This window comes from Rana temporaria, chromosome 2 (assembly GCF_905171775.1).
Source record: "Rana temporaria chromosome 2, aRanTem1.1, whole genome shotgun sequence".
NCBI classification, from domain to species: domain Eukaryota; kingdom Metazoa; phylum Chordata; class Amphibia; order Anura; family Ranidae; genus Rana; species Rana temporaria.
Genome location: NC_053490.1, coordinates 533051029 through 533123117, shown reverse-complemented (window position 1 = coordinate 533123117; position 72089 = coordinate 533051029). Strand labels below are relative to the sequence as shown.

The 72089-nt window shown below is 47.8% G+C and overlaps 2 protein-coding genes and 1 pseudogene across 3 annotated transcripts in view; 1 reads left to right on the top strand and 2 right to left on the bottom strand.

Moving 5' to 3' along the window:
• Positions 1 to 2581, top strand: part of SIDT1 (SID1 transmembrane family member 1) — a 128644-nt gene extending 126063 nt beyond the window's left edge. For both annotated transcript variants that reach the window (XM_040339155.1, XM_040339154.1), the window contains one exon: positions 162 to 2581. In XM_040339155.1, coding sequence (XP_040195089.1) covers positions 162 to 224 — 63 coding nt within the window. In that variant the 3' untranslated portion in view covers positions 225 to 2581. The remainder of the gene's footprint in view (positions 1 to 161) is intronic.
• Positions 2582 to 19493: 16912 nt separating this feature from the next.
• Positions 19494 to 56844, bottom strand: USF3 (upstream transcription factor family member 3). Its single transcript, XM_040339153.1, has 7 exons — positions 56702 to 56844; positions 50319 to 50435; positions 47935 to 48004; positions 40919 to 40947; positions 37737 to 37819; positions 35740 to 35836; positions 19494 to 27403 (listed from the first exon to the last, which is right to left on the bottom strand). The coding sequence occupies exons 3-7, from the start codon at positions 47979 to 47981 to the stop codon at positions 21159 to 21161; spliced, it is 6501 nt and encodes a 2166-aa protein (XP_040195087.1). The 5' UTR covers positions 47982 to 48004; positions 50319 to 50435; positions 56702 to 56844; the 3' UTR covers positions 19494 to 21158.
• A 9144-nt stretch (positions 56845 to 65988) lies between these two features.
• On the bottom strand, positions 65989 to 66072 carry LOC120929980 (annotated as a pseudogene).
• Positions 66073 to 72089: the final 6017 nt, after the last annotated feature.

Sequence of the window (72089 nt, the reverse complement as noted above, 5' to 3'; positions counted from 1 at the left end):
CTTGCAGATTTTGAAGTTTGTTGGCAAAAAGTCCGACCGTGTGTACGGGCCTATAGAGTGATCGTCAAGTTAACCAACCCATGCTATCTTTGGCTTGGGTATCTAAGCCTCCTCTGGTCATGACCAGTTTAAACAGCTGTGTTATGTGGTTCTATCTCCAGGTTCTGCTCACATTGGATGATGATCTGGATGAGGTTCGGAGAGACAAAATTCCAGTCTTTTAGGGAGAAGTGGCATTGTCTCCTTTCTTCCTTCGGTTGCCACCGGCATGCAGTGAAGAAGCCTGCGTCCAAGACCGCAGAAAATTATCACCCCTCCAGAAGAAGAGGAAAGTGAACGAGCGGAAACAGGAGAGGTGGACTTGTCCTCTCAGCCCACCAGTTCAGAAGAACAAACCAATCAAATGCTGCCTGATAATGCCACACTGTTCCCGTGTTGGTATAGCGCCATCTTTAAGTCAGACTGGGCCACCACAGTCTTCGTGCCCAACTGATGTACTGAACACCACTGCCTCCCACCAAGTCAAAAAATGTAAACATGAGCCCAGTGGAGCATTCAACATCCAACCGGAAACGGGCGAACTTCCCGAAGAGCTGATCACATTTGGTAATTTGTTTACAAAAAAAATTCACAGTGATCACATGACTCTTCGCTTACGTTGATTCTCAACACCCTCCAGCTGCTGAAGATGGCCAGTCAATTGGAGTCTCAAGAAGCTGCCAGGACTGCAGCTCATGAAAGTAGTATATTTATTTTCCCACCAAGCCAGAAAAGGTTGGATATTTCAATACCAGGAACTCTGGAAAGGACCATTGGCCCTTTGTGCCAGGAATATAATTTTTATTGTAATTGTGTATTTTGTCTTACAAGATCTGTGATCTCCAATGCACGTCGGTCAGTCTTGCATTAACTCTCCAGTGCCATGCTGCTGCTGCCGCCAACTATGGCTGAATTTGTTGTTGTCTAAGTAATTTATTCAAATGTAATTTGTACATTTTTTTTTCAACAAGACCTCAAAATGTGTTGTATCTTGCCAAGGAACTGAAATCTGAAAACCTGATGTTTTTTTGTTTTTTTTTAACTTCTTAGGTTGCAAAATTGTGCCATTATAGTGACAGCTAAGCCAGTTCAAGTTAATGGCATTGTAAGAAATGTAGAAAGGAGCACCACATAACTAATCGTTTTCTGTAAATAGAAAAAAAAATCCAACACGTTTTGTGGACTCAACACTCCTTCTGCAGGGCTTGAAATGCAACACTCCTTCTGCAGGGCTTGAAATGCCAGCAGTGAAAGGAGCAGAAACCGCTTCTTTCTCTTTTTAAATCCAGCTCTCAAACACATCAAGTGCTGTCTACTAGGGGCCCCAAGAACCCAAAAGCCAAGATCTCTACTAGGGTTGTCCCGATACTAGTATCGGTTTGGGACCAATACCGAACGTTTGCGCAAGTGCTTGTACTCGCACAAATGCTTCCGATGCCTTAGCCGATACCTGGAATGGGCCAGCGGAGCGGTGAGCGAGTCCTGAAGGAAGTAAGCTGGCAGGGAGCCGGTGTTTCGTCACATTCGGCTACCCATCTCATCTTGCTATGGAAGTGGCGTTCCGCCGAGAAATTTCGCAATGCGTTCCAAACGATTGGCGACATTACAGAGCAGTAAAAACGTCAGATAATGTCACGGAAGTGACGGTACAGACAATACAAACACTGGGCTATGCGTTCCAAGGCTAATGCTTTCCTTGTTACCTAGTGTCTCCAAAACTGCCAGCTGTCCCTGTACAACCCAAAGCAACCTGTGGTGTTAGGTTCTGCATTGCTGGTACTTGTAGTGCCTATCCAGAGCAACCTGTGGTGATAGATCCTGCTATGCTGGGACTTGTAGTGCCTCTAAAGATGCCAGCTGTCCTTTGACTTCCCTGTACAAGGCAGGGCAACCAGTGGTGATTATCATGCCATGCTGGGACATGTAGTGTCTCCAGAACTGTCAGCTGTCCTGTTCAACCCAATGCTGGGATTTGTAGTGTCTCCAGAAGTGCCTATCCAAAGCAACCTGTGGTGATAGATCCTGCTATGCTGAGATTTATAGTTCCGCTAAAGATGCCAGCTGTCCTTGGACTGTCCTATACAAGGCAGGGCAACCAGTGGTGATTATCATGCCATGCTGGGACTTGTAGTGTCTCCAGAACTGCCAGCTGTCCTGTACAACCCAATGCTGGGACTTGTAGTGTCTACAGAACTGCCGGTTGTCCTGGCTTGTAGTGGGGCAGCTTAGAGCTCTAGGCGTAATACAAGTCCCAGCATAGCAGGACCTAACACCACAGGTTGCCCTGCCTTGTATTGGGGCAGCTGACAGCTCTGGAGGCACTACGAGTCCCAGCATGGCAGGATAATCAGCACTGGTTGCCCTGATATTATCTGACGGTTTCACTGCTCCATATTGTCGCAAACTGTTTGGAATGCATCGCGCATGCGCAGTGCAAAATTTCTCGCCATAACGTCACTTCCGTAGCAAGATGAGATTGGTAGCCGAATGTGAGGAAACAGCGTCACATTTGGTCGCAAATTAAATAATAAAAAAAAAAAAAGTATCGGTATCGGCGAGTAATTCAAAAAAAGTATCGGTACTTTGTACTCGGTCTTTAAAAAGTGGTATTGGGACAACCCTAATCTCTATGCTACTTGCAAAGAATGTCAAGTTTTATCCTCGGTCACTGCCAGCATTTCAGGCCCTGATGAAGGGGGGGGGGGGGGGGGGTTTAGGACCACAAAACACCTTGGGCCAGATTCTCAAAAGAATTACGCCGGTATATCTACAGATACACCGGCGTAATTCGAAAATCCCGCCGGCGTATCATTGTATTCTCAAAACAAGATACGCCGGAATTAGGCTAGGATCCGACTGGTATAAGTCACTTACACCGTCGGATCCTAAATGCAATACTACGCTGGCCGCTAGGTGGCGTTTACGTCCATTTCAGCGTCGGATATGCAAATGAGCCGATACAACGATTCCCCAACGTTTTTGCACCACTTCGCCGTAGTTTACATCGTTTCCGTAAGCGTAAGGTTACCCCTGCTATATGAGGGGTAACCTTACGTCGGTCCGCCGTATGCCATGTTAAGTATGGTCGTCGGGACAGCGTCGGGTTTTTCCGTTGTTTACGTAACTCGTCGCGAATAGGGCTGTGCATTAATCACGTTCACGTCGCAACCAATGTATTTGCGGCGTACTACGGAGCATGCGCAGTGGCCTACGTTTAAGGCTGGCGCATGCGTAATTTGTTCGGCACGGGGGCGCGCTTAATTTAAATACAAGCCGCCCCCTTTGAATTACACGGGGATACGCCGGGCCATTTACACCACACCGCCGCAAATTACGGAGCAAGTGCTTGGAGAATACGGCACTTGCTCCAGTAAGTTGCGGCGGCGTAGTGTAAATAGCTTACGCCGCAATGTACGAGAATCTGGCCCCTTGGCTTTTTCTAGTCTACTTGACTCCTACCAATTCTGTGGCACTCTTATCTCTTCTACATTTCTCAGACTGGTTTGGGGAACTCCTGAGGACACCCCAGTTACCTTCCAAGATTGAATCTCAAGATTCTAGGCCAGTGCTCTACGAACACATTTACTGGTGAACTTTTTGAGCCGATGGCATTTGTGGAACAAGAAGAAGCACAGTCTATGGACCCCCAGGGTGTTCTAGCGCAGGCTGTGGAGCTGGGTTCTTATGGAGCTGTGTGCTCCAGAATGCGACCATTTCAGGTAGTTCCACAGCTGCTAGAGAGCCGCAGGTTGCCAAAGCTTGTTGTACCCGATAGTGTCAATATAAAAGCACTTTTATCAATTCTGAATGCGTTGTAATTATTATCAATGATGTTACATAAAGACAGAAAAATACCAGCTTTGTATCTTTGTCATTACTGTCATTACATATCAGGGACTCCAAATATCAGTGTCTTGCTCTGGAAGTGGTCTCCAAACTGCGGCCGGGGGCCAGATGTCGCCCTTTGCTTGCCTTTATCAGGCCCTTGAGACCCCAATCCCCCACTGATACAGGGCACTATTAATTGGGCACTATTTCTTCTACACCAACAATAGGGCACTGTTCATCCCACTGACACCAACTGCAGGGCCCTATTCTTCCTATTGACACCAATGATGAGGCACAATTCCTTGCCCTGATACCAACAATGGGGTACTATTCCTCTCACTAACACCAATGAGGGGGCCCAATTCCTCCCAAAGACGCCAATGATGGGGCCCTATTTCTTTCTCTAATACCAACACTCCCACTAATATCAAAGATAGGGCATTCTTTACCCACATTGACACAGGGGGGCATTTTCTACTTCCACTGGTCACAGTCTGGCCCTCTCAAAGTGTAAAGGACAGAAAACTGTCCCTTTGCTCAGAAAGTTTGGAGAACCCTGCTCTGGAATACCAAGTATTATTGTGTCACTGTAGAGGGATACAAACTGACAAGGGTCAACGTTGGGGAATTCAAATATCACAACGTCACTGATTGGGAATAAAAACAGATTGTTATACTTTATAAGGCCAAAAGTATGTGGACCTTCTCCTGTTTGCTGATGATTTTGAAGAGTGGACGGAGGTAGATGTAGAAGAGTATGGGCAAAAGGGGTGATCCTTGAGGGACTCCGCATGTAATGGTCTGTGTTTCTGAAGTGAAGGCTCCTAGTTTCACTGTCTGGGCTCGATTTTCTAGAAAAGATGTGAACCAGGATAGAGCAGAGTCTGTGACTCCGGCTACTTCTTTGAGTCGAGTGAGCAGAGTGTTGTGGTCTACTGTGTCGAAAGCAGCACCAGGAGACGCGATTCTCCATCATCTGCTGCTTTGAGGGCATCATCCCATATTTTGAGAAGAGCCGTTTCTGTCCCGTGGCCTGGGCGGAAGCCTGATTGTAGCGGGTCCAGGAGTTTGTGGGCGTCCTACTGCTTTCTCAATGATCTTGGAGATGGTGTTAAGGCTTGTTACTGGTCTGCGATAGTTTGGGTCTTTGGGGTCGAGGTTGGGTTTCTTTAGGAGGGGTTTGATTATGCCTTGCTTGAGGGAATTCGGGACAATTCGGGAAGTAACCATGCCTCCCTATTCCAGAAAGAGCAGAACCCCCAAACCCCCTTCCCCCCCTAGGGATTTCAACATTCAGTTTTGAAAACCATGGGCAAAGGGATAAGAAACTTTACCCATCCTTATTTTGAACAGTGTGCTCATAGTCTCATCTCCTGGCTGAATTCTGTCATTGGAGTAAAAAATTACACTCTTAGGGCCCCGTACACACGAGGGGATCTCCACTGGAAACGGTCCGCCGGACCGTTTCCAGCGGAGATTCCTCCTCCGGATTTTGATCCGATGGCTTGTACACACCATTGGATCAAAATCCGCGCAGAATACATCCGCGGTGACGTTGTCGCGCCGTCGCCGCGACGATGACGCAGCGACATGCGCGACGCTGGAAGGTAAGTACTTCCACGCATGCGTCGAATCATTACGACGCATGCGAGGGAGGGGAGCGGACGGATTGATCCGGTGAGTCTGTACAGACGACCGGATCGATCCGCTGGACAGGATTCAAGGGGATAGATTTCTTAGCATGCTAAGAAATTTCTATCCGCTTGAAATCGATCGGCTGGACGAATCTCCGCGGATAAATATCCGCTAGGCCGTACAGACGACCGGATTTGTCCGCTGGAACTGATCCGCGGATCAATCCCAGCGGATAGATCCGGTCGTGTGTACAAGGCCTAAGTTATGTCCAATAATCTAGGTCCCATCTTCCTCCAGTGTGTTCTTAGAATCCACCCATCTAAACCATACCTACCTAAAATTTCTTCCCCCCCAGCCTCATATAGCCTAGATCATTCTATACAAAAGAACATCTGCATTTACAACCTTTATCCACATCCCAACTGTCAGCTGCTCCCCATAAATCCATCGCCTGGCTATAAGTTTTCTTACTCCAAAATATAGGATCCCAAGGAACAATTTACATTCATCTCTTCCTAGTCAAAGACCCCCAGGAGGCAACGTGAGGGAGAGCATATATTAGGCAGGCCAAAGCAATCAGAAATAAATTCAGTTACCCGAGACCACAATGGTCTTATTTTTGGGCATTCCCACACCATATGGAGGAAAGTTCCTTCCGCCCCCATACATTTATGACAGATTGCAGATTCCCTCCTACGCATTCAGTGTAGTCTAGTTGGCATGTAGTACAGCTGGTGAAGGTAAAGAAATTGAATCATTTTATCCGTGGAAGGGATGAAAGACACAAGATAGGTATCAAGAGCCTCCTGCCACAGCTCCTCCGACAACTCCGGGACAACAGCCACCCACCGAAACCTGGCCTTTATTATTATGAGCCCATTTTCCCAGGACCTACTGCCCTATAGTATCTAGTGATTTGTTTAGATGGATCCGGATCAATCAGAACCTTCTCCAGTTCTGTATTCTGTACACAAAGCTCACCACTCCCAAACTGAGCGATTGCTGCATGACGCAGCTGAGCATAGCGGAAATGCCACGTCCTGGGTATATCAAATTCTTTCCTCAATTGTAAAAAAGTGGACAACCCATTATCCTGGCAACCATTGCACAAGGTCAATACTACAACATACAAAGATGTCTTAGACAGTTGCACACTTCCTACCTTGTGGTACCAGTTTGGGGGGGAAAGACCCTTTTTTTTTAAATTGTGCATCACAGGGCGCAGGAGAGTTCATTCTTAAGACTACTGGGTTAAGGACCACCTCCAAGTGATAGGACACTGGCAAATAGCAAAGCTTGATACCACCCAACATAACCCCTCCCATTTCTGAGCTTTGCCTTCGTTTTTTGCTAGTGTCCACCATGAGTTATCTGATGGGGAGTTTTACAGGTCCAAGGCCGTCGTCTGCTGCGGCAAGGCCCAGTTCCTAAAGATCCTGAAGGGTATGCTTACTCTAAGACCACATACACACTATACAACTTTTGTTGTCCGATTTCCTTTAGATTTACCAAAATCATGTAGTGCAAGGGCCGGCCTGATTACATACAAATTGAAACTCTTAAGGTTTGACCTCGTATTATATGGTTTTGGTAAATCTGAAGGAAAAAATCTACAGGAAATTGTAGTGTGTATCCAGCTTTAAGGTAAACATTGAGTCAGTTTTCATCTCTGCTGCGTGTCTCTAAGAGTCGGTTCACACAGCAGCGGCACGACTTCGGGGGCGACTCTGCAAGTTGTCCTGAGGACGACTTCAGAGGCGATTTGCAAAACGACTTCTGTATAGAAGTCAATGCAGGTCGCCCCGAGCCACCCCCGAAGTCGTACAGGAACTTGCGTCGCTCCTATTAGAACGGTTCCATTGCATTAAATGGGATGCGACACGTCAGGCGGCTGAGCCGCCTGTTGTGTCGCCCCAGTGTGAACCGGGTCTTAGTGTTCCTATTTTGTGTGGGGGTCCCAGCCACCCCTAAAGGAGATGTGGGTCCAGGCTGGTTCATCACCACTAGATTGTGCAATTGGCTACTTGATGGGACACTCTGTCAGATGCACCATGGCAGGGGTGGCCAACCAGTGGCCCGCATAGCCCTCTGATGTGGCCCCTCGACCTCCTGCTCTGGAATGGTGCGTTGGCAAGCCTAGATCGCAGGTTGCCGAGCCGCCATACCACAGCATCAGTGTTGTGAATGAAGCTGGTGGTAGAGGAAGAAAGCGGCTGCGGAGCAGAGTCCCATAAGCCGATGCTTCCTCTACAGCGCCGGTACCCTTTCGTCCGGGTGGATCAGAGGGCCATAGCGTAGCCGTGACCTGTCATCCGCCCGCTCTGCTCATTGTGGCCCTCAACTGGTTACCATGTTGCTTAAGTGGCCCTCGCTCTTCAAAAGGTTGGGCACCCCTGCACTAAGGACTTTGATATTTTAGGGCTTAACGTTTCTGTACCCCTTCTTTGCTTGGGATACCAGCTGAGCAGGACATGTATTGCAGAGCTCCTACAGCACAGGCCACAGTGCGACAAGGGACACCAAAACCCCCAGGTAATGGGACACTGGGAAACTCTCTTATATCAGAAGAAAGTTTTCCATCCACAATTTCTCTTGAAGGGCAGCATACCAGCTCTGTGGCTCAGACAACATCCAGTTTCTCACCAACTCCTTCAGGGGCTCTGACCTTGGGGACCTTTGCGTCAAAGAAGGAATTCTCAGCTGATTCTTCCACAGTATTGGAACACCTAGCAGATATCCGTAAGAGAGAGATGACCAGGAGATGTTTAGGTCTTGGTCTTTACCTGAGCTAAATTGGCCCAGAGGAGCATTATCCTTGGACATAATTACTCCTAGTAGACTGTGGGCCCAACCAGACTTTTCCTCTCAAGGTCCCGTGTTACACTCTGCTTCACGGTCGCTGACTTTCAAGGCCCCGTACACACAACCGAGTTTCTCGGTAGAATTCAGCCAGAAACTCGGAGCCGTATTCTGCCGAGGAAATCGGTCGTGTGTACACTTTTGGCTGAGGAAACCGACGAGGAACTCATCGAGCCAAATAGAGAACATGTTCTCTATTTCCTCGTTAGTCAATGGGGAAACTTGGCTCGCCGAGATCCTCGGCAGCTTCACAAGGAACTCGACGAGCAAAAAGATGTGTTTTGCTCGTCGAGTTTCTCAGACGTGTGTACGGGGCCTCACAGCTTTGCATTTGAAGCCCAAGTCCTGACGGACAGGAGTCTTGCAGATTCTTCTGATTGGAGTTTACCACTGCATGTTGAAAACGCAATTGATGCAACAAGGGAAAACTTTATCCCAGGAAATACTTTGTGCCGTGGAGGTTCTCCTTTCTTCGGTCAGGACTAGACAAGCCCCTAGCCCTGAGTGCTATAAACAGAAGTTTCTGCTTTGGCAGAGTTATTTCAGAGACTGTTGGCTTTGGATCCCTTAATCAGAGCATTCAGGTGGCTCACATTGTTTCACGAGTACGCTCCCCGATATCGCTATGGGACCTCAGTCTGGTTTTGTCAGTTGTCACAGGCCACCATTTGAATAATGTACGATTAGGTACAGTTGCAAGAAAAAGTATGTGAACCCCTTTGGAATGATATGGATTTCTGCACAAATTGGTCATAAAATGTGATCTGATCTTCATCCAAGGGTTCACATACTTTTTTTCACCTGCACTGTGAATGTTTACATGGTGTGTTCAATAAAAACATATTAACATTTAATTCTTTGTTTTATTCGTTTAACCACTTGCCGACCGCAGCATGTATATGTACATCCACAGAATGGCACGTACAGGCACATTGGCGTACAGGTACGTCCTTGCCTTTCCGCGGGTCGGGGGTCCGATCGGGACCCCCCCCCCGCTACATGGATTCCCGCGGGGAGCGATCCGGGATGACGGTGCGGCTATTCGTTTCTAGCCGCTCCATCGCGATCGCTCCCCGGAGCTGAAGAACGGGGAGAGCCGTATGTAAACACGGCTTCCCCGTGCTTCACTGTGGCGGCGCATCGATCGAGTGATCCCTTTTATAGGGAAGACTCGATCGATGACATCAGTCCTACAGCCACACCTCCCTACAGTTGTAAACACACACTAGGTGAACCCAAACTCCTACAGCGCCCCCTTGTGGTTAACTCCCAAACTGCAACTGTCATTTTCACAATAAACAATGCAATTTAAATGCATTTTTTGCTGTGAAAATGACAATGGTCCCAAAAATCTGTCAAAATTGTCCGAAGTGTCCGCCATAATGTCGCAGTCACGAAAAAAATCGCTGATCGCCGCCATTAGTAGTAAAAAAAAAAAAAAAAAATAAAACTATCCCCTATTTTGTAAACGCTATAAATTTTGCGCAAACCAATCGATAAACGCTTTTTGCGATTTTTTTTACCAAAAATAGGTAGAAGAATACGTATCGGCCTAAACTGAGGGAAAAAAAATGTTATATATGTTTTTGGGGATATTTATTATAGCAAAAAGTAAAAAATATTGCATTTTTTTCAAAATTGTCGCTCTATTTTTGTTTATAGCGCAAAAAAAAAAAAAACGCAGGTGTGATCAAATACCACCAAAAGAAAGCTCTATTTGTGGGGAAAAAAGGACGTCAATTTTGTTTGGGAGCCACGTCGCACGACCGCGCAATTGTCTGTTAAAGCGACGCAGTGCCGAATTGTAAAAACGCCTTTGGGCATTTAGCAGCATATTGGTCCGGGGCTTAAGTGGTTAAAGTAGATGTAAACCCCCAAATTTTTGTTTTTTGATGTCACAATGTAGAAAATAAGGCCCAGATTCTCAAAGACTTACGACGGCGTATCTCCAGATACGCCGTTGTAAGTCCGAATGGCCGCCGTCGTATCAATGCACCTGATTCATAGAATCAGTTACGCATAGATTTGGCCAAGATACGAGCGTAAGTCTCCTACGCCGTCGTATCTTGGGGTGCATATTTACGCTAGCCGCTAGGTGGCGCTTCCGTTGATTTCCGCGTCAAATATGTAAATGAGCAAAATACGCCGTTTCACGAACGTACGTACGTCGCAATTAGTTACTCCGTTTACGTAAGACATACGCCGGCATAAAGATAAAGCAGGTCTCTAGGTGGCGCAGCCCATGCAAGGTATGGACGTCGGAACAACCGTATCTTTTTACGTAAGTCGTATGTGAATGGGGCTGTGCGTAGGTTACGTTTACGTCACAGGCATTGAGCCGGCATATCTTTGGGCGTAAATACAACGTGATACTGAGCATGCGTGCGCATGTGCCGTTCGTTCGGCCATGCATCTACATGGGGTCACGCTTAATTTAAATACAACACGCCCACGACCTGCCTACTTTGAATTACGCGCGCTTACGCCGGCCGATTTACGTTACACCGCCGTAACTTAGGACGCAAGTGCTTTGTGAATACTGCACTTGCCTCTCTAAGTAGCGGCAGCGTAGCCTAAATAAGATACGCTACTCCCGCGCAACGTAAAGCCGCCCTACGTGAATCTAGGCCTAAGATTTCCTATCATCTGTGCCCAGTCTTGCCACACAGAGTTAATCCAGCGCTGAGCAATCCTCTTTTTATTGTTCAGTGAAATAAAACAGACTTCCAGATAAAGACCAAAGTCCTTGCTTGAGTGACAGGTTATTTACATATCTCGTGCACTAGCTTGCAGACATGCACAGCTTCTTGTCTATGTATATTCTGATGGCTGTTTACACTGAACTGTGGATCTCCCCATATTGTGAAAACATTTAATCAAAACACAGGAAAGACAGCCAATCCTGGAAGAGCTGGACGGGAGAGGAGAGGAGAGGAGGAGAGAGGGATGTGAATTGTGCACTTTACAATAGCTGTGCATGTCTGCAAGCTAGTGCACGAGATATGTAAATAACCTGTCACTCAAGCAAGGACTCTGGTCTTTATCTGGAAGTCTGTTTTATTTCACTGAACAATAAAAAGAGGATTGCTCAGCGCTGGATTAACTCTGTGTGGCAAGACTGGGCACAGATGATAGGAAATCGTATTTTTGTGGTTTACATCCACTTTAAGCAGACTGTGATTGTCTATTGTTGTGACATAAAGGCCTGCGAGTATTTCCCATAGCTCCCTCGGATCACCGAGTGCAAATGCCAAGCGGGGGCTTGCCCTCTCCTCAAATATCAACAAACCTTGGAAAAAAAATAAAAAACAGCTGGCAACACACCTACCAGGTGCATCTCCAAAAATTTGAATATCATCAAAAAGGTCATTTATTTCAGTAATTTAATTCAAAAAGTGAAACTCAAACATTATTTAACCACTTAAGGACCAAGCCTATGACGGACATTTGTTGATCAGTATTTTTTGCTAGAAAATTATTTAGAACCCCCAAATATTATATATATATATTTTTTTAAATTGGGATATTTATTATAGCAAAAAGTAAAAAATATTGTGTTTTTTTCCCAAAATTGTCGCTCTATTTTTGTTTATAGCGCAAAAAATAAAAAACCACAGAGGTGATCAAATACCACCAAAAGAAAGCTCTATTTGTGGGGGAAAAAAGGACGCCAATTTTGTTTGGGAGCCACGTCACACGACCGCGCAATTTTCATTTAAAGCGCGACAGTGCCGAAAGCTGAAATTTCGCCTGGGCCTGGGTATATGTGCCCAGTAAGCAAGTGGTTAATTAATGCAGATTTTCAGACGAATGCATTTTTTTAAAAAAAAACAAAATAAAAAATAATTTCAGGAGTAACAAAATAAAATTTTTTTGGACAAAAACGAAATTCCAAAGCAAAGTATTTCAGTGTCTACTCTGCATTCTTTGAAAGCTCGGATGTCGTTTGAAGACAATGTGCTGTCTGACGAGGCGCCATCTTTGTGGAAATCTTTCTCATTCCCAAATCTTCTGTTTCCCCGTTCAATTCTTCTGCCATCATTCGCACACTGAGGGCCAGATTCACAAAGAGATACGACGGTGTATTATCTACAGATACACCATCGTATCTCTGACTTACACTGGTCCTATCTATGCGCCTGATTCATAGAATCAGTTACGCATAGATATGGCTAAGATCCGACAGTGTTACACTGTCGGATCTTTTTTTCAATTTAAAAATGGCGCCGGGGGCGTTCCCGCTGATTTACGATAAATAATATGTAAATCAGCGAGATACGCAACTTCACGAACGTACGCGGACCCGTCGCAGTGTTCTTACGTCGTTTCCGTAGCGGTTTTCCCGTCGTATACTTACCCCTTCTTTTATCAGGCGCAGCCAATGTTAAGTATAGACGGCGTTCCCGCGTCGAATTTGAATTTTCCTACGTTGTTTGCGTACGCCGATTCACGAACATGCGCGTCGCAAGTCCCGCTCACGTCGCAACCACTGACGTCCTAGTGAAGTCAGTGGGAGCAATGCACGCCGGGAAATTCCCCGGACGGCGCATGCGCATTTAAATCGGCGCGGGAACGCGCCTGATTTAAATAGGACACTCCCCTAGCCGCGGAATTTGAATTCCGCCGGGGGATTTAGGATCCGCCGTCGCAAGTTTGGAGGTAAGTGGTTTGTGAATTAGCCACTTGCCTCCTAAACTTGCGGGAGCGGATCTTAATTCACGTAGATCGAGCGGATCTATAGATCCGCTGAGCTACGTGAATCTGGCCCTGAGTCTTTGGATCTGGGCATACGAGAGTTCGCACTCTGTCCACATTTGCATCCGTCCTTTGCGTTTTTGGCTGCCCACTTCTTCTGTCATCATGGACATCTTCCCACCGCTTCCCTAAACAGTCCATGCCATTAAAAAACATTTTTTTCATGGAATGTTCACCATAAGCCTCATTTCACTCACACTTTTCCAAATCTTCACGCAAAATTTCATGGTAATCCGCTGCTCCAGATTCCTGTCACTCATTTTCCGACAGTGCAACACACACACACACACACATCATGTGTTATTTCTTGTAGGGTTGCACACATATACATATATATATATATATATTTTTTTTTTTTATTAAAGGGCCCAGAGGTGCCCCCCCTTCCTTCCGTATAAAAAAATGTTTTTTACATTTTTTTTATTTCTTTTTTTATATTTTTAAATGTTATTAAAAGGGCCCAGAGGCCCCCCAGGATGGCTACCCCCCCTTTTCTTTCTTATAAAAAATGTTTTTATTTTTTATATTATTATTGCTGTAGGGGTTAAGTGTGACCTCATATGTATTTCTAACCGGGGGGGGGGGGGGGGGGCGGGGCTGGACGTGTGACGTCATTGATTGTGTTTCCCTATATCACGCAGAGGGCGGTGGTTAAAAAAAAAAAAACAGCTCTTTTACCTTCATGGGGTTAACATCTCATTCATTACAAAACCAAAAAGGAAGAAAATAAAAAGCAGACGACACAAAAGGAGGTGAAAACTTATTTTACTAATAAAATATGTTCAGCTCTTTACAAAGAATTATTACAACCAGAGTTACATTAAATAAAAAAATCATCTGAAATCAAATCTTAGCATGAGATTCTCAAGACCCGAAGAACCAATTATAAAAATCAGACGAGAATCAGAATCCCTCCCAGCAGGTGGCGGCCCGTATCACACCGCCCCCAGCAGGTGGCGGCCCGTATCACACCGCCCCCAGCAGGTGGCGGCCCGTATCACACTGCGCCCCAGCAGGTGGCGGCCCGTATCACACCGCCCCCCAGCAGGTGGCGGCCCGTATCACACCGCCCCCAGCAGGTGGCGGCCCGTATCACACCGCCCCCCAGCAGGTGGCGGCCCGTATCACACCGCCCCCCAGCAGGTGGCGGCCCGTATCACACCGCCCCCCAGCAGGTGGCGGCCCGTATCACACCGCCCCCAGCAGGTGGCGGCCCGTATCACACCGCCCCCAGCAGGTGGCGGCCCGTATCACACCGCCCCCAGCAGGTGGCGGCCCGTATCACACCGCCCCCAGCAGGTGGCGGCCCACTTAAACTCCAGGAGGGGGGTGTTCTATTCTGATAAAAAAAAAAGAAAGTATAAAGAACTATACAAGGTATGTACATAGGAGACTGTATGAAAGCCTCCCCCGTCATCTGCACATATGTACATTATCTACAAGCTCCGTGAACACGAACATGTAAAAAATAGTACAGATCATTCCGCTATGCTCTGCGGTAGCACATGTAGACCGTCAACACCAAATTGTAGAGTGAAAAATCGCTAAACACAGAAGAAAGTTAAAGAATTATGGATTTAGTCATATCACACACACACACACACACACACACACACACACACACACTGGCATTGCCATGCTTTAAAGGATGTACAATTATAGCGCACCAAGAATTTTATCTATGGTAGTCCTGAATATTCAAATCGATAAAAGTGGGAGAAGAAATTTATATGAATCTTGGCATCCCCAGTAATCCTGCCACAGATCGTTTACATGCAATATGCAGAGCATCACCTTAGTGGATGATAGGAAGAAGCATAGTTCAATCACTGTGGGTGGGGTGCAGGGGACACCACCATCTAGTGGCCAATGGGGAGAAGCAAAGTCCAATCTCTGTGGGTGGGATGCAGAGGAGACCAGCACCATCTACTGACCAATAGGGAGGAGCACAGTCCAATCTCTGTGGGTGGGATGCAGAGGAGACCACCATCTAGTGGCCAATGGGGAGAAGCAAAGTCCAATCTCTGTGGGTGGGATGCACGAGTTACCAGCACCATCTACTGACCAATAGGGAGGAGCATAGTCCAATCTATGTGGGTGGAATGCAAGGGATACTAGCACCATCGAGTGACCTATAGAGAGAGGAGCATAGTCCAATCTATGTGGGTGGAATGCAAGGGATACTAGCACCATCGAGTGACCTATAGAGAGAGGAGCATAGTCCAATCTCTGTGCTAGTATCCCCTGCATTCCGCCCACAATCTAATGACCAACAGGGAGGAGAATAACCCAATCTCTGTGGGTGGGAATGCATGGCCTACCAGCACCACCTAGTAACCAACAGTGAGGAGCATAGTCCAATCTCTGTGGGTGGGAATGCATGGCCTACCAACCAGCACCACCTAGTTACCAACAGGGAGGAGCATAGTCCAATCTCTGTGGGTGGGAATGCATGGCCTACCAGCACCACCTAGTAACCAACAGGGAGGAGCATATCCCAATCTCTGTGGGTGGGAATGCATGGCCTACCAGCACCACCTAGTTACCAACAGGGAGGAGCATAGTCCAATCTCTGTGGGTGGGATGCAGGGGATACCAGCACTATCTAGTAACTAATAGAGGAGTATAATCCAATCTCTGTGAGTGGGAGGCAAAGGATAGCACCATTGTGTGGTCAATAGAAAGGAGCATAGTCCAATCTCTGGGTGGGATGCAGGGGATACTAGCACCATCTAATGACCAATAGGGAGAAGCATAGTCCAACTTTCTGTGGGTGGGATGCACGAGATAACAGCACTATCTAGTAACCAATAGGGAGGAGCAACATCCATGTCTTTATGGATCTTGCTTTGTGCACTGGTCCAAATCATTTGGTGGGGGTGGGGGATCGTTTTTCAGGAGTTGGGCTTGGCCCCTTAGTTCCAGTGAAGGGAACTCTTAAGACGTCAACATGCCAAGACAATTTGGACAAATTTCATGCTCCCAACTTTGTGGGAACAGTTTGGGGACGGCCCCTTCCTGTTCCAACATGACTGCACACCAGTGCACAAAGCAAGGTCCATAAAAGACATGAATGCGCAAGTTTGGGGTGGAGGAACTTGACTGGTGTGCACCTCAAACCGATGGAACAACTTTCGGATAACTGCAAGCCAGGCCTTCTCGGCTGACCTCACAAATGCTCTTCTGGAAGAATGGTCAAACATTCCCATAGACACACTCCTGAACCTTGTGGACAGCCTTACCAGAAGATTTGAAGCTGTTATAGCTGCAAAAGGTGGGTCAACTCAATATTGAACCCTACAGACTAAGACTGGGATGCCATTAAAGTTCATGTGCACGTATAGGCAGGCATCCCAATACTTTTGGTAATTTTGTGTATGTTGTATTGGATTTGCAATCCCTTATACAGCAATTACTCAGCATGGTACCATTAACACAAGGGGGGCATAGATGCCCACAAAAAAACCTGTGTAATTAAATATTCCTGCATGATTAAACCTCAATTCCACCACAGCCAGACACCACTGTGGTTAAAAAAACAAATGTAAAAATCACCTGTTTTTTCGACATACATAATTGCTACACAAACCATTTTGTGATGTTTTTTAAAAACATATGCAATCTGTGAATAAATTCCATGATTTTCTGTAAATGCCCAAAAAACAAGACAAAAAGTTTTGTCCAAGCAAGCCAACATTACCAGCTTTTTGGGCTTTTAGGGGAGGAAATTAAAGAGTAGGGTGGCCTTGCTTATTGATGGGAAAACGTTCTACCTGCAACATCAAATCCTGGGACTCCTTCCTCTATATACGGCCGTGGTCAAAAGTTTTGAGAAGGACACAATTATAAAATTTTCACAAAGTCTGCTGCCTCAGTTTTTATGATGGAAATTTGCATACACTCCAGAACGTTATGAAGAGCGATCAGATGAGTTGCAATTAATTGCCAAGTCCCTCTTTGCCATGAAAATGAACTTCATTCCATGAAAAACATTTCGGGGTAGATTCACGTAGAATGGCTTATTTTTAATGCGGGCGTAGCGTATCTCAGATACGCTACGCTGCCGTAACTTAGTGAGGCAGGTTCTGTATTCACCAAGAACCTGCGCCCTAAGTTACGGCGGCGTATCGTAAATCTGCCTAATTCAAATTGTGAAGAGGTGGGCGTGTTTTATGCAAATAAAACATGACCCCGCGTAAATAACGTTTTTGACTTACGGCGCATGCGCCGTCCGTGAAAGTAACCCAGTGCGCATGCTCCAAATTAACCCGCAAAAAGCCAATGCTTTCGACGTGAACGTAAATTACGCACAGCCCCATTCACGGACGACTTACGCAAACTACGTAAACATTTCAAAATTTGACGCGGGAACGACGTCCATACTTAACATAGGATACGCCTCATATAGCAGGGGTAACTTTACGCCGGAAAAATCCTAACGTAAACGACGTAAAAAAATGCGCCGGGGCAGACGTACGTTTCTGAATCGGCGTATCTACCTAATTTGCATATTCCTTGCGTAAATCGACGGAAGCGCCACCTAGCAGGCAGCGTAAATATGCAGCCTAAGATACAACGGTGTAAGAGACTTACGCCGGTCGGATCTTAGTCAAATCTATGCGTAACTATTTCTAAGAATCAGGCGCATAGACACGACGCCGCACACTCAGAGATAGGACGGCGTATCTGGAGATACGCCGTCGTATCTCCTACCTGAATCTGGCCCTTCCACTGCATTTGTGAAGAAGGCTTAAGGACACCCAAGAAAAGTCCAGCAAGCGCCAGGACCGTCTTCCTACAGTTGATTCAGCCACGGGATCTGGGCACCACCAGTGCAAAGCTTGCTCAGGAATGGCAGCGGGCAGGTGTGAGGACATCGGCACACACAGTGAGGAGAAGACTTTTGGAGGATGGTCTGGTGTCAACAAGGGCGGCAAAGAAGTCACTTCTCTACATGAAAAGCCACCAGGGACAGACAGATATTCTGCAAAAAGGTACAGGGATTTGGACTGCCGAGGACTGGGGTAAAGTCATTTCCTCTGATGAATCCCCTTACCGATTGTTTGAGGCATCTGGAAAAAACCTTGCCCGGAGAAGAAAAGGTGAGCGCTACCATCAGTCCTGCGTCATGTCAACAGTAAAGTATCCTGAGACCATTCATGTGTGGGGTTGCTTCTCAGCCAAGGGAGTTGGGGGCTCACTCACCATTTTGCCTAAGAACACAGCCATGAATAAAGAAGGGTACAAAAACATCCTCCAAGAGAAACTTCTCCCAACCATCCAAGAACAGTTTGATGAGGAACAATGCCTTTTCTAGCATGGTGGAGCACCTTGCCATAAGGCAAAAGTCATGAGTGGCTTTTGGGTCCATGGCCAGGAAACTCCCCAGACCTTAATCCTATTAAGAACTTGTGGTCAATCTTCAAGAGGTGGGTGAACAAACTCCCCCCCCCCCCACGAATTCAGACAAACTTCAAAACATTGATTATGGAAGAATGGACTGCCATTAGTCAGGATTTGGCCCAGACAGCATGCCAGGGCGAATGGCAGAGGCCTTAAAAAAAGAAGGATCAACACTGCAAATGTTGCCTCTTTGCATAAACTTAATGTAATTGTCAATAAATAATAATCCTTTGACGCTTATGAAATGCTTGTAATTATACTTCAATATTCCATAGTAACATCTGACAAAAAAAATAAAATTAAAAAGCACTGAGGCAGCAGACTTTGTGAAAATGAAAGCGGAGGTTCACCCAAAAGTGAACCTCCGCTTTTCGGAACCCTCTCTCCCTCCGGTGTCACATTTGACACCTTTCATAAAACATGTATTTGCACCATTTCCTGGTATAGACTCCCGCGGTAGTCCCGCCCCTCCCCCGTTGTGTTCTGGGAAAAACACAGCTCCCAGAACACAGCGGGGACCAGTGAGAACGGCGCGGCGTGACTCACGCATGCGCAGTAGGGAACCGGGCAGTGAAGCCGCAGCGCTTCACTTCCCGATTCCCTCACCGAGGATGTCGGCGGGGGAAGCCGAGAGCCGAGCGGTAGCTTGGCTTCGGCTGCCGACAGGCAAGTGTCCATTTTTTAAAAGTCAGCAGCTGCTGTATTTGTAGCGGCTGGCTTTAAAAAAAATAAAAATTCAGGTGAACCTCTGCTTTAAGATTTGTGTCATTCTCAAAACTTTTGGCCATGGCTGTAGAGGATATCCTATTACTCTGCAGAGATAACCAACTGCACACCCAGAACTCAAATCACAAAGACCGGCCACACACTGATGATGTCAGCACGGGTACAGCCCAAGATTAGTGCCATTTTTTCTAATAATAATAATCAATGTGAATTAAGAATCATTAACAATAATAATGTTTAAAAAAATATATAATTAATATTAAATTATTTATTTATTGTTTATATAGCTGCATACATTATTGGACATACAGATAGCCATGTGTAAAGGAATGATTTGCACGTCTCTTACTTTTTGGATATGTGGTGGAAGAAGCCTTTACAGTGCTATGCTTTGTGTCTGATTGGAGGGCTTTTTGGTTAACTTTGTCCATCCTCCACACAACATCTTGGGTTATACACAGATCTTTGTTTTGTTCTGTTTTTACAAGAATTGTTTCAATGTTCTAATATAGTATTTTGGCTTCCCTACTGTCAAAATGAAACTCCTGGTGCAGCCAATCTAAGACTATCAAAGGAAGTCTGTGATCCAATCTCAAGGCAATTTTTCATTAATATAAAAAATTTAAATGGTTGGTGTAGCAATATGGAAAACTTGTTCACCCCAACATATTTCTATTTTTTTTTTAGTTTGACCAGAGAGAACCAACCAAGGTCTTGGTTGTCCATCCATTGCCACGGGAGTACAGTTTCCCCACCACCCTCTTCTGAGCCTTGGAAACCAGGGCCCCTGCTGCAAGCTAAACCTTTCTAGCCTTCATATATTCCAATATCAATTTCACTTGCGTGATCAAGCCGGGCTCTCGTGAAAGGACCAGAAGTGGTGAAGGGAAGTCTTCCCACTGGGTTCACAGGCTCCAATAGTAGGCTCCTGTGGAGGAGGGAGCATATGGAGAGCTGCCTCCATTCACCAACAAGAAAAATATCTTGGCATGAGCTCCACTTAAGCAAAGCCAATGAGAACCACAGTTACAATATTAAAAAAATGCAAACATCTGAAAATGTTTTTCGAGATGTTCTGTTCAGCCCAACTTTAAGAACGGAGGTTGAGTCAAAAACGTTTCTTTATGGAGCTTGTGCACCACATAGTACTTTGGTTTGAGACCTGCTTAGAGTGTCACAAAGGAACCTTTAGATCACGTATCAAACCGAAGGCCCACCAGGCCATTTCATATGCCCTCCTCTCTACCGCACCTTGTCTAAGCAGTCAGCAGCAGAGAAGACAGATTTTCTCCACCAGATCCTACACTCCTCCATGCAGCCACAGAGAGGCTTAGCCCAACAGTTTGCAGCAGAAAACAGAACTCCTCCTACAGGTCCTGTATCATTCTGTAAAGCTGCAGCACCCCCTTGCCTCTGCCTCACCTGGTCTCAGCATTCAGCTGACTCCATCCCTCCTCTGGTCCTCCTCCAGACACTGCACTTTCTGCTTCCCATCTCTACTCTCAGCTGCTTCCCAGCTCTGCACCCACTGTGACAGAAGGGAAGGTGGAGGAATTTTTAGTTCTGATGGTGGGGAGCTCTTGACATCTGATTTTGGGATGAGGGGGTCTTCTGCACATCTAGTCTTACAAATACAAGCGACCTACTGAGGGCAACCATAATGCTGATGTGGCTCGCAACGAAATAGAGTTCGACACCCCTGCTTTAGATATACCTTAAAAAAAAAATGTATTTACTGATCGTAATATGTAAATATTTGACTGTCCATAGCCCAACCACAGTTTTACTTTAAACCTCATGTGAGAAACATTTAGAAAACTCTTGACAAAGACATCAGCTTCCAAAAGACAACACAAGTACAAATAAAAATTGATCCATTCTGCACTAGATCTGCAAACATGATCTGCTCAACATTAAACAGCTGAACTTGAGTCATGACCCAGTATATGGCTTATGTTGTGTGCAGGCCGATTTGATGTCTGCTTAGAGGAGTCCGAAGCTGAGGGGTGCGATATGGACAGTAAAGGAGACATGGCAGATCCATCAGGGGGAAGAGCAGTGGCGATCTCTGGGAAAAGGGATGTCAAATTGAAGTTGGACAGGTGTGAGGGGTTGGCCATGTGCATTGGAGGCATGTCCGAGAGGAGGGGAAACGTGGTTTGGGAGAAGCCAACAGGTCGAGGTGGAGACAATATGGAACCAAACCGGTTGTTCAGGCCTGTACTGTTGGTCTTCTCTGTGTTGGGATTGGCGAACATCTGGTTAGAGAAATATGGCAATGTGAGGTCATTAGACAGGCTTGGGTGAGCTGGTGAATATGGTGGATAGAATGATGGCAAAGTGTTCTGTGGGTCAACAGGAATGAGAGCAGCAGTCCGGGTGGCAGTGGCCTGGGTGACTGGAGGAATAAAAGAGGCATTTGCATTTATCTGTGGGTTCATTGTACCATCTGGTATGAAGGCAAAAGGAAAGTTTTGGGTTAAAGTGTGTTGATCATGGCTTGAATTGTCAGTGGGCACTTGAGGGGTGTCTGGCATGAAGCGAACAATACCAGGCCTTTTTTCTGTAACAGGTTGCTGGCGCCCAAGAATCATGCTGCTGTGACCACCCAGAGGAAGGTGAGGCAAGGCCGGGTCAAACATATTGCCATGTCTTTGGCTCCCGGACCTGCTCCTTTCAGACTGTCTGGCCTTGGAATCTGGTTCCTCCTGTAAAGGATGCCTTGAGCGCTGTGAAACTGAAGGGTTGACTTGCCTCACTGTTTGCCGTTGATCGACATTTCCATGTGAAACAGACTGGTGGGGAATGGGTGGGTGAACCATCCCATGCATGTTAATAGACACTTGGATATTAAGCTGGTTCTTGGCACCTTGACTGTCGACTTGCCTAATCGAATTGGACCTCTGGTTTGTACTGTGAGGGCTGGTGTTCCTTCCCTGTATATCTCCAGAAGAGCTGGAGAAAGGAATATTTAAAGAATTATTTCTCGAAGTGACCTGTCCCATTAACAAGTCACAGCTTTCCCTATTCTGGACTTCACTATCTCTCCTTAAATGGAGAGCATCACGAGTTGGTGGGCAACCAAAATCAAGGTTGGAGGAAGAGTTGTACTGTGTACGTGGAGGACCCGATATTGCCCGCTGACCAGAACCAACTTGCTCTCCAATATGTGGGGCTAAAAGACTCTGCATAAAGCTTTGATGGCAAGCATTTTCATTATCTCGAATCTGAAGCGAATTAGAAACAGGGACCTCTTGTATAGTCTGGTATGGCATATGCTTTTGCCGATCCATTGCCGAATTGGGATTCTGATTAAGTCTGTAGGCCTGGGATTGCAGACTTCTCATATTGGCTGTGGTGCCACCATCATTGTTTCTTGACGTCTGGACCTCAAAGGAAGCTGGCTGTTGCTGCTGCTGCTGGTTCAAACCACTTGGCTTAAAGGTTTGACAATCGGCAAGTCTCTGGGAATCTGTATTTACAGAATGCTCTATGGTCATCCGGCTCTGAATATTGTGAGTTGACATAACTTTATTCCTAGAAGCATCTAAATACTTTCTCATTTCCATTTGTTCTGATACCCTAGAAGCTTGGACCGAAATTCCCGTTCTCTGCTCTGAGTTGGAAGTACTTTTACCAATAAGTGCCTCTGCCGAGTAGCTTGAAACTCGATTTCGTTCTTGCCGATGGGATGTACTCATGTTCAGGTTTGTAGTCTGGGACACAACACTGGGCTGCGACACCAACTGTTGCTCTAAACTTCTGGAGGTTAAAAGTCTCTGGACTTGGCCAAGACCTGGCAGATGTTCTGAAGATACCACAGACCCCTGTGCCCTGTTGTTGATATCCTGTTGATGCTGATGACGAATGTCCTGACTCATATGGCTTTGTTGATGAGAACTGTGAAGACCTCGGGCTGATGTATTATTTTCACAAGATTTTTCTGCCTGCGTGGACCCAAAATGAGCTGGCATCTGCTGCTGGATCTGTTGGTGGTGCGAGTGAGCTTGAGCTGTGTTTTGCCTGTTTTGCTCAGGCATCTGTTTCTGGTGTAGAGACAATCTTCCCACCTGGGCACCTTGAATTGGGGTTCGTTTCTTTTGCATCTGAACATCCTGCTGTATCATTCTTTGCTGCTGTACATTGTGGGACTGATTGCGAACAGAGCTGTCTGCAAGTGAAACGTGGTGCTGTTGCTGTTGCTGCTGCTGTTGGTACAAATTATGCTGTTCCCGCATGTGTCCAGTTTGTTGCTGCTTTAGGTAAAGATTGCTATTATGAAGAAGTGTTGCCTGCTGGTGTTGTTGCAAAGGCTGAAGGTGAATATTCCCCATCTGACTCTGCTCAGAGACTGGCGGCTGAGAATTGCAACGCATGTCACTTTGCCTTAGATGTGGGGTAACAAAGTTATTATTTGCTGGGAATAGACTAGAAATTCCCTCTCCACGATTCTGAATACGTCCAGACAAAGATGAGTCTGAAGGTAATGGACCACCCAACATATCATTACGTTCTCCTACACCGTCAGATGGTTGAATCCTTTCAATTCTCATGGGGCCTTGAAAGTGTTTTTGCCTCTTGGCAGCCGACAGTAACTCATCCCCATGTGCAGTGCGTTTCGTAGATTCTTTCCGAACGTCTAAGTTTTGCTTCAAAAGGGAATCTGTGGTTGAGGGGACCTGCATGGCTCTAGTCTTCATAGAATTTAGTTCTTCTTGGTGGTACTCAGATAAGACCATCGTCCCTGCAGAATGCCCTTGGTAACTGCTGGAGGGAGCTGACGAATTAATGGACGTAGTCAAATGCAAATGCTCCGATGCCTGAGAAACATTTGCAGAGTTTGCAACAGAGTGCGTTATCCCACGCTGGTGTATCAAATTATTGATGCTCAAACTGGTCATACTTTGAGACTGAGACGTTGAAATTTGCAGGGAGAGATTAGTGCTATTCATCCCTAGGTTACAATGAGTTTTATCCACCAACCGATTTGAGGTTGATGGGGTATTGGTTTCTGACGTACTGAAGGAGTGCGATATGGATGGGAGCCCAGAGGTTCCTTCTTTGGTTGAATGCGGCTTGAACGGAAGGCGACAATCCCCCGGCAATACTACTTCTATGTTTTTAGAAACAGCTTCTCCAACTTCTACCTGTGTTCTGGTCTTTTCCTTGGTAATATTTTCTTGATTAAATATAGTTCTTGCAGCAGATGCAACCATTTCATTTTGCTCAGAAAAACCGCATCCATTAAAAGTTGGAACGGAGGAAATGGGGTTAGCGGTGTCCTGCCTACTGGTATCCGGCAACATTGAGGCAACAGTAAAATTTCGACCGCTTACAGAACTATTGGACATAGGAGAATCAGTCTGTCGATTATTAGCACACGAACTAACAACTTCATGTTCGGATGTACTAGACTGGTTCTGAGCAATGTGGACAACTGAAGTGGCCAAGATTATGGAATCAGTCGTCAAGGCATCATTTGACTTGGTTTCACTGTACATTGATCTAGAGCTGTCTGAGACATCTGCGGTGGCTTTTTCAGGAGATCCGACATTCGGCTCATCTGATAAAATCTGCACATCCAACAAGTCAGCAGCAGTTAAGTCTGCAGTATTCCCTTGAATTAGGCAATCTTTGGAAGCCGAATTTGAATGTTCATCAATAGTCACTACAGACTGGTCAACCGGCAGACAGTCCTGAACAGATTGCTCTTTTAAGGGGAGCATGGCTGCCAGAACCTCTGTCTTAGGCGAGGCTGGTGCAACAGAGAACAGTCTCTTCTCATTCTGATTAGCACAAACCTCTTCAGCAACAAAATCTCTAGAGGCTGAAAATTCTGCTGGAACGTGCTCATGCGATTTGGATTCACTGAGAATGTCCCCTTCCATTCCCACATTCAGTGTCAAAGAAGCACAGGCCTCGGCACCTGTCAACGCTTGAGTTTGGTCAATATTTTGGGACATGCCATCTGTGGCACTTGCTTTCTCTTGAGCTGTGTTAGGAGCAGACAATTTTTCCACCTGGTTCTGTTCGTCACTGTGGGCCTGAGATTTTGAAGCTTCTGATGAATCATCAGGTATAACTGTTGGGGTGGCTTCTTTTCTCAAGGGACCTCCCTTCTTAACAGCTGGCTTCTTGATGGTCTTCTTTGGCTTTGATGTGGGTGGAGTGCCACTAGCTGGTTTGACAGATAAAGGCTTTGCCAGTACAGAAGCAACTGGTACAACAGACGTTTCAGCGGGTACGGTTGTCACACTGGACACAGGCACAGAAGCACAGTTTACTGGTAGGTTATTGGCTGCCAAGGACGATGCAACTGAGGGGTTCAGCGTAAACTGTACACAGTTCTGTCCAGCCATCTGAGATATGCTCTGGCTAAGGGTGGCCAATGCACCAAAGGTGTTCAGGGCTACATTTGTGTTGGGATCTTCGCTGGTTGTGGGCTGGATAATTTGCATTGGAGCTTGGCTTGAGGAGCCAGCTGAAGGAGTCACTGGCTGCAGTGCAAACAACTGACCGTTTAAGGAAATTGTGGGGGGCTGTTGGTTTGAGGCGGTAGTGGACGCCGACACGTGCTGGGTGGAACCTGAAGGCTGTACAGGTGCAGGTCTGGGCAATATGTGCACAAGATGCTTAGCCCCAAATGTCTGTGGAGCCACTATACTTTGCACTGGGTTTGCCGGGCAAACTACGGGATTGGGTGCATTTATAGGCATCACCACTGAGGGTGAGGGCTGTGCAGACACCAGGGGTATGGGATTCTGGTTAGGCGCTGCCTGGATTATAACAATTTGTTGGCCCACTGTTGGCTTAGGAAGAGGTGGACAAGGAACCGGTGCTGGGGGCTGAAGCAATATAATGTTTTGATTAGGTGGAACTGGATTTAGAGCTGCACCAAATGGCTGGGCCACCTGAATTACTTGCATCGGCTGATTAAGTGGAAGAAGATTGGCTGTGCTTTGTGGCTGTGGTGGTGATTTAAAGGGCTGGACTGTGACAGGTTGATAAGAAGGCATTTGCACCATTACTGGCTCACCAGTCCTATTTTCTGAGGCTATGTTACTTATGTTTACACAAGCTGACATTTGCGGATTAACCTGGTCTTTAGGTGCCACCATCTGCTCAACCAATAGAGTTGACGCTGCGCAGGAGGAAGATTGAATTAATGGCTGCACGGTGTTCCCTGCAAGCTGCAATGTGGTCCAGGTAGTTTGTGTATTTCCATCTGAGGGGATTCGTGTTAAGCTGCCAATGTTTTTTAGCTCTGGCAAGGTGTTAGAAAGAGACCAGCTGCTCTCCAGACAAGAGGGACCAGCAGAAGCCATGTGAACTTCAACCGAGGGGGGGTTTACATCTCTTGAAGTGACCACCACCTCTGGGCTTGATTCAATATGAACACTGGGGAAAATCTCCCTAACCAAGTTATTAACAGTTTCAGCAGCTCCTGATATTTTTCCGTGGGTCGAGTTTGGAGACTCCTGAAGGCTCATGACAGCTTGAGAAACCAAGAGAGATGGCTGGGATGGAAGATTACTGAAGGTGGTTACAGTCAGGGTTGGTGCGGAGTCCATGGGTTTCACCCTTAAGCCTTCTAGCTGTGCCGGCTGGCTGGAAGAATAAAGCTGCGAGCTTGACGAGCATGATGGCAGAGGAAAATTAGCTAAAGAGTTTGTGTGAAATAAGACAGTTTGAGTGCCTTTTGATGCAGCAAGGTCCGTTGCGGTAGGAGCCGACGTGACGACAGGAAGACACAAAGAAACTTGCTGGCTCGTCGTTGTTGCAGAGGTTGCATTTTGCTGCCAAGCTTTGTCCAGTGGAAACACACCAGAAATGGACACAGGCGTTACCAAATTGCAAGTTCTTTGCACCGGCACAACATTGGCTGTCTGCTTCTGGAGGCTCTGCCCCACGTTGAAAGTAATTCCCTGCACGGCACTAGCTTGGTTAGCAGAAGCCAGCTGATTACTGTTCAGGCAGAGCGGGAGTTTCTGGTCGGCCGGAGCGATCAGAGAGGCCTTTGCACGCTTGGCGTTCCCTTTCCAGTGTAGCGTTGGGTCATCATACAGACAGATGTCATTGCTCTTCAAAAGTTCTATGTAGCGCGCATTCTCCTTCTGAATGTCCGCCAGGTCTCTTCTGAGCTTTCGGATTTCACGGGCTGTGGAGAACAGGATGAAGAATGTTAAAAAAGTCAACACACAGAAAGAAAAAAAAAGAACACTGACAGATAAAACACAAAAACAGATGATAAAGTATTATTATACAGAATTCATATACAGTGCCTTAAAAAGTATTCATACCCCCTGAAATTTTTCCACATTTTGTCATGTTATAATCAAAAAGGTAAATGTATTTTATTGGGATTTTATGTGATGGACCAACACAAAAGTGGCACATAATTGTGAAGTGGAAAGAAAATTATAAAATAGGATTTTTTGGTACTCATCGTAAAATCCTTTTCTCTGTCGTCCATGGACGGACACAGCCTCTTCAAGTCTTGACAAGTGGGTTATGTTCCCTGTTAACAGGAGAGGACTAGGCAGAAACATGTTTGTTAAAATAACATGTATCTGAATATCTAACATGTTTCTGCCTAGTCCTCTCCTGTTAACAGGGAACATAACCCACTTGTCAAGACTTGAAGAGGCTGTGTCCGTCCATGGGCGATACAAAAAAAATCCTATTTTTTCTTATCATCGTAAAATCCTTTTCTCTGTCGTCCATGGACGGACACAGCCTCCACCCCTCCTTTTAGGTTTGTACTGCTTGTTAGGAACTGAGACTGCATGCTGCAGGGAGGTGAGTTATGTCCGGAGGGACCGCCCCCTGGGCGGGGCTGTTTAACTCTGTTAAAATAACATGTATCTGAATATCTGAGTTAAACAGCCCCGCCCAGGGGGCGGTCCCTCCGGACGTAACTCACCTCCCTACAGCATGCAGCCTCAGTTCCTAACAAGCAGTATAAACCTAAAAGGAGGGGTGGGGGCTGTGTCTGTCCATGGACGACAGAGAAAAGGATTTTACGATGATACAAAAAAAAAATCCTATTTTCTCTTATCGCCCATGGACGGACACAGCCTCTTCAAGTCTTGACAAGTGGGACGTCCCCAAGCAGTGTCAAAAACAAGGGGTGGGAACAGTATCAGTAAAAAACACACAACTTCACCACAAACAAGCAGAGCTCCTCAACAGCCGCCTGCAAAACCTTGCGGCCGAAGGAAGCATCTGAAGATGCACTCACATCAACCTTGTAAAATTTGGAAAAAGTGTGAACAGACGACCAAGTCGCCACTTTACACACCTGTGAGACAGACGCTTGATGTCGGAAAGCCCAGGAAGCACCAATTGCCCTGGTCGAATGTGCTGTGACCAGAAAGGGGGGGGGCGGTCGCCCGCCCCCTAAGAGCATAAGCCTGTACGACGGTCTGTCTGAGCCACCGAGAAATGGTGGCCGACGAGACCGCCAGGCCTTTTGTGGACCGGATACCGTCACAAAAAGTAAGTCAGACCTCGAAAACAGAGCCGTAGCTGGCAGGTACACCCGAAGAGCACGTACCACATCTAAGGAATGAAGCGCAACCTCCTTAGAATGTGTCGGCCGAGGACACAAGGATGGAAGTAAAATGTCCTCGTTGAGGTGAAATGACGAAACCACCTTCGAAAGAAAGGAAGGTTGCGAGCGCAACACTGCCTTATCCTTATGGAGGACCAAGTATGGCGACTTGCAGGACAAGGCCGCCAACTCAGAAATCCTTCTGACAGAAGTAATGGCCACCAAAAAGGCCACCTTCTGAGAAAGCGTAGAGAGTAATCTCTCCGATGTCCTCAAAGGGAGGTTTCTGAAGAACCGAGAGCACCAGATTCAAATCCCAAGGGGGAAGAGGTGGTCTAAGAGGGGGAAGCATATGACGAACCCCCTGCACAAAAGGTACCCACCAGAGAACGGGCCGCCGAAGGCCGCTGAAAGAACACAGCCAAGGCTGAAATCTGTCCCTTAATGGTTAAGGCAAGCTTCTGATTCACACCACGCTGTAAAAACAGCAGGATCCTGGACACCGAATACATCCGTGGACGCCAACTCATCTTCGCACAGAGATGTAGGCCTTCTAGGTTCGATGGTAGATCTTCCTAGAAGACTTCCGTGCCCTCAACATGGTTGGAATGACCGAGTCGGAAAGACCTCGGTCCCTTAGAACCTGGCTTTCAATAGCCATGCCGTTAAAGCCAGCGACTGTAAAGCAGGATGGACTATGGGACCTTGAGACAGAAGGTCCTCTCGCATTGGCAGCTGCCAAGGCGCATCCGCCACTAGGCTCACGAGATCAGCGTACCAAGGAGGCCGGGCCAATCCAGAGCGATTAGAATCATCGGGATTCCCTAGGCCTCCACACTGCGAAGCAGCCGAGGAATCAACTTTAATGGGGGAATGGCATAAATTAGCCGGTACTGACCCACAAGGCTACCAACGCGTTCGACGCGTCCGCCCAAGGATCTCTGGACTTGGCCACGAACCTCGACACCTTGCGTTTGAGACGAGAGGCCAGGAGAGCTACATCCGGTGTGCCCCACCTCCTGCAAAGGAGTTGAAAAACCTCCGGATGCAATGACCATTCTCCCTGGTCCAGCATCTGGCGACTCAGGTAGTCTGCCTGCCAGTTTTCCACACCTGGAATGTAGACGGCCGGCACGCTTCTTTCCGCCCACCTTAGGATATGAGCGACCTCGGACGCTGCAGCCGAGCTCCAAGTTCCCCCCTGATGGCTGACATAAGCCACCGCTGAGGTGTTGTCCGACTGGATCCTGATTGGGCGACCTTGCAACCTCCTCGACCACGAGGAGAGGCATAGTCTGATCGCTCGAAGTTCCAAGACATTGATCAATAGAACGTATTCTTCTAGAGTCCAACGACCCTGGGCCGACTGGACCCCCCAGCCCATGAGGCTTTCGTCCGTCGTAATCACCGTCCACTGAAAGGGAAGAAACGACTTCCCTGACCGAAGAGCCGGGAATCTCAGCCACCAAATCAGAGAGGCGCTGACCTGAATCTGGCGATCCAGCGACAATGGAGATCTGTTCCATTTGGACAGGATCTCCCTCTGTAGTACTCGAGTGTGGAACTGGGCATACGGTACTGCCTCAAATGAGGCCACCATGAGGCCCAGAACTTGCATGCAAAATTGGAGAGACAACAACTTTCGGGATGCCAACACTCACTGCAGACTGAAGGGTCTGCAATTTTTCCGAGGAGTCCAGGATCAACCCCAGATATTCCAAAAGCTGAGTCGGAACCAGGACCGACTTCTGAACATTCAACACCCACCCAAATTCTTGGAGGGTCTGGCTGGTTATAGACACGCCCTCCCTTAATACTGAGCCAGAATCTGCTCTCACAAGAAGATTGTCCAAGTAGCCCACGATGGCAATGCCTCGCTGTCTCAGCAAAGCTAGGATCGGTGCGAGCACCTTGGTGAAAACTCTTGGTGCCGACGCCAGGCCAAAAGGGAAGGCCACAAACTGATAGTGGTCCTCCCCGATCGCAAAACGCAAAAACCTCTGGTGACTTGCGCAGATTGGGACATGCAAGCATGCGTCCTTGATGTCCAAGGACGCCAGAAAGTCCCCCGGGTGGAGCTCAGCTACCACTGAGTGAATGGATTCCATGCGAGACTTCCTTACTTTCACGAAGGCATTTAGAGCCTTGAGGTCCAGGATTGGACGGACCCCGTCCTTTTTCGGGACCACAAACAGATTCGAATAAAATCCCTGAAGCCTCTCGTCCTGCGGAACGGGTAAAATGACCCCGCAACTTAGCAAGTCCTGTACTGCCCTTTCAGCCAAAGAAGGCGGCGTAAAACCACCGCTGAAACAGAAGCCCTGGATATCAAGGGTGCTGCATCTAGTGAAGCATCGCAGACATAGACAAGGCCCTGGTCCAGCGGGTCCACCAGTCTAATAACTTCGGGTAAGAGTTGGTGCTCCGCAGTCTGGCGCAAAACTTTTGCCCATTCAGTAAGTGTCTGAGACACCAGGGTAGTGGCCACAATAGGCCGCAAGGCAGACCCCAGCATGGTAAACATGGAGCGGGTCAGTGCCTCGGACCTCCTATCAGTCTGATCCTTAAAAGCAGGGGTTCCCTATATAGGAAGAGTGGTCACCTTATTTAATCGGGCAACCGGAGGGTCCACCACCGGAGGAGAAGCCCACTTTTTTTTTAAAAGGTTCTCCTCAAAGGGGTACCGAACCGCCCAGCGGTGAGGGACTACAAAAGCCTTCTGCGGCTTTTCCCATTCCGCATCAATGAATTCATCAAAGAAGGGCACATAAGGAAAAACCTTCACAGAGCGGTCTGATTTGTGTGATCCAAAAAAGACCGAGCCCCCAGCGGAAGCCTCAGCTGCACTATCCAGCTTAAGGGAGTCCCTTACATCAGTGGTCATCAACCCTGCCCTACAGGGCCCACTAACAGGCCAGGTTTGCAAGATAACTGAAATACATCACAGGTGATATCATTTGCTGCTCAGTGATTGCAGTATTCTAGACTGCATCTCCCCATGGTAATACATAAAACCTGGCCTGTTAGTGGGCCCTGGTCCACATCTTCAGATAAAACAGAACCAGGTACCTGAGCCGCAGCCAGGTCCTGGTCTGAATCAAAGCATTCCCCAGGGGATGTTTCCAGGACTGCCGACAAAGTGTCTATAGGAACCGCAAGTGCAGAAGCACCAGCTGCCACCTCTGTCATGTTTGGGGAAGAAGGACCAGATACTGACTCCATTAAGGAAGTTCCCAGGGCCCTATTCAGACCTGAACAAAAAACCCACCCTCCTGCTGCGCTGATCGGGGGGGGTTCCCCAGGGGGACTCACCACCAGAGGAGGAGACTGCTCAGCGCCGCTGCCCGTCCTCCGCACACAGCGTGTGTGAGAGGAAGAAAGACCGTAAGGTAAGCTGTGAGGTAAATTGTGAGGAGAACGGCGTTGCGCGCCGTAGGAATCAGCACTAGAGGCCGAATGCTCAGGCAAGAGGCCGCCGAACACTGCATATGGAGCCTGACGCGGCCACAGGAAAATGGCTGACCGCAATAGTAAGCTGTACCATAGCGCGGCTACAACAAAATGTCCGCCAATGAGATTTTCAAGAATAACTGAAAATCACCCAAAAAATGGCGCCAGCGCCGCCAAAATGGCAGCAAGACGCAGCATTTTAAAAAGTGAAAGCCTAAAGAGGCTACACAGTTCCAAAACTCCTCTAGAAAAAAAAAGACCCCCAGCATTAAACCAAACATAGGCCAGACGCACAGTCCCCTCAGTAAGATGCCCCAAAATGCTATGTGTGGCACTGCACATCACCCTGAACACACCATCCCCACTGTGAAACATGGTGGTGGCAGCATCATGTGGTGGGGATGCTTTTCTCTTCAGCAAAGACAGGGAAGCTGGTTAGAGTTGATGGGAAGATGGATGGAGCCAAATACAGGGCAATCTTAGAAGAAAACCAGTCATGCCGCGTACACACGACCGTTTTTCATGACGATCGGGTGTAGGCTCCAGAGCATTTTTCTCGATGTGAAAAATGGACATTAAAAATTTATAACATGCTCTTATTTTTCACGTAGCGAAAAATCGGTCGTGTGTAGGCTTTAACGACGGGAAAAAAACACGCATGCTCAGAAGCAAGTTATGAGACGGGAGCGTTCGTTCTGGTAAAACTAGCGCTTGTAATGGAGAGAGCACATTCGTCACGCTGTAACAGACTGAAAAGCACGAAGACTGAAAAGCGCGAATCGTCTCTCAAACTTTTACCAACACGAAATTAGCAAAAGCAGCCCAAAGGGTGGCGCCATCCGAATGGAACTTCCCCTTTATAGTGTCGTCGTACGTGTTGTACGTCACTGCGTTTTGCTCCAGCATTTTTTTTTCACGATCGTGTGTATGCAAGGCCGGCTTGACAAGAATCACGTCGAGAAAAACTTAGTTTTTTCCTAGAACATTAAAAACGGTCGTGTGTACACGGCATTAGAGTCTGCAAAAGACTCAAGACTGAGGGGAGGTTCACCTTCCAGCAGGACAACGACCCTAAACGTACAGCCAGAGCTACAATGGAATGGTTTAGATCAAAGCATATTCATGTGTTAGAATGGCCCAGTCACAGTCCAGACCTAAATCCCATTGAGAATCTGTGGCAAGACCTGAATATTGCTGATCACAGACGCTCTCCATCCAATCTGACAGAACTTGAGATATTTTACAAAGAAGAAGAATGGACAGAAATGTCATTCTCTAGATGTGCAAAGCTGGTAGAGACACCCCCAAAAAGACTTGCAGCTGTAATTGCAGAGAAAGGAGGTTCTACAAAGTATTGACTCCGGGGGGCGCCATACAAATGTACCCCCCACACTTTTCACATATTTATTTGTAAAAAAATTTGAAAACCATTTATCATTTTTCTTCCACTTCACAATTATGTGCCACTTTGTGTTGGTCTCTCACATAAAATCCCAATAAAATACATTTACGTTTTTGGTTGTAACCTGAGAACATGTGGGGAATTTGCAGCACCAACCGTTTGTGCAGCGCTTTACAACATGAGGGCAGACAGAACACTCACAATACAATACAGATATTTTGTAACAATAAAGCAGTTGTAAAATGTTCAGATAGAGCTGCATATTAAAGCTAAATCAAATAAACTTTGTAATTTCCCTTGCCCTTGCTAGGAGGGTGACACCACTTCTTTCTACTGGAGTTACTGAATAGAGTGGTGTCACCTACCAGTCCATTGCCTTGGACAAAGAAGCAGCAGCAAAACTCAAATCACAAATTGTCACATGACTGCAAAAAAAAAAAAAAGGAATCAGAAGAGCTTGTTTTTAACTATTATAACCAAGCTTTATCTAACAATAAAATGATTGTGAGCGTTTTTCTTTATAGAACGTCACACATACTTTAACCGTCCAACGTTTATTGCGCAAACCAATCAATAAACGCTTATTGCGATTTCTTTTACCAAAAATAGGTAGAAGAATACGTATCGGCCTAAACTGAGGGAAAAAATGTTTTTATATATCTTTTTTGGGGATATTTATTATAGCAAAAAGTAAAAAATATTGCATTTTTTTCAGAATTGTCGCTCTATTTTTGTTTATAGCGCAAAAAATAAAAACCGCAGAGGTGATCAAATACCACCAAAAGAAAGCTCTATTTGTGGGGAAAAAAGGACGCCAATTTTGTTTGGGAGCCATGTCGCACGACTGCGCAATTGTCTGTTAAAGCGACGCAGTGCTGAATCGCAAAAACTGGTCAGGTCCTTTAACTGCCTAAAGGTCCAGGTCTTAAGTGGTTAAAGCGGAGTTCCACCCAAAAATGGAACTTCCGCTTTTTGGAACCCCCTCCCCCCTGCGGTGTCACATTTGGCACCTTTCAGGGGGGAGCAGATACCTGTGTAATACAGGTATTTGCTCCCACTTCCGGCATAGATAGCCGCATTATCTGCGGGCATCTACGCCACGTCCCCCCCCCCCATGTCTTCTGGGAGGAACACAGGTCCCAGAAGACAGCAGGGACCACTCAGATTGCGCAGCTCGATTCTTGCATGCGCAGTAGGGAACCAGGAAGTGAAGACGAAAGGCTTCACTTCCCGATACCGTTGCCGAAGATGGCGGCGGCAGCATCCGGGAGCTGAGGGATAGAACGACTTCTGGTGCCGACATCGCTGGTGCCCTGGACAGGTAAATGTATTTTCCGGCATATAAGACGACTTTCTGGATGGAAAAAAATGCATCCAAAGTCGGGGGTCGTCTTATACGCCGGGTACGGTCTCCGTGCTGCGAGAGTGTCAATGAGTCAATGACTTAAAAGACGCTCCTTCTCCTCAGAGTGTTCTGTGATAGGCGGAACACAAAATTTTCCCAGCAGCGCCTCTGTTCTGTGATCCTCCTATCACAGATGCCTTCTCATCCTCGGACGAGATGAGAAGACGTCCGTGATAGGCGGAACACAGAACAGAGGCGCTGCTGGGAAATTTTGGGTTCCGCCTATCACAGGACAGTCTGAGGAGAAGGCGCATCTTTTAAATCACTGACGCTCGCAGCACGGAGACTGTCACCGCACCGCCTATTCAGAAAAAAAGTGAGAGAGGGGGCAAGTGATGGCACAGAGAGGGGGCAAGTAATGTAATGACACAGTGAGGAATGTAATGTAATGGCACAGTGAGATTTGAAAAAGCCTGTTTCTGTCAGCGGTTCTGGCTCCCCCTCAGCTTCCAGAAAGACTAGTAAGAAGGGGGTAGTCTTATACGGCGAGTATATCCCAAAACCAACATTTTTCCTGGAAAATTACGGGGTCGTCTTATACGCCGGAAAATACGGTATTTGTAGCTGCTGACTTTAAAAAATAAATAAAAATCTGCGGAACTCTGCTTTAAGAAGCCAGCAACATGCATCCTTGCAAAATAAAAATAAAAATAATAGACTTGGCGCCTGCCTGCAAGGCCTCACCTTGTTCCTGGTCGCCTGCATTGAGCAAGAGTTCGTCATTCTGGCGCTTGAGCTCATTGATGTACTTGTGGGCCTGATCCAGGATCATGTTCTTACTCTGAAGAGAAAAATAGAAGAATGAGAAGATAGATGTAAAAACAACATTTTCCTAAATGAACTAAAATAAAGTGCTGGCTTTTGTGCAAAAGTGAGGCGTAGCCCATTCCCTAAATATTACTTTGCACAAGAAAATAAACTGCCCATGGGACTTTTAACCACTTAACCCCCCGGACCATATTGCTGGTCAAAGACCAGAGCACTTTTTGCGATTCGGCACGGCGTCCCTTTAACTGACGATTGCGCGGTCGTGCGACGTGGCTCCCAAACAAAATTGGCGTCCTTTTTTCCCCACAAATAGAGCTTTCTTTTGGTGGTATTTGATCACCTCTGCGGTTTTTAGTTTTTGCGCTATAAACAAAAATAGAGCGACAATTTTGAAAAAAATAAATGAATATTTTTACTTTTTGCTATAATAAATATCCCCAAAAACATATATAAAAAAAAAATTTCCCTCAGTTTAGGCCGATACGTATTCTTCTACATATTTTTCGTAAAAAAACAACAACGCAATAAGCGTTTATTGATTGGTTTGCGCAAAAGTTATAGCGTTCACAAAATAGGGGGTATTTTTATGGCATTTTTGTTATTTTTTTACTAGTAATGGCGGCGATCAGCAATGTTTTTTCGGTACTGCGACATTATGGCGGACACTTCGGACACTTTTGACACATTTTTGGGACCATTGGCATTTTTATAGCGATCAGTGCGATAAAAATGCATTGATTACTATAAAAATGAAACTGGCAATGAAGGGGTTAACATTAGGGGGCGGGGAAGGGGTTAAGTATGTTCCCTGGGTGTGTTCTAACTGTAGGGGGTGGGACTCACTAGGGGAAATGACTGATCGCTGTTCATACATTGTATGAACAGAGGATAAGCATTTCTCCCTGACAGGACCGGGAGCTGTGTGTTTACACACACAGCTCCCGATCCCTGCTCTGTAACGAGCGATCGCGTGTGCCCGGCGGCAATTGCGCCCGCCTGGTACGCGCACGGGAGTCGGGGGCGAGCGTGCGGCGTGCGCGCCCCTAGTGGCCTGCGCGAGAGCCGACGTAGAGCTACGGGCTCTCACGCAGGGGAAATAGAGCGACAATTTTGAAAAAAAAATGCAATATTTTTTACTTTTTGCTATAATAAATATTCCCAAAGAAAAGATATAAAAAAAAAACGTTTTTTCCTCAGTTTAGTCCAATACATAATCTTCTACCTATTTTTGGAAAAAAAAAAAAATCGCAATAAGCGTTTATCGATTGGTTTGCCCAAAATTTATAGCGTTTACAAAATAGGGCATAGTTTTATGGCATTTTTATTAATAATTTTTTTTTTACTACTAATGGCGGCGATCAGCGATTTTTTTCGTGACTGCGACATTATGGCGGACACATCAGACACTTTTGGGACAGATCAGACACTTTTGGGACCATCCTCACAGCGAAAGGTGCTATATAAATGCACGGATTACTGTGAAAATGGCAATTGCAGTTTAGGAGTTAACCACTAGGGGGCGCTGTAGGGGTTAAGCGTGACCTCATATGTGTTTGTAACTGTAGGGGGGCGGGGCTGGACGTGTGACGTCAGTGATCGTCTTTCCTTATATCAGGGAACAGACGATCACTGACATTGCCACAGTGAAGAACGGGGAAGGTGTGTTTACACTCACCTCTCCCCGTTCTTCAGCTCCTGTGACCGATCGCGGGGCAGCGGCGGCGATCGGGTCCGCGAGCGTGGTCACAGCTGGGCTCTTAAAAGAGGACGTACAGGTACGTGCTTGTGCCCAGCCGTGCCATTCTGCCGACGTATATTGGCGTGAAGGGGTCCTTAAGTGGTTAAGGTTCAAACCTCGTAGAGGGCACACACTCACCATGACAAGCAAGGACCGGCTCGGACAGAAAACGTACCTGTTTTAGTGCTGGAGAACATGGGATTAGATCCCCGATCCGGTTGATTCCTGAGTTGATCTTCTTCTTCCTATGTCTCTCCACTGACGATATATATGAGAAAAGAGTTTGAAGAAAAAGAACCATTAAAAGTGGAAGCAATACAGGCCTTTCGATTACAAATTTTTTTACACGACCGGATGGTCTCCCCTCTCCAACTAGACCCCAAGTCTTGCCTGCTTGGTCTTCTTCTCAAGTTTTAAACCATATTTCTTCACGAGATCGTTTTAAGCGCTAGAAAACTTATTGCATGCAGCACCACCACCCCCCACCACCCCCCACCCTACGTTCCAAGAGAGGTTAATGCGACTCTTCCCTATAAAAAGTTGGTTTACCTCCATAGGAGATGTCCTATTTAATACAATAAAATATGGGTCTGAGGTCCAGAGCGCTCAAGGATGTCTGTACATTGCTGCATTCATCTTTCCCTCGATCCTGACTAGTCTCCCAGTTCCTGCCGCTGAAAAACATCCCCACAGCATGATGCTGCCACCACCATGCTTCACTGTAGGGATAGTGTTGGCCAGGTGATGAACAGTACCTGGTTTTCTCCAGACATCATGCTTGCCATTCAGGCCAAAGAGCAGTGGCGACCAATGCATTGCAGGTACTGCCCCCAACACCTCCGCCGCCCTCCCTATCAATGTGCCTGGACCATTTTAGGATGCCAGACACAAGTTATACCTATGGTGGGGTGGGCAGGAGGAGTTTTTTTTTTTTTTAAGCACCTGATTAGAGCCAGAGGCGGGGGGGGGGGGGGGGGAGTTAACTCAGCCTTTCTGAACACAGAGGAACCCTTGAAATGGTTCTCAGGTCACGGGGGAACCCCTGCTTAAAATTTGAAATCTACAGCTCATGTCACATTAGTGTGATGGTCAGTGGGAAGAATGGTCCTTACACTTGTGGTCATTGGGAAGAATTACCTTCTTGTAGATAGCTAAAAAGATCAGGGGTGTCAGTGGGAACTTATCTGAGAGGTGGAAATTGCCCAAAGCTGAAGGAACCCCTAGCAACCTCTGGAGGAACCCTAGGGTTCCACAGAACCCTGGTTGAGAATCACTGGGTTAATGGATGACAGTGCAGTGAGTCGCAAGGCTGCCCATGGTGCAGAGTATGGGGGAGTGCATCAGAGTGCCCACCACAGTGGGCAAGGCTGGTTGTTTTCCCGCTCCCCCTAGAAGAAAAGCCCACCAGCCGCCACGGCCAAAGAGTTCAATCTTTGCTTCACCAGACCAGAGAATTTTGTTTCTCATGGTCCGAGAGTCCTTCAGGTGCCTTTTGGCAAACCCCAGGTGGGTTGTCATGTGCATTTTACTGAGGAGTGACTTCCGTCTGGCCCCTCCCCCATACAGGCCTGATTGGTGGAGAGCTGCAGAGATGGTTTTTCTTCTGGAATGTTCTTTCTTAACAGAGAAACACTGGAGCTCTGTCAGAGTGACTATCAGGTTCTTGGTCACTTCCCTGACCAAGTCCCTTCTCCCCCTGATTGCTCAGTTTGGCCGGGTGGCCCGCTCTAGGAAGAGTCCTGGTTGTTCCAAACTTCTTCCATTCATGGATGATGGAGGCCACTGTGCAACGACGGGGCACTATTCCTCCCACTGACGGGGCACTGTTCCTCCCATTGACACCAGTGACGGGGCACTATTCCTCCCACTGACACCAGTGACGGGGCACTATTCCTCCCACTGACACCAGTGACGGGGCATTAATCCTCCCACTGATACCAGTGATGGGGTACTATTCCTCCCACTGACGGGGCACTATTCCTCCCACCGACACCAGTGACGGGGCACTATTCCTCCCAGTGACGGGGCACTATTCCTCCCAGTGACACCAGTGAAGGGGCATTATTCCTCTCACTGACGGGGCACTATTCCTCCCACTGACACCAGTGACGGGGCACTATTCCTCCCAGTGACGGGACACTATTCCTCCCACTGACGGGGCACTATTCCTCCCACTGACGGGGCACTATTCCTCCCACTGACGGGGCACTATTCCTCCCACTGACGGGGCACTATTCCTCCCACTGACGGGGCACTATTCCTCCCACTGACGGGGCACTACTTCTCCCACTGACGGGGCACTATTCCTCCCACCGATACCAATGATGGGGCACTATTCCTCCCACTGGCAGGGCACTATTCCTCCCACTGACACCAGTGACGGGGCACTATTCCTCCCACTGATACCAATGATGGGGCACTATTCCTCCCACTGACGGGGCACCATTCCTCCCACTGACGGGGCACCATTCCTCTGACTGATACCAATGATGGGGCACTATTCCTCCCACTGATACCAATGACGGGGCACTGTGTTATTTCTGTAACCATTGCTAAACTGGGGTCCAACACTGTTTCTACCTATATGGACCAGTTATACAATTGATGACACGTGTCTTCAATATCCGTTGCATCTTGAGTTCTTACCTATGCTGTTGCTCACTCCTATAGGACGTTCATAATAATGTATGCCTAAGCTCCTGAAGAAGCGTATAATCAAGCCTGCAACATGTAGAGCCGATATACTGCACACCAAGCCTGACAGAACACTTAATTGGTGCCTCCACAAAAGGACATCAACAAGAACTTCCAGGGCTATACTTCTTGGTGTATGGGTTGCGCGGTGTATTAGCCCATAGGCAATTTCAAACTTTGCAATGTTATTTTAACTAGCGTCTGTCTGGTTGTTCTTTTTTAATCCATTTGTAATAAACAATATTTTTATCTTTAAATTGTGTGCATCTCAATGCCCTATAAAGTCCAGTACCAATTTTACCAAAATTATCTCTAGTTAATGGGACGACGTGGCACATATATAAATCAGCATGGTATCCACGGAACCATTTTGTAGCAATACCTCAAAATCATTTTATTTCAATGATGGGGCACAATTATTAAAAAAATATTTTGGGTACAGTGTCACATGACACATGGTAATAGGTGGAATCTTTGCATCCTACTGGCTCATTGGGGGGGGGGGGTCAACATAATTTACACTAAAACAGCCGCTACTCGTCATTCCATGAGGATCTGTAGAACCGCAATATATATCATACATTTATCCCAGATCTATACAGCATTTTTGGTTAGGACACCAAAGATTCAAAGAACAAAAAGCATTCTGAAGATTACACTCACCTTCATTGTGGCTCTCCCGGTTTTTCTTCCTATGGTAACAAAACACAGAAAATACATGATCAGTAATGGACCAAAATGGTATAATAATAAATATCACAAAAAAAATGAAAAAAAAGCTAAACTAATAATTTTGTAATTGGGTAACTTATGCCTAGAAGTCTCTCTGTTAAAGCCGAAACATTTTTTTTCCCTTAAAGTGGTTGTAAACCCACTTTTTTGACTTTTACCTACAGGTAAGCCTATAATAAGACTTACCTGTAGGTATCAAGAATATCTCCTAAACCTGTACGGTTTAGGAGATATTCCCCTCGCAATGCACCGCTGATTGCAGCGGCGCATGCGCAGGGGGGAATCCACGGCGAAAGGACCGGCGGCAGCCGCCGGACCTTGCCGAATTTAAATCTCCCTCGAGCATGCTCGGGAGTGACGTCATCGCCGCTCCAGCCAATCACAGCGCTGGAGCAGCGATACCCGGAAGACACGCCAGGCAAGAGGACATCTCGCTCGGCGTGGACCAGGTAAGTTCTACACACCTCGTTCTGAGGTAAGTATTTCATAATCAGCCAGTATGCGGTGCATACTAGCTGATTATGCCTTTTGCCTTACAGGTTTGAAAAAAAAAAAAAAAAAAAAAAGTTTATGCGGTTTACAACCGCTTTAATCCTCTGCATTAACCACTTGCCTACGGGCACTTTTGCCCCCTTCCTGCCCAGGCCAATTTTCAGCGCCGTCACACTTTGAATTTTTTCACACAAATACAGCTTTCTTTTGGTGGTATTTAATCACCACTGGGGTTTTTTTTTTTTTTGGAAAAAAAAAAGAAAAAGAAAAAAAAAAAAGACCAAAGGTTTTGAAAAAAAAATAAAATAAAAGTTTTCTTGGTTTCTATTATAAAATTTTGCAAAAACAGGTAATGTTTTTCCTTTCACTAATGTGCGCTTATGAGGCAGCACTGATGGGCACCAATAGGCAGCACTGAGGTGGCTTTGATACGCAGCACTGAGGAGGAGGCACTGGCTGGCAGCACTGGTGGGCACCAATTGGTGGGCACTGTTGGGGCTGCACTGACAGATGTTCCCTTTCACACTTGCTGGTTATCGCCTCTCCTCACGCTGTGACCGCGTGAGGAAATTAAACGCAGATAAAACCTTCACTTCCCGATTCCCTTACTGAAGATGGCGGCGCCTCCACCCGAGAGACAGATCGGCTTCGGGTGCCGACATCGCGGGCACCCAGCACAGGTAAGGGTCCATACATAAAAAGTCAGTAGCTGCAGTATTTTTTTTTTTCCAGGCAGAACTCCGCTTTAATGCATTAAAGTGGAGATCCACCATAAAGTGAAACTCCTGCTGATCGGAACCCTCCCCCCCCCTCCGGTGTCACATTTGACACCTTTCAGGGGGGTGCAGATACCTGTCTAAAGACAGGTATTTGCACCCACTTCCGGCCACAGTCTTCCGACGTCACCTCCCGTCCCCCCGTTGTGTTCTGGGAACACTCGGCTCCCAGAGCACAGCGGGAGCCAGTCAGCAGGCGTAGCGCGACTCGTGCCGTAGAGAACTGGAGCACTTCACTTCCTGGTTCCCTCGCCGAGGATGACGGGGGGGCAGCAGAGTGACGAGCGATCGCTCGTCCTCTGCTGCAGACGGCGCGGGACTCCAGGACAGGTAAGTGTCCTAATATTAAAAGTCAGCAGCTGCAGTATTTGTATCTGCTGAATAAAAAACCTGTGTGCAGTAGCCCCCTTATACTTACCCGAGTCCCATCTCTCTCCAGTGATGTCCACGAGTTCCTCGGCCGCCTGGGACTCTCCTCCTTATTGGCTGAAACACAGCAGCGGCGCTAAATTTCTCCCGATGCTGTCAAAGTCAGTTAGCCAATCAGGAGAGAGGGGGCGGGGGCCGAACCTGGGGCTATGCGTCTGTATGAACACAGGGAGCTGCCATTCAGCTTGGGTGCCCCCATAGCATGCTGCTTGCCGTGGGGGGGCACTCGACAGGAGGGAGGGGCCAAAAGAGCCTAAAAGGGACCCGAGAAGAGGAGGATCTGAGCTGCTCTGTACAAAACCCATTACACAGAGCAGGCAAGTACAACATGCTTGTTATTTTTAGAGAAAAAATAAAAATAAACACGAGACTTTAGTAATGATATTACAGCAACTCAAAATACTGCAAACTCATTTGAATGGGGTCACATAAAAACTCTGCCATGGAGGAAGGGGAGGTGCTTTAGCAAACTATTCCAGGGGAGGGGGGGGGGGGGGCGTTTATATTTTATAAAACCACAGCAAGTCATCAATCAAGGTCAGACTTCAGCCTCATCACTTCGATCTCAAAAGCTTAATATAAAAACTAGGGTTGTCCCGATACCACTTTTTTAGGACTGAGTACAAGTACCGATACTTTTTTTTAAATGTGTCCCCAAATGCAGCCATGTCCCCCCACATATATCCAGCCATGTCCCCCCACATATATCCAGCCATGTCCCCCCACATATATCCAGCCATGTCCCCCCACATATATCCAGCCATGTCCCCCCACATATATCCAGCCATGTCCCCCCACATATATCCAGCCATGTCCCCCCACATATATCCCAGCCATGTTCCCCACATATATACAAGCCATGTTCCCCACATATATCCAGCCATGTCCCCCCACATATATCCAGCCATGTCCCCCCACATATATCCAGCCATGTCCCCCCACATATATCCAGCCATGTCCCCCCACATATATCCAGCCATATCTCCCCACATATATCCAGCCATGTCCCCCCACATATATCCAGCCATGTCCCCCCACATATATCCAGCCATGTCCCCCCACATATATCCAGCCATGTCCCCCCACATATATCCAGCCATGTCCCCCCACATATATCCAGCCATGTCCCCCCACATATCCAGCCATGTCCCCCATACCTAGATGATGCCGCCGCCGCCGCGTTAATCAGCATGCGGGGAACATTACAGCTTTCGTTTGAATAGCTGTGTTCCCAGCCGCGCATAGACACTCCCCCTTGCTCGGGATTGGACAGATCACCCGTCCAATCCCGAGCAAGGGGGAGTGTCTATACGCGGTGCGGCGGGGAACACAGCTATTCAAACGAAAGCTGTAATGTCCCCGCACGCAGATTAACGCGGCGGCTTTGCGGTATGCAGCGGCGGCGGGGGGGGGGGGGACAAGTATTCGGCCAGGCATCGGGGGTGTGATGGACTTTTTACCTATATGCTTCAGGTTAATCCTCCCTGCTTGTTTAAGGCTGTTAATTGTAGTTACTCTTCTGCAGCTAGCCCTGTTTCAAATGTTAATTGTTTTAGCCCTGTGTTTACTGGTTACTGTGATTAGATAAGTGGCTTGTGTTAATTATGCTGATCGCTTCATTGTGATAATTATCTCTCTATATGCGGTGCCGACTCGGCTAGCTACTGAGTAGTTCAAAGAAATATCTTTATTTCAAAGGAGCTGTATTGAAGACCCCCCACTGTGTGAGGGGGGGCGGAGATTTGTCATTGTAACAGTTGTAACCACATATAAGCTCTGGTTTCTTACCATTAAAACTCTGTGTTGTTCAAGCAGTAAGCTGGTCTCATGTGTGGCTTTCTGGGCGATTCCAGGGATATCCCTCCTCGTGGAATATTGGGGTGATTTTCGTTACGGGAAGAAGGGAACGTTGACGGGGATATCATACCGATACCGTCACAAATTGGTTGGCAGCAGCGGGATCTTCCCTTCTACTCTCCTTCACACCCGGATTCCAAGCAGACACTGGAAGAACTACTGGAAGAACTACTGGAAGGATTGCTAGCAACAAAACCAAGCGGGTCATCATAGCGGAATCAATGGAGATAGACCAGGAGGACGGGATTGCAGCAACGCCAGCAGTACAAGAGATGGATACACCAGTGATTCAGGAGGAGGAATCGCCAGCCAACAAGCTAATGAGAGAGAAGCTAGCGTGGTTCGGCCCGAACCCAACGACAGATGTGGTGCTGAAAGTGATGGACCTGTTAGCGGAGGAGGCTAAACAAATAAGGGACGCAGAACTACAGAAGGCTAAACAAATAAGGGACGCAGAACTACAGTTAAAACTGGCAGCAGTCCAACAAGCAGCCGCACCTTCTCCGAACAGTGAGTACAGCACAGCAGACGCAAGGAAGATTCCGTTTAGCGCTTTTAAAGCTTTTGATGAAAAGGACTGTGAAATTGATAACTACCTGGCGGATTTTGAGCGACAATGTAACCTGCACCGAATAGCTAGAAGAGAGTGGGTTGCAATATTGTCAGGCAAACTGTCAGGCAAAGCTTCTGATGCTTTCCGGACCGTGCCAGATCAGGATATCCATAGCTACGCCCGGGTTAAAGAAGTGCTCCTGGCTCGCTATGCAGTAACCCCAGAGTCCCACCGACAGAAGTTCAGGGACTCACGCAAAACCACGAAAGACTCTTACGCAGAATGGGCATGCCAGCTGTCCCTGTCGGCCTCTAACTGGGTTAACAGCAGCCAGGCCACCACCGCAGAGGACATTTTGCAACTAATGCTCCTGGAGCAATTTTACAATCACATCCAGACGGACGTCAAGGATTGGGTGAGAGATCGCAGGCCCATGACTCTACCAGAGGCCGCGAAGTTGGCGGATGAATATGCGGATACTCGCAAGACAAACCAGGTCACACCACGGGTACAACCCCCACAACCAACGGCGCCCTCACACCCACCAGCCGCTAGATACCAACCGCCTAACAGACCGATGACATATAGCCCTCGCTACCCACGCCAGGAGGACAACGAACAACGCTGCTTCCGGTGCAAACAGTTGGGTCACTTCAAGCAGAATTGCCCCATGAATGACAACACCAGGTCAAATTGGTCTCAACCTGGGTACCGCCCACCAGCAGCAGCCCATTGTGTAGACTCGGCTTGGGATCCCCAGGAGCTGGGTCAGGAAGAACCATTGGGCACCCCTTACGAAGCCCTCATGGTACAATCTGTTATTACGGACAACAGGGAACACCATTGTCAGCTGGTCATGGGCGACAGCCATGAGCCGGAGGGGCCTTGGAGGGAGCTGGGCAGAAAGAGGCACCGCCAGCTAACCTCCAAGAAGAAGAGGTCCTGGAAGTCATATAACCAGCGGACCTGGGAGGAGAAGAAGCGACTGGAGGAGAGGGAGTCACAGCGGGCATCCCAGATGCGGGCCGAGATGTTCGCCAAGGGCCCACCGTTGGCCCCTTACACCCCCACCCAGTTCCTGATGATGAAGGACCACGTGGAGAGCCTGCAGGACATGAGCAAGCAGGATCTGATCCGTGAGTACATGGAGCTGGAGGAGTGCATAAGCCGCATGGAGGAGGAGAACAACCACCTGAGGTCACAGCGGGCTGACCCCCCCAGGCTCCATGAACTGGAGATGGAGCTGGAGAAGCTCAAAGAGGAGAACCGGCGGCTGCGGAGGGAGCAGGGGGTGGCTGACCTTATGGGGCTCTGAGTCCCCTCTCCCCCCCCCCCCTGGACTCTGAGCACCAGTGCTACAGCACTTCAACAAATATAACTTTTTCTTTTTATGAATCTCCTGTGATTGTCACTTCAGAGCCATAACCTGCCCCTCCCATAGCGGGACACCTAGATGGCGGCGCACAGACCCATTCGCCATCTTCACACTGACTTCTGGTGACTCTGCAGATCGCACAAAGACTTGGGGACTGACCGGCGTGTGATCTGACGACCCGGTGGCATACCTGAGTCGGGAGCAGTTGTCAAGGGAGGTCAGTCATGCCAAACGGAGTTAACCTCGGACTAAAAGCTCTGAACCCGTCAACCCTACTGGACCAGGGAAGGTCCAACCGGGTTTGCCGGAGCAGGGAGAAGAAGGGGGGCCATTGTGATGGACTTTTTACCTATATGCTTCAGGTTAATCCTCCCTGCTTGTTTAAGGCTGTTAATTGTAGTTACTCTTCTGCAGCTAGCCCTGTTTCAAATGTTAATTGTTTTAGCCCTGTGTTTACTGGTTACTGTGATTAGATAAGTGGCTTGTGTTAATTATGCTGATCGCTTCATTGTGATAATTATCTCTCTATATGCGGTGCCGACTCGGCTAGCTACTGAGTAGTTCAAAGAAATATCTTTATTTCAAAGGAGCTGTATTGAAGACCCCCCACTGTGTGAGGGGGGGCGGAGATTTGTCATTGTAACAGTTGTAACCACATATAAGCTCTGGTTTCTTACCATTAAAACTCTGTGTTGTTCAAGCAGTAAGCTGGTCTCATGTGTGGCTTTCTGGGCGATTCCAGGGATATCCCTCCTCGTGGAATATTGGGGTGATTTTCGTTATGGGAAGAAGGGAACGTTGACGGGGATATCATACCGATACCGTCACAGGGGGCATTTGCGGGAGTACAAGTACAGCCATGTCCCCCCACATATATCCAGCCATGTCCCCCACATATATCCAGCCATGTCCCCCCACATATATCCAGCCATGTCCCCCCACATATATCCAGCCATGTCCCCCCACATATATCCAGCCATGTCCCCCCACATATTGCAGCCATGTCCCCCCACATATTGCAGCCATGTCCCCCCACATATTGCAGCCATGTCCCCCATAGCTAGATGATGCCGCCGCTGCCGCGTTAATCTGCGTGTGGGGAACATTACAGCTTTCGTTTGAATAGCTGTGTTCCCAGCCGCGCCGTGTATAGACACTCCCCCTTGCTCGGGATTGGACAGATCACCCGTCCAATCCCGAGCAAGGGGGAGTGTCTATACGCGGTGCGGTGGGGAACACAGCTATTCAAACGAAAGCTGTAATGTTCCCCGCACGCAGATTAACGCGGCGGCTTTGCGGTATGCAGCGGCGGCGGGGGGGGGGGACAAGTATTCGGCCAGGCATCGGGGGCATTTGCGGGAGTACAAGTACTCCCGCAAATACTCGGTATCAGTCCCGATACCGATACTGGCATCGGGACAACCCTAATAAAAACTTTTCACATTGGGCAAAACTCCATTCTTACCTATGCTTGGATTTATTAGGGTTTGCACTCTGAGTCATCTCCGGCATGCTTGAATCCAGGAGGATGTTCTCTGTAGAAACAAGGAAATACAGAAATGTCATTCAATCACACACTACTAAACATTTTTATAGCTCTGACATATACCGCAGCGCTGTACAGAGAACAGTGAGCAAGTCAAACCAGTCTCTTCACCAGAGGAGCTTACACTCTAATGTCCCCCCCCCACAGTCGCACACTATTATTATAGATTCATATAGCTCCGACATGCACCCACCTGCCACTAGGTACACCTGTTCAATTGCTTGGTAACAAAAAATTGCTCATCAGCCAATCACACGGCAGCAACTCAATGCATTTAGTCATCGGGACGTGGTGAAGACGACTTGCTGAAGTTCAAACCGAGCATCAGAATGGGGAAGAATGGGGATCTCGGTGACTTTGAACGTGGCATGGTTGTTGGTGGCAGACGGGCTGGTCTGAGTATTTCTGGGATTTACACACACACACACACACACACACACACACACACACACCTCTTGGGTTTACAGAGATGTGGCCACGCGTGCCCGATCACCGCCGGGCACCCGTGATCGCTCGTTACAGAGCGAGAACCGGGAGCTGTGGGTGTAAACACACAGCTCCCGGTCCTGTCAGGGGGAGAAATGACTGATCGTCTGTTCATACAATGTATGAACAGCAATCTGTCGTTTCCCCTAGTCAGTCCCCCCCCCCCCTTCAGTTAGAACACAATGAGGGAACACAATTAACCCCTTCCTTGCCCCCTAGTGTTAACCCAGGGCTCGACAAAATCCGGGCGCCCGGTCACAATTGCAACAAGAAATTGTGACCTGGCGCCTGCCGGTAATTGAGGCCGCGGCTTTGCGGCCCTCAAAGACGCGGCTACAATTGCAGGCCCGCCGCGATCGCGCGGAGGCACAGGTTTCTATGTCTCTGTGCGATCCCCACCTCCCCCGCCGCGCGATTACGGCGGGCCCACGACGGCCGGTAATTGAGGCCGCGAGTTTGCAGCCTTGTGAAGGCCCAAGATTCCCTCTGTAACCTGGCGCCATCCGGTGGTGGCCGTTGGCATTACAAGTAAAACAGCAGTTCTTAAAGTGTTTTTTCACTGTTTTAACTGCCATCTCCTTCTCTCGAATTAGAACCCCCAAACACTATATATTTTTTTTATTCTAACACCCTAGAGAATAAAATGGCGATCGTTGCAATACTTTCTGTCACGCCGTATTTGCGCAGCGGTCTTACAAGCGCACTTTTTCGGGGGGGGGAAAAAAAAATACACCTTTTTTAATAAAAAAAAATAAGACAACAGTAAAGTTATCCCAATTTTTTTATATATATTGTGAAAGATAATGTTACGCCGAGTAAATTGATACCCAAAATGTCACGCTTCAAAATTGCGTCCGCTCGCTATAAAAATGCCAATGGTCCCAAAAAATGTGTCTGATGTGTCCGCCATAAGGTCACAGTGCCGATAAAAATCGTTGATCGCCGCCATTACTAGTAAAAAAAAAAAATATTAATAAAAATGCCATAAAACTATCCCGCTATAACTTTTGCGTAAACCAATCAATAAACGCTTACTGCGATATTTTTTTACGTAAAATATGTAGAAGAATACGTATCGGCCTAAACTAAGGGAAAAAAAAATGTTTATACATTTTTGGGGGATATTTATTATAGCAAAAAGTAAAAAAAATATTCTTTTTTTTTTCAAAATTGTCGCTCTATTTTTGTTTATAGCGCAAAAAATAAAAACCGCAGAGGTGATCAAATACCACCAAAATAAATCTCTATTTGTGGGGAAAAAAGGAAGTCAATTTAGTTCGGGAGCCACGTCGCACAACAATTGTCAGTTAAAGCAACGCAGTGCCGAATCGCAAAAAGGGGGCCGGGTCATTGACCAGCAAAATGGTCCGGGGCTGAGGTGGTTAATAAACAGCTGAGAAAAATCGTAAAGATTTTTTTTTTTTTAAATATTGTTAAAATAAAAGCAAAAAAATGTAGACAGAGATTAAAATGTTTTCATGTAAGGCTGCATTCACACTGTAACGCCGCGTATTTTGCCGCGATTCGTTTAACTTTTTTTTTTTAACAAATCATTTCCATTGCTGTCTATGGCCGAACGCCAATGCCGCCTGAAAAAAAGGGTCCGGGACTTGTTTTCAGGCGGCAGGCTACGGCGTTTCGGCGTGAGATGTGAACCATCTCGTAGACAGCAATGGAAATTCGCCCCTCCGGCGTATCGAGCGTCGGGCGTTTTGTCGCCTAGGTGTGAATGGAGCCTAAATGTAGAACGTAAACTAGCGTTGGTAAGACTGCCTCTGGTGTGGCGTCTTCAGTTGGCCAATGAGTGAAGTACCTACCTTCACACCCTCAAAGTCACTCCTGAAAGTTCTGTAGTCTCACTCTGGCTTCACCACCCCCGTTTCCTCCGGGTTCTCGCGGCACCCAGCACCCGCCATCGGTCACGATATTGCACACTACAAAAGAGGGAAACGTGAAAACACCAACGCACTGAATTACGTGTTAAAGAATTCAGACAATTATGAAAAAATATAGTGGGGGATATACAGGGTGACAGGGGAGTGTATCACCCAGTGATAGTGGGGGATATACAGGGTGACAGGGGAGTGTATCACCCAGTGATAGTGGGGGATATACAGGGTGACAGGGGAGTGTATCACCCAGTGATAGTGGGGGATATACAGGGTGACAGGGGAGTGTATTACCCAGTGATAGTGGGGGATATACAGGGTGACAGGGGAGTGCATCACCCAGTGATAGTGGGGGATATACAGGGTGACAGGGGAGTGTACCAGTGATAGTGGGGGATATACAGGGTGACAGGGGAGTGTATTACCCAGTGATAGTGGGGGATATACAGGGTGACAGGGGAGTGTATTACCCAGTGATAGTGGAGGAGGATATACAGGGTGACAGGGGAGTGTATCACCCAGTGATAGTGGGGGATATACAGGGTGACAGGGGAGTGTATTACCCAGTGATAGTGGGGGATATACAGGGTGACAGGGGAGTGTATCACCCAGTGATAGTGGGGGATATACAGGGTGACAGGGGAGTGTATTACCCAGTGATAGTGGGGGATATACAGGGTGACAGGGGAGTGTATCACCCAGTGATAGTGGGGGATATACAGGGTGACAGGGGAGTGTATTACCCAGTGATAGTGGGGGATATACGGGGTGACAGGGGAGTGTATTACCCAGTGATAGTGGGGGATATACAGGGTGACAGGGGAGTGTATTACCCAGTGATAGTGGGGGATATACAGGGTGACAGGGGAGTGTATTACCCAGTGATAGTGGGGGATATACAGGGTGACAGGGGGGTGTATTACCCAGTGATAGTGAGGGATATACAGGGTGACAGGGGAGTGTATTACCCAGTGATAGTGGGGGATATACAGGGTGACAGGGGAGTGTATCACCCAGTGATAGTGGGGGATATACAGGGTGACAGGGGAGTGTATCACCCAGTGATAGTGGGGGATATACAGGGTGACAGGGGAGTGTATTACCCAGTGATAGTGGGGGATATACAGGGTGACAGGGGAGTGTATCACCCAGTGATAGTGGGGGATATACGGGGCGACAGGAAGTGTATTACCCAGTGATAGTGGGGGATATACAGGGTGACAGGGGAGTGTATTACCCAGTGATAGTGGGGGATATACAGGGTGACAGGGGAGTGTATTACCCAGTGATAGTGGGGGATATACAGGGTGACAGGGGAGTGTATCACCCAGTGATAGTGGGGGATATACAGGGTGACAGGGGAGTGTATCACCCAGTGATAGTGGGGGATATACAGGGTGACAGGGGAGTGTATCACCCAGTGATAGTGGGGGATATACAGGGTGACAGGGGAGTGTATTACCCAGTGATAGTGGGGGATATAGTGTGACAGGGGAGTGTATCACCCAGTGATAGTGGGGGATATACAGGGTGACAGGGGAGTGTATTACCCGGTGATAGTGGGGGATATAGTGTGACAGGGGAGTGTATCACCCAGTGATAGTGGGGGATATACAGGGTGACAGGGGAGTGTATTACCCGGTGATAGTGGGGGATATACGGGGTGACAGGGGAGTGTATTACCCAGTGATAGTGGGGGATATACAGGGTGACAGGGGAGTGTATCACCCAGTGATAGTGGGGGATATACAGGGTGACAGGGGAGTGTATCACCCAGTGATAGTGGGGGATATACAGGGTGACAGGGGAGTGTATCACCCAGTGATAGTGGGGGATATACAGGGTGACAGGGGAGTGTATCACCCAGTGATAGTGGGGGATATACAGGGTGACAGGGGAGTGTATCACCCAGTGATAGTGGGGGATATACGGGGTGACAGGGGAGTGTATCACCCAGTGATAGTGGGGGATATACGGGGTGACAGGGGAGTGTATTACCCAGTGATAGTGGGGGATATACAGGGTGACAGGGGAGTGTATCACCCAGTGATAGTGGGGGATATACAGTGTGACAGGGGAGTGTATCACCCAGTGATAGTGGGGGATATACAGGGTGACAGGGGAGTGTATCACCCAGTGATAGTGGGGGATATACAGGGTGACAGGGGAGTGTATCACCCAGTGATAGTGGGGGATATACAGGGTGACAGGGGAGTGTATCACCCAGTGATAGTGGGGGATATAAAGGGTGACAGGGGAGTGTATTACCCAGTGATAGTGGGGGATATACAGGGTGACAGGGGAGTGTATTACCCAGTGATAGTGGGGGATATACAGGGTGACAGGGGGGTGTATTACCCAGTGATAGTGGGGGAAATACAGGGTGACAGGGGAGTGTATTACCCAGTGATAGTGGGGGATATACAGGGTGACAGGGGAGTGTATCACCCAGTGATAGTGGGGGATATACGGGGCGACAGGAAGTGTATCACCCAGTGATAGTGGAGGATATACAGGGTGACAGGGGAGTGCATCACCCAGTGATAGTGGGGGATATACAGGGTGACAGGGGAGTGTATCACCCAGTGATAGTGGGGGATATACAGGGTGACAGGGGAGTGTATTACCCAGTGATAGTGGGGGATATACAGGGTGACAGGGGAGTGTATTACCCAGTGATAGTGGAGGATATACAGAGTGACAGGGGAGTGTATCACTCAGTGATAGTGGGGGATATACAGGGTGACAGGGGAGTGTATCACCCAGTGATAGTGGGGGATATACGGGGTGACAGGGGAGTGTATTACCCAGTGATAGTGGGGGATATACGGGGTGACAGGGGAGTGTATTACCCAGTGATAGTGGGGGATATACGGGGTGACAGGGGAGTGTATTACCCAGTGATAGTGGGGGATATACAGGGTGACAGGGGAGTGTATTACCCAGTGATAGTGGGGGATATACAGGGTGACAGGGGAGTGTATCACCCAGTGATAGTGGGGGATATACAGGGTGACAGGGGAGTGTATCACCCAGTGATAGTGGAGGATATACAGGGTGACAGGGGAGTGCATCACCCAGTGATAGTGGAGGATATACAGGGTGACAGGGGAGTGTATTACCCAGTGATAGTGGGGGATATACAGGGTGACAGGGGAGTGTATTACCCAGTGATAGTGGGGGATATACAGGGTGACAGGGGAGTGTATCACCCAGTGATAGTGGGGGATATACAGGGTGACAGGGGAGTGTATCACCCAGTGATAGTGGGGGATATACAGGGTGACAGGGGGGTGTATTACCCAGTGATAGTGGGGGATATACAGGGTGACAGGGGAGTGTATCACCCAGTGATAGTGGGGGATATATTGGGTGACAGGGGAGTGTATTACCCAGTGATAGTGGAGGATATACAGGGTGACAGGGGAGTGTATTACCCAGTGATAGTGGGGGATATACAGGGTGACAGGGGAGTGTATTACCCAGTGATAGTGGGGGATATACAGGGTGACAGGGGAGTGTATCACCCAGTGATAGTGGGGGATATACAGGGTGACAGGGGAGTGTATTACCCAGTGATAGTGGGGGATATACAGGGTGACAGGGGAGTGTATCACCCAGTGATAGTGGGGGATATACAGGGTGACAGGGGAGTGTATCACCCAGTGATAGTGGGGGATATACAGGGTGACAGGGGGGTGTATTACCCAGTGATAGTGGGGGATATACAGGGTGACAGGGGAGTGTATTACCCAGTGATAGTGGGGGATATACAGGGTGACAGGGGAGTGTATTACCCAGTGATAGTGGGGGATATACAGAGTGACAGGGGAGTGTATCACCCAGTGATAGTGGGGGATATACAGGGTGACAGGGGAGTGTATCACCCAGTGATAGTGGGGGATATACGGGGTGACAGGGGAGTGTATCACCCAGTGATAGTGGGGGATATACGGGGTGACAGGGGAGTGTATTACCCAGTGATAGTGGGGGATATACAGGGTGACAGGGGAGTGTATCACCCAGTGATAGTGGGGGATATACAGTGTGACAGGGGAGTGTATCACCCAGTGATAGTGGGGGATATACAGGGTGACAGGGGAGTGTATCACCCAGTGATAGTGGGGGATATACAGGGTGACAGGGGAGTGTATCACCCAGTGATAGTGGGGGATATACAGGGTGACAGGGGAGTGTATCACCCAGTGATAGTGGGGGATATAAAGGGTGACAGGGGAGTGTATTACCCAGTGATAGTGGGGGATATACAGGGTGACAGGGGAGTGTATTACCCAGTGATAGTGGGGGATATACAGGGTGACAGGGGGGGGTATTACCCAGTGATAGTGGGGGAAATACAGGGTGACAGGGGAGTGTATTACCCAGTGATAGTGGGGGATATACAGGGTGACAGGGGAGTGTATCACCCAGTGATAGTGGGGGATATACGGGGCGACAGGAAGTGTATCACCCAGTGATAGTGGAGGATATACAGGGTGACAGGGGAGTGCATCACCCAGTGATAGTGGGGGATATACAGGGTGACAGGGGAGTGTATCACCCAGTGATAGTGGGGGATATACAGGGTGACAGGGGAGTGTATTACCCAGTGATAGTGGGGGATATACAGGGTGACAGGGGAGTGTATTACCCAGTGATAGTGGAGGATATACAGAGTGACAGGGGAGTGTATCACTCAGTGATAGTGGGGGATATACAGGGTGACAGGGGAGTGTATCACCCAGTGATAGTGGGGGATATACGGGGTGACAGGGGAGTGTATTACCCAGTGATAGTGGGGGATATACGGGGTGACAGGGGAGTGTATTACCCAGTGATAGTGGGGGATATACGGGGTGACAGGGGAGTGTATTACCCAGTGATAGTGGGGGATATACAGGGTGACAGGGGAGTGTATTACCCAGTGATAGTGGGGGATATACAGGGTGACAGGGGAGTGTATCACCCAGTGATAGTGGGGGATATACAGGGTGACAGGGGAGTGTATCACCCAGTGATAGTGGAGGATATACAGGGTGACAGGGGAGTGCATCACCCAGTGATAGTGGAGGATATACAGGGTGACAGGGGAGTGTATTACCCAGTGATAGTGGGGGATATACAGGGTGACAGGGGAGTGTATTACCCAGTGATAGTGGGGGATATACAGGGTGACAGGGGAGTGTATCACCCAGTGATAGTGGGGGATATACAGGGTGACAGGGGAGTGTATCACCCAGTGATAGTGGGGGATATACAGGGTGACAGGGGGGTGTATTACCCAGTGATAGTGGGGGATATACAGGGTGACAGGGGAGTGTATCACCCAGTGATAGTGGGGGATATATTGGGTGACAGGGGAGTGTATTACCCAGTGATAGTGGAGGATATACAGGGTGACAGGGGAGTGTATTACCCAGTGATAGTGGGGGATATACAGGGTGACAGGGGAGTGTATTACCCAGTGATAGTGGGGGATATACAGGGTGACAGGGGAGTGTATCACCCAGTGATAGTGGGGGATATACAGGGTGACAGGGGAGTGTATTACCCAGTGATAGTGGGGGATATACAGGGTGACAGGGGAGTGTATCACCCAGTGATAGTGGGGGATATACAGGGTGACAGGGGAGTGTATCACCCAGTGATAGTGGGGGATATACAGGGTGACAGGGGGGTGTATTACCCAGTGATAGTGGGGGATATACAGGGTGACAGGGGAGTGTATTACCCAGTGATAGTGGGGGATATACAGGGTGACAGGGGAGTGTATTACCCAGTGATAGTGGGGGATATACAGAGTGACAGGGGAGTGTATTACCCAGTGATAGTGGGGGATATACAGAGTGACAGGGGAGTGTATTACCCGGTGATAGTGGGGGATATACAGGGTGACAGGGGAGTGTATCACCCAGTGATAGTGGGGGATATACAGAGTGACAGGGGAGTGTATCACCCAGTGATAGTGGGGGATATACAGGGTGACAGGGGAGTGTATTACCCGGTGATAGTGGGGGATATACAGGGTGACAGGGGGGTGTATTACCCGGTGATAGTGGGGGATATACAGGGTGACAGGGGAGTGTATTACCCGGTGATAGTGGGGGATATACGGGGTGACAGGGGAGTGTATTACCCAGTGATAGTGGGGGATATACAGGGTGACAGGGGAGTGTACAGTGGAGGTGGGGATACACTCCCCTGTCACACTGTATGCCCCTCCATTACTCTCTGTGTTATTGGTCCCCTTTTCTCCTCATTTACCCCCCCTCGTTGGGTCATTCCTCTCCCGCCCGCCTTGTACCGGGTACCTCAGTTCAGGTAATTCGGTGCGTCCTCCCTCTCGGGCAGGTCCCCCCGGTGGGGCCTACATCCCCGCCAGTCAACCAAGCAAGCAAGCTACCGAAAGCCAGACTACAGCCGTACAGATAGCACAACCAATCCTGCGCCGGACTCCTCCCCCCCATCGACCAATAGAGTGCGCGATGTTTGGGTTCGTTCCTGAGCGGCGGCGGTGCCCGCCAATCAGAGACGTTATCTTAGACGAAGGTGGGAGGAGGGGGCGTAGACTGCGAGTGGAAGTGTAAATTCGAGGAAGTGTATAGATTCGCCGTGGTTTGATTGATGGGCCGTCCGGCCAATAGGTGTTGAGAAGGGAGGAGCTTTCGTTAAAGGGACAGCGCGGGTGTATAAGGAGGATTATTCCCGGTGTTTGTAGAGCTGCGGATGTGGGAGAGCCGGAGACCAGTGGAGAACGGGAGTGATGTACAGAAATGTGCGGGAAATAAGACAACGTAACAATGTTTAAATTATTATTTTTAATAATAAAATATTATATAATTTTTTATATAAATGGTGGGAGTATTTTCCCCCTAATATTATACATTGTGGGTTAGTTTTACCTGTTGTTGTAATAATGGGACTTTATATACGTTTTTTTTAATCCTATATTATTAATTGAGTAGCAACAGTGTTTTATTTTTTTATTGTTTATAATAATAATATTATTATTAACCACTTAAGGACCGGACCAATATGCTGCTAAATGACCCAAGGGGTTTTTACAATTCGGCACTGCGTTGCTTTAACTGACAATTGCGCGGTCGTGCGACGTGGCTCCCAAACAAAATTGGCGTCTTTTTTTCCCCACAAATAGAGCTTTCTTTTGGTGGTATTTGATCACCTCTGCGGTTTTTATTTTTTGCGCTATAAACAAAAATAGAGCGACAATTTTGAAAAAAATGCAATATTTTTTACTTTTTGCTATAATAAATATCCCCCAAAAACATATATCATTTTTTTTTTCCCTCAGTTTAGGCCGATACGTATTCTTCTACCTATTTTTGGTAAAAAAAATCGCAATAAGCGTTTATCGATTGGTTTGCGCAAAATTTATAGCGTTTACAAAATAGGGGATAGTTTTATTTATTTTTTTACTACTAATGGTGGCGATCAGCGATTTTTTTCGTGACTGCGACATTATGGCGGACACTTCGGACAATTTTGACACATTTTTGAACCATTGTCATTTTCACAGCAAAAAATGCATTTAAATTGCATTGTTTATTGTGAAAATGACAGTTGCAGTTTGGGAGTTAACCACAGGGAGCGCTGTAGGAGTTAGGTTTCACCTAGTGTGTGTTTACAACTGTAGGGGGGTGTGGCTGTAGGACTGACGTCATCGATCGAGTCTCCCTATAAAAGGGATCACACGATCGATACGCCGCCACAGTGAAGCACAGGGAAGCCGTGTTTACATACGGCTCTCCCCGTTCTTCAGCTCCGGGGAGCGATCGCGAGGGGGCGGCTAGAAACGAATAGCCGCGCCCTCGTCCCGGATCACTCCTGAAGCCACGGGAACCGCCGCATGTACGGGGTGGGTGGTCCGATCTGGCCCCCGACCTACGTCTAGCCAGGGACGTACAGGTACGCCAATGTGCCTGTCCGTGCCATTCTGCCGACGTAAATGTACATGCGGCGGTCCGGAAGTGGTTAATTGAATTGCAACAGTGTTTTTTTTTTGTTATTATGTATAATAGGGGGTAGATTCACAAAGGAGATACGACGGCGTATCTCTGAGTCCGGCCGGTCGTATCTATGCGCCTGATTCTTAGAATCAGTTACGCATAGATTTCTATTAGATCCGACCGGCGTCTCTAAGTCTCTTACGCCGTTGGATCTTAACTGCATATTTACGCTGGCCGCTAGGGGCGTGTACGCTGATTTACGCCTAGAAATATGTAAATCAGCTAGATACGCAAATTCACGAACGTACGCCCGGCCGACGCAGTACAGTTACGCCGTTTACGTTAGGCTTTTCCCGGCGTAAAGTTACCCCTGCTATATGAGGCGTATATGCAGCGTACCAATGTTAAGTATGGGCGTCGTTCCCGCGCCGAAATTTGAAAAATTTACGCCGTTTGCGTAAGTCCTCCGTGAATGGGGCTGGACGTCATTTACGTTCACGTCGAAACCAATGACGTCCTTGCGGCGTACTTTGGAGCAATGCACACTGGGAAATTCCACGGACGGCGCATGCGCCGTTCGTGAAAAACGTCAATCGCGTCGGGTCAGGGTTGATTTACATAAAACACGCCCCCCTGTTCACAATTTGAATTAGGCAGGCTTACGCCGGCCTATTTTGCTACGCCGCCGCAACTTTCTTTTGAGAATACGGCACTTGCCTTTAAAAGTTGCGGAGGCGTAACGTAAATAGGATACGTTACGCCCGAACAAACATACGCCGATCTACGTGAATCTACCCCTATATGTAGATATTTTTTATTATGCATAATTTTTTTTATTATGTGTATCTATATATATAAGCAACCACTTCCCTACCGGGCCTATCCTGGCACTTCTCTCCTTCATGTAAAAATCATAATTTTTTTGCTAGAAAATTACTCAGAACCCCCAAACATTATATATATATATTTTTTTTTAGCAGACACCCAAGGGAATAAAGTGGTCGTCATTGCAACTTTTTATCTCGCACGGCATGTGCGCAACCATTTAACCACCTAAGGACCCCTTTCACACCGATATACGTCGGCAGAAGGGCACAATCACGTACCTGTAAGTGTCTCTTTAAGAGCCCAGCCGTGGGGTCGCGACCCGGTCCGAAGCTCCGTGACCGGGGGACCCAATTGCCGCCGGTGTCCCGCGATCGGTCACAGGAGCTGAAGAACAGGGAAAGGTGAGTGTAAACACACCTTCCCCGTTCTTCACTGTGGCGCCGTCATTGATCGTCTGTTCCCTGATATAGGGAAAGGCGATCACTGACGCCACACGTACAGCCCCGCCCCCCTACAGTTAGAAACACATATGAGGTCACACTTAACTCCTACAGCGCCCCCTAGTGGTCAACTCCCAAACTGCAATTGTAATTTTCACAGTAATCAATGCATTTTTATAGCACTTTTCGCTGTGAAAATGACAATGGTCCCAAAAATGTGTCCGCCACAATTTCGCAGTCACGAAAAAAAATCGCTGATCGCCGCTATTAGTAGTAAAAAAAAAAAAAATCTTAATAAAAAAGCCATAAAACTATCCCCTGTTTTGTAAACGCTATAAATTTTGCGCAAACCAATCGATAAACGCTTATTGCGATTGTTTTTAACCAAAAATATGTAGAATAATACGTATCGGCCTAAACTGAGGGAAAACATTTTTTTTTATATATCTTTTTTTGGGGATATTTATTATAGCACAAAGTAAAAAAATATTGAATTGTGGCTCTATTTTTGTTTATAGCGCAGAAAATAAAAACCGCAGAGGTGATCAAATACCACCAAAAGAAAGCTCTATTTGTGGGGGGAAAAAAAGGACGCCAATTTTGTTTGGGAGCCACGTCGCACGACCGCGCAATTGTCAGTTAAAGCAACGCAGTGCCGAAACGCAAAAAGGGGCCTGGTCCTTTACCTGCATAATGGTCTTAATGGTTAAAGCGGATCTCCACTCTAAAGTGAAGTCCCGCTGATCGGCACCCTCCCCCCTCCGGTGTCACATTTGACACCTTTCAGGGGGGAGGGGGGTGCAGATACCTGTCTACAGACAGGTATCTGCACCCACTTCCGGCCCTACGATGCGGGAAAAAGACGGGTTTTTCCCTTGCTTCCCGTCCGTCCCCCGTTGTATGCTGGGAACACTCGGCTCCCAGCACACAGCGGGAACCAATCGGCGGGCGCAGCGCGACTCGCGCATGCGCCGTAGGGAACCGGGCAGTGAAGCCGGAGCGCTTCACTTCCTGGTTCCCTCACCGTGGATGGAGGGGGGAGCAGCAGGGTGACGAGCGATCGGCTCGTCATCTGCTGCGATCGGCGCTGGACTCCAGGACAGGTAAGTGTCCTTATATTAAAAGTCAGCAGCTGCAGTATTTGTAGCTGCTGGCTTTTAATATATTTTTTTAGTGGCACATCCGCTTTAAACTTCCCTTCTAAGCTTGGGGTGCGCGCTATACGCCGATAAATACGGTAAATATATTTTACCTCCCTGTCTGTTTACTAATGCTAGCAAAAATCCTTTTGTTGGAGTATATCATGGGACATAGAGCAGCCATAGTAATTACTATGTGGGTTATAGACCACCTTCAGGTGATTGGACACAGGCACACCCAAGACAGGAAGTCCCCCCCCCCCCATATAACCCCTCCCATACCGTGAGTACCTCAGCTTTTGTAGAAAAACAATAAGTACCCAACAAGAGAGGAAGGACGCCCGTGTCCCGTGAGGTACTCCAAGAAAAGGATTTTACAGGTAAGCTGTTAAAATAAAAATCATATTTTCTTTATCGTACATCACGGGACACAGAGCATCATAGTAATTACTGTGGGATGTCCCAAAGCAATGCCACGAGGGGAGGGAGACACAGAGTAAAGCAGGGCCCCATCAGCCATGAGGACCAATACCGCTGCCTGCAGCACACTGCGCCCAAAGGCGATATCCTCATGTCTTTTTACATCCACCAGATAGAATCTAGTAAATGTATGGACTGAAGACCAAGTTGCAGCCTTGCAGATCTGAGTCATGGAGGCTTGGTGATGCACCGCATGTGAAGCACTCACTGCTCTGGTAGAGCGCGCTCTAGCTTGAAAAAAATAGAAAACTCTCCTTTTTAAACCATAAGCCTGAACAATAACTTGCCAAATCCACTTGGAAATAGTAGATTTCAATGCTGCCTGCCCCTTCCTTAGGGCCTTCTGGCAGTACAAACAAAACATCCAACTTCCGAATCTGAGCAGTTGCCTTCAGATAGACTTAAACCCCTCTCACTACATCAAGAGAATGGAATGACTTTTCTTCCGCAGAACGGGGTTCTGGAAAAAACGAAGGCAGAACAACATCTTGGTTCAGATGAAAACCTGACACTGCCTTAAGTAGAAAGGTTGGATGTGAATGCAACACCACATTGTCCTTGTAAATAATCAAATATGGCTCTTTACAAGAAAAGGCAGCCAACTCTGATACCCTTCTTGCAGAGGATATAGGGCCAAATCCACAAAGACCTGGCGTAACGGCGAATTTCTAATTTAAGTTACACTGCCTTAAAATTTCTACCTAAGTGCCCAATCCACAAAGCACTTACCTAGAAATTTCTGGCCGTGTAACTTAAATTCCGCCGGCGCAAGGCGTTCCTCATTTCATGGGGGCGATTCCCATTTAAATGAGGCGCGCTCCCGCGCCGGCCGTACTGCGCATGCTCGTGACGTCATTTTCCCGACGTGCATAGCGCGAAATTACGTTACGTCGGGCTTTGTGGATTGCCACGGGTCAATAAAGTTGCGTCGAAAAAAAAAAAAAAAGATACGCGCAAAAAAAAAAATCAAATTCGAAAAAAAAACACGTCGCTAGACAAGAAAGGTCTGCTTTTACATGGTGTACTAACTTTACACCATGTAAAAGCAGCCCTAATTTTGCGTATGCAACTTAATACTTACGGAGAAAAAACGAAGCAGAAAAGCTTTGTGGATCTCCGTAAGTACTAATTTGCATACCCGAGGCGGCATTTCGACACAAAATGCCCCCAGCGGCGGATGCGGTACTGCATCCTAAGATCCGGCAGTGTAATTCAATTACACATGCCGGATCTTCTCCCTAACTATGGGAAACTGATTCTGTGGATCAGTTCCACAGTTAGGACCAGGGATACGACGGAGTAACAGCAGTTACTCCGTCGTATCTCTTTTGAGGATTTGGCCCATAGCAACCAGAAAAAAACAAATTCCTAGTAAAAAAGGACCAAGAGACTGTTCTTGCAAAACCGGCAAAACGACATTCAAGTCTCATGGGCACAAAGGTGGCCTAACTGGTGGATTAATATGCGCTACCCCTTGTATAAAGGCCCAGACCAAGGAATGTGAAGAAAGTGGCCTTTGAAACAATACCGATAAGGCCAAGACCTGACCTTTGATTGTACTCGAGGCCATCTTAACCACTTGCCGCCCGCCAATGACAAATTGACGTCGGCAAAGTGGTTGTAGAATCCTGACTGGACGTCATATGACGTCCTCAGGATTCTGAGCCGCTGCGCGCCCCCGGGGGCGCGCATCGCGGCGATCGTTGTTGCGGGGTGTCAGTCTGACACCCCGCAACACCGATCTCAGTAAAGAGTCTCTCACGGAGACTCTTTACCACGTGATCAGCCGTGTCCACCCATCAGTGCCGCATACCAGCGCCGCCAATCAGTGCCACCTCATCTGTGCCCGTCAGTACTACCTCATCGATGTCCATCAGTGCCATCTCATCTGTGCCCATCAGTGCCGCCATATCAGTGCCCATAATTGAAAGAGAAAACTTACTTATTTACAAAAAAATTTACAGAAAAAAATAAAAACGTATTTTTTTTTCAAAATTTCCAGTCTTTTTTTAGTTGTTGCGCAAAAAAAAAAAAATCACAGAGGTGATCAAATACCACCAAAAGAAAGCTCTATTTGTGGGGAAAAAAGGACGCCAATTTTGTTTGGGTACAGTGTAGCACGACCGCGCAATTGCCATTCAAAGTGCGACAGTGCTGAAAGCTGAAAATTGGCTTGGGCGGGAAGGTGTATACGTGCCCTGTATGGAAGTGGTTAATTTATACCGCCAATTGTGCAAAGGCAAGAATTCTACCTATGACATACTTCCGAGGATGCCATCCCTTGGATTCGCACCAAGAAACATATGGCCTCCAGATTCTATAATATACAACTCTGGAAGTTGGTTTCCTTGCATTAATCAGGGTACATACCACTGACCCTGCAAGTCCCTGATTTTTTAGAATATGGGTTTAAATAGTCAAACCATTAGATTTAGAGTTTATAAGACAGGATGAAACACTGGTCCCTGCGAGAGCAGGTCTGGACGTGGCGGAAGGGTCCACGGGTCCCCTACTGCCATCTTTACGATCTCTACATACCAGGATCTTCTGGGCCATGCCGGGGCTACAAGAACCACCGGCGTCCCTTCCTCCTTAATCCTGCAAAGAAGCTGTGGTAGCAGCTGAACAGGGGGGGGGGGCGCATAAATCAAGTAAAAACTGATCCAAAGGGGTTACCAACGCATCTGTCCTGTATGAGAGTGGATCCCTTGTTCTTGACACAAAGTTAACCAATTTCTTGTTGAACCTGGACGCCAACAGATCTACGTCTGGGGTACCCCATCGTTGGCATATGGCCAGGAAGATGTCGGGGTGAAGAAACCATTCCCTGGGAAACAACTGTTGGCGACTTAAGAAGTCCGCCTGCCAATTTTCTATTCCCGGAATGAAGACTACAGATAGGCAAGGTACATGCCTCTCTGCCAAAGCCAGAATATGGTTCACCTTCCTCTGGGCCATGTGACTCTTGGTGCCCCCTTGTACTGATTGATATAGGCCACTGCTGTGGCATTGTCAAATTGAATCCCGACAGGACAATCCTGCAACTTGAACATCCAGGCCCTCAGAACCAAACGTCCCACCCGAATCTCTAGGATGTTGATGGGCAAGGCCTTCTCGGTTTCAGACCACTTCCTTTGGACAGTCGCCTCTTCCAGGACTGCTCTCCAACTCGAAAGGCTGGCATCCATTGTTACCACCTTCCAGGTAACTGGTATGATGGATTTCCCCTTCTGCAGATTTTTTTTACCAACCACCAACTAAGGCTCTGGTGTACCTTTGGGGTCAGCTACATTGCGAAGTCCAGAGCTTGGACCTTTTTGTTCCAAGCGGATAGGATACTGTTTTGCAATGGTCTCAAATGAAATTCGGCATTGGGAACAGCTTAGAAAAAAAAGCCACCATCTTCCCTAACAACCTCATGCAAAGGCAAATGGAGGGAATTTTCTTTGTCCTGACCACCTGGATCAGTTCCCTTATGGCGCTGACCTTTTGCCTGGGGCAAAAATACTTTCCTCTGGGCTGTGTCTATGGCCAGACCCTAAGTAGTCGAGCCTTCTTACTGGTCGCAAGGATGAGTTCTTTAGGTTGAGAATCCAACCCAGGTATTCCAGATACTTGACTGTGCTGACAACACTTTGGTCCAAGCGGGTCACCGATTGATCTACCAGCAGCAGATAGTCCAAGTATGCCATTACTGTTATACCCTGAGCACTTAATCTGGCCAGAACCTTTTTTTTTCTATTGAAAAGCCTGTGGCATGCATAACACAACCCAATAAACTTCACCCGATGCAGGAAAAAATGTGCACACACAAAGAGTGATACACAAAAAACTGTGAAAAGTGCAACGTCAAATGGTCCACCGAAAAGGACCCAACCCTGATCCCCCGGGGTGTTAGGCTCCTGGCAGGGACTGAGGTAATCTGTGGTCTGTGCAGCCGAAGCCGACACGGAACCAACTTTCTTGGAGGGTCTGCCGAGACAGAACCCTCCTCGGTGAGGCTTCCTCAAATAGAGACCCCATTAGAGCAGGCGAACTAAGCCAGAAGGCCATGTCCACCTACTCCCAAGACATTCAGGGCAGGCCCGAGGACCAGCACCCTACTAATCACACACACAAAGGTGTACAAAAAGTGCACCGACATAAAAGTGACAAACAAGGGGAAAAATAAAAAAGAAAGTGGGGGAGAAGGAAGGTGGGAGAGGTGAGTGGAAAGTGACCCTTGTGCACAACAATGGCCGGCCCTCCGGCCAGGAAACAAAAATTCCCCTGGTCCTAGCCAAAAGGCTCGGCCCTAGAGGCAGGTGTTAAAAAGTGTGTTGTGGAGATCATGACCAAAGTGCCATACGGTAAATGCCCCTCAAACACTTGTGCAATGTATGGCACCCCTGGACTGCCACTCCACAGCTACAGGCTTTTCAACGGACCCTGACCCCCGGCCCGGACCAGCAGCACCCTTCCCAGCCAGGAAGTTCAGAGAGATCGGGGAGAGCCCACCTCAGCAGGCAACTCCCACCTAATCACATTCGGGAAATACTAACCGTTCCTCCCGATGAAAAGAGGAGCAGGGGTTCTCTCCCAAACTGACTGGGGCAGGCACCACCAAATCCAGGCCAGAGGAGAGGGGCCTAGCCCTCCAGCTTCGACCTCGTGCCTCTCCGTCCAAATCAGAAGGCTTCCACCTCCACGCCAGCAGGCTTAGCGACCGCCAACCACCATCCCTTTCCACCTCGCCGTGTACTCAGGACGGTTTAGCATAGCACCACCTACTGGCAACTGATAAGAACAGATACTACACTTGATCTTAGCCAAATGGCCGAGAAGCAAAGAAGTCTGGCCAGAACCTTTGTAAAAACGCGGGGCGCAGTATCTAAACCAAAGGGCAGGGCTACAAACTGAAAATGGTGCCACTCTACTCCGAAAAGTTGAAACTTCTGGTGAGTGGGAAAAATAGGCACATGCAGATATGCATCTCGATGTCGATTGATGCTAGAAGTTCTCCTCCCGGATTGACTCCATGAGAAAGGAGTGGATATTTAGGAATTGGTTTAGGTCTTTGCGATCTAGAATGGGTCTGACATCTCCATTTGGTTTTGGAACTGAAGCGATTTGAATAAAACCTCTACTAATAAGTCCTGCTCTTCCGCGGGAATCTCTGTGGTCACCCCTTGAGAAATCAACCAATATAGCGCCAGGAACAAAGACTTTCTTTTCTCTGGATCTTTGGGAACACGATCTCACTGTGGAGATGACTGCCAAGTCCCTGAGAACAGCAAAAGCCTTCCCCCCACTCGAGAAAACAGGGGCACCCCTTCATAAGGAGGCCTTGGGGTTTTGTAGGTTTCTGCCCCCAGGACTTCTGTCCCAGGGCTTGACCTTGAGATTGACCTCTTGAACCCGACGGCGGAGGGCGTTGCGACAGTCTAGAGGCTGTTGCCCCCGGCCCTGGAGAGGAAGCACGTTTAAATAAAAGACGCCTACTCCTTTTAACTGGTAAGAGTACTTTTCCCACTTGAAATTTTTTGGATGTACTTGTCCAAATCATCCACGAACAGCCGTTACACATGAAATGGATATCCAGCCAAAAGCTTTTTGCATGGCGCTAACCCGTGTTTCAACCACAGAATCCTACGTATATGCACCAGCAAGAGAGCAAGGCCCGATGCCCGATTAATAGAATCCTTAAACGCCTCAACTGCAAAACATAACGCCCTAGGCAGCTTGGCTAAGTCCCGGGCCTGCTGAGCAGGAACAACCTTGAGAACCTGCTTTACCTGATCCTTTAGGGATTGACAAATGCCTATTACGGCACTTGCCACAGCAAAGGTGGTTTTCAGCAAAGATTCCAGCCTTTTATCTGTTGGATCCCTAAACATCGGAACATTTTCTACACAAGTTAGACTTTAAATCACACAGGAGATCGCAGCGTCAACTGCTGGTACACTCCACTTCTAAGTGAACTTCCTCCATGGGATAAAGTGCCGAAAATGTTTTAGGAGGGAGAAAATACTTATCTGGGTCATCCCAATCAGCATAAATAAGCCGCTTAAGCAATGGATGGACAGGAAAAGCATGTAGAGCCTGCGGGGGTTTTAAAGAACCCAAGAAGAAATGGGGTTTTCGGCTGAGTCTGTTAAGGGCAACTTAAACCGCAGAACGGATCATTTCTGTGAGGGGTTGCACCAGTAATTCTCAGATTGCGAGGCTCAAAGGGGTTCTCCTAAAGTTGATTCCTCAGAAGAGGAATCATCAGTCGGTCCCTCTTCCCGGTCCCCTGAGGGTGACTCATCTTTCACTGGCCAACGCTGCTTCCTTGCTTGAGGACGCGGGGCAGGGGGGGGATCTACCGCATTTTCTCCCACTCTGCGAAGAAGAGTTGCTCAGGATACTGGCGTGGTGGGGAGAGGAACCATCCACGACCCCTGAGGGGGAAGGGGAAAGAGCCGCACGCTGTAGCTTCCGTTCAAGGATGGGAAAAGTGCTGACTCCCAAGGGGGAAGGAAGACTGCATTGTCACATCGCTCTGCCTTGTCATGGGGACACCAACCCCCCCCCCCCTCCAACCTCATCCCAGTGGCTGAGACCGTACCCTGGAGGAAGCCAGCTATTTGCACACAGCCCGCTGACACTGAAGAGCATAGTTCAGGTATGCGTTCACATGCTCTAGTGGTGAATTTTAGGCATGACAACATTTACTCAAAGAAGAAATCTATAAGGCTGCATTCACACCTGAGCGTTTTGTTGCCTGAAGCGCGACGCCCCAAAATGCTAGAGGGGAAGAAATACATTATTCTCTATGGAGATGGTTCACATCTCCACTACAAAACGCCGAACGCCTAAAGCCCAAACAAGTTCTGGACCCTTTTTTGTCGCTCGAATTTGGGCGTTTTACATTGGTGACCCTAGACCTGTAAAAAATCGCAGTAAAAAACAATGCGTTTTGTCGCGGTAAAAAACACTGCGTTTTGTCGCTGCAAATCGCAGGAAAAAAATGCCGCAAAACGCTACGCTCAGGTGTGAATGCAGCCTAAGTGAACTAAGTTCCTTAGGTATCTTCTCTTACCTCTCCCGCCGCAGGATTCTGCTGGCAAACATACAGACCCAAACTTCACCCATCACGACTGGCTGTGTCCAGAAAAGACCTTCAAGGACTGGGTCCCATTTTTAATAGGGGGTCCACTCCCTTGGACCTGTACAACACCCTGCCAGAAAAACGTTGGTATTCGATGCATGACCAAAGAACTGGTTTCCAGGGTCCAGCCCTCCAAGAGAGGCAGTCTCGTTCTTCTCAAAGGCCTGGGTACCATCCACTTTGGCCTCAATGGCGCGTTGAAAGGATCTGGTTGCATAACTGCTTGATCCAGCAAGTATCCTTCAAGCAGCGCTCTTCATAACACTTCTTTACCCATGAATGACACCGCCGAAAAAAACTGGAGATACTTCCTGTATGGGAAGGGAGATATACATGTGGGTTATAGGCCACCTTCAGGTGATGGACACTGGCACACCCAACACAGGAAGTTGTCCCCCCCCCCCCTATATATATATATATATTGGGGGGGGGGGGGACAACTTCCTGTCTTGGGTGTGCCAGTGTCCATCACCTGAAGGTGGCCTATAACCCACATAGTAATTACTATGATGCTGTGACCCGTGATGTACGATAAAGAAATAGAGAGTGAATTTCCGCTTAACAGACCGAAAGATTGACCAGGCCATTTTTTATGATACAGCAATGCATCGCTTTAACTGTTGTGCGACGTTGTACTCAAACAAATTGTATGTCCTTTTCCCCCACAAAAAGAGCTGTATTTTGGTGGCATTTGATTATCTCTGCAGTTTTAAATTTTTGCAAAGATAAAACAAAAAAAGAGCGACAATTAAAAAAAAATATATATATTGTTTACTTTTTGATATAATAAATATCCCCAAAATGTTTTTTTTTCTTTTATAAACATAAAAAGAAAGAAGTATTTAAGTATTTCTTCATCAGTTTAGGCCAGTGTTTCTCAATTCCAGTCCTCAGGCCCCCCCAACAGGTCAGGTTTTCAGGATTTCCCTCAGATGAAAAGGCTGTGGTGATTACTAAGGCAGTGAAACTGATCAAATCACCTGTGCAAAATAATGGAAATCCTGAAAACCTGACCTGTTGGGGGGGCCTGAGGACTGGAATTGAGAAACACTGGTTTAGGCCATTATATATTTTTTTTGGTAAAAAAAATAAAATAAAATCACAATAAGCATAGATTGATTGGTTTGCGCAAAAGTTAATCGCGCCTACAAACTCTGGGAAAGATTTTTTCCATTTTTATTAGTATTGGCGGTAATCTGCGATTTTTAGCGGTACTGCAACAGACAGATCGGACGCTTTTGACACATTTTTATGACCATTTACATAGCTATAAAAATGCACCGATTACTGTGTAAAACACTGGTAGGGGTTAACACTAGGGGCAATCAAGGGCTTAAATGTATTCCCTCAGGTGTGTTCTAACTGTAGGGGGATGGGACTGACTGGGGGAGGAGACAGATTGTTGTTCCTACTTAGTAGGAACAAACGATCGGTTTCCTCTACCCTGACAGAACAGGGATTTGTGTGTACACACACATTCTAGCTCTCGTTGCCACAATCGTGGGTAGCCGGCGGCGATCGCATCCGTCGGCCACGGGCATCGAGTCCACCGCCGTGCTGCGCGTGCCTCCGGCAGCTCTTAAAGGGGCAAGACAAACCCATACAGGTGTCACTATGCCGACGTATATCTGCACGTAGTTAAAAATTCTAACCAATCATTACATTTTTATTTGAAATGTAGAAAGATTGTCAAAGAAAAATTACCGTATTTTCCGGCGTATAAGACGACTTTCTGGATGCAAAAACATGCATCCAAAGTCGGGGGTCGTCTTATACGCCGGGTACGGTCTCAATACTCACTTTTTTTTCCCAGCGGTGACAGTCCCCCATGCTGCGAGCGCGAGCATGAATGATTTCAAAGCCGCGCCTTCTCTTCAGAGTGTTCTGTGATAGGAGGAACAAAAATCTTCCCAGCAGCGCCTCTGTTCTGTGTTCCTCCTATCACAGATGCCTTCTCATCCTCGGACGAGATGAGAAGACGTCCGTGGTAGGCGGAAACAGAACAGAGGCGCTGCTGGGAAAATTTGTGTGCCGCCTATCACAGAACACTCTGAAGTGAAGGCGCGGCTTTGAAATCATTCACGCTCGCGCTCGCAGCATGGGGGACTGTCCCCGCTGGAAAAAAAAAAGTGAGTGTTATTGCACTGGGGGGGCAACAAGTTCAGGCACAGTGGGGACAAGTGATGGCAATGTGGGGGCATGTAATGGCACAGTGGCAATGTGGGGGCATGTAATGGCACAGTGGCAATGTGGGGGCATGTAATGGCACAGTGGCAATGTGGGGGCATGTAATGGCACAGTGGCAATGTGGGGGCATGTAATGGCACAGTGGCAATGTGGGGGCATGTAATGGCACAGTGGCAATGTGGGGGCATGTAATGGCACAGTGGCAATGTGGGGGCATGTAATGGCACAGTCTGGGCATGTAATGGCACAGTCTGGGCATGTAATGGCACAGTCTGGGCATGTAATGGCACAGTCTGGGCATGTAATGGCACAGTCTGGGCATGTAATGGCACAGTCTGGGCATGTAATGGCACAGTCTGGGCATGTAATGGCACAGTCTGGGCATGTAATGGCACAGTCTGGGCATGTAATGGCACAGTGAGATTTGAAAAAGCCTGTTTCTGTCAGCGGTTCTGGCTCAGCTTCCAGAAAGACTAGTAGGAAGGGGGTCGTCTTATACAGTGAGTATATCGCAAAACCAACATTTTTCCTGGAAAATGAGGGGGGTCGTCTTATACGCCGGACAATACGGTATGTCAAGGGTTACTCGAGGGTAAAAATTTACCTTCACTTCCTGTCTTCTAGACCCAACAGGAAGCAAAAGGAAATCTCTTCCAAAGTGATGGAAATCTCCTCTTAGACGGTTGTCAATAGAATAGTTGTCTCTATTGGAAGTTTCCAATCTAATTATTTTCTTATGGGTAACCGTGAGGGGTCATTTACACAAGCTTTGCTCTCCAAAGAGCATTTGACGGGCGTCGATGCCGAGTAAGCCATTTCAGTCCAGAAGAGGAGTCGGCACAACTGTGCTAGCCTGCCACCTTTCAGACTCTCATGTGCGGGGCGCATACAAACAGCTGGTTCGCATCAGTGTCCGGTGCGACCCGGCTGAGATCAGCGCAGCGCTGAAGCAAAGCTTGGTGGATTGCACTTATTTATAACTACTTGCCTACAGCCGAATGATGGCTACAGCTTTGTCGTCCAGTTCGAGGAGGGAGTCTATTGATGTCCTCCCAGAAACACACCCAGTGTGAACAGGGTTTTATAGTTAGCTCAGTGGCTGAGTAATGTTGTGAAACTTAGGATTGCCCGATTGTTTTTTGTTTTATTTTTTGACAGCTGTCGGCTTGAGAATCCTGCATAGAATCGGGAAAATGCTTTGTTAACCACTTAAGGACCGCCTCCTGCACATATACGTCGGCAGAATGGCACGGCTGGGCACAGGCACGTACAGGTACGTCCTGTGCTAGTACCCAGCCATGGGCGGTCCGAAGCTCCTGGACCCGATCACCGCTGGAGTCCCGCGATCGGTCCCCGGAGCTGAAGAACGGGGAGAGCTGTGTGTAAACATGGCTTCCCCGTTCTTCACTGTAGCGGCGTCATCGATCGTGTGTTCCCTTTTATAGGGATACACAATCGATGACGTCACACCTACAGCCACACCCCCCCTACAGTTAGAAACACATATTAGGTCATACAGAACCCCT

What these genes read in the sequence shown, in the direction of transcription:
- USF3 (XM_040339153.1), bottom strand. Translation starts at nt 47,981, where the DNA reads ATGCCGGAGATGACTCAGAGTGCAAACCCTAATAAATCCAAGCATAG. An exon ending in CCTAATAAATCCAAGCATAG is followed by an intron (nt 40,948 to 47,934) that starts GTAAGAATGGAG and finishes TTGTTACCATAG; the next exon opens with GAAGAAAAACCGGGAGAGCC. An exon ending in CCGGGAGAGCCACAATGAAG is followed by an intron (nt 37,820 to 40,918) that starts GTGAGTGTAATC and finishes ATATATCGTCAG; the next exon opens with TGGAGAGACATAGGAAGAAG.